At 34.1% G+C, this 72,089-nt stretch overlaps 4 protein-coding genes and 1 long non-coding RNA gene across 6 annotated transcripts; 2 read left to right on the top strand and 3 right to left on the bottom strand.

The window, feature by feature from the left end:
- The first annotated feature begins 15,945 nt into the window (after window positions 1–15,945).
- On the top strand, window positions 15,946–16,623 carry LOC138313811 (uncharacterized protein in mobD 3'region-like). The gene has a single exon (XM_069254092.1). The coding sequence runs from the start codon at window positions 15,946–15,948 to the stop codon at window positions 16,621–16,623; it is 678 nt and encodes a 225-aa protein (XP_069110193.1).
- Window positions 16,624–35,073: 18,450 nt separating this feature from the next.
- Window positions 35,074–40,846, bottom strand: LOC138316862 (angiopoietin-related protein 6-like). The gene is made up of 5 exons (XM_069258511.1): window positions 39,859–40,846; window positions 39,261–39,322; window positions 37,319–37,415; window positions 36,558–36,722; window positions 35,074–35,780 (listed from the first exon to the last, which is right to left on the bottom strand). Exons 1-5 carry the CDS (start codon window positions 40,145–40,147, stop codon window positions 35,524–35,526), a joined length of 870 nt encoding a protein of 289 aa, XP_069114612.1. The 5' UTR covers window positions 40,148–40,846; the 3' UTR covers window positions 35,074–35,523.
- A 4,342-nt stretch (window positions 40,847–45,188) lies between these two features.
- Window positions 45,189–47,954, bottom strand: LOC138314259 (uncharacterized). Its single transcript, XR_011207349.1, has 2 exons — window positions 47,424–47,954; window positions 45,189–46,868 (listed from the first exon to the last, which is right to left on the bottom strand). It is a non-coding gene; the product is annotated as an uncharacterized lncRNA (long non-coding RNA).
- A 1,256-nt stretch (window positions 47,955–49,210) lies between these two features.
- LOC138314257 (caspase-7-like) lies at window positions 49,211–62,226 on the bottom strand. Of its 2 annotated transcripts, XM_069254504.1 has the most exons (7): window positions 62,133–62,195; window positions 61,456–61,681; window positions 58,194–58,964; window positions 57,333–57,607; window positions 56,094–56,290; window positions 54,719–54,851; window positions 49,211–53,953 (listed from the first exon to the last, which is right to left on the bottom strand). In XM_069254504.1, the coding sequence occupies exons 3-7, from the start codon at window positions 58,847–58,849 to the stop codon at window positions 53,670–53,672; spliced, it is 1,545 nt and encodes a 514-aa protein (XP_069110605.1). In that variant the 5' UTR covers window positions 58,850–58,964; window positions 61,456–61,681; window positions 62,133–62,195; the 3' UTR covers window positions 49,211–53,669. The 2 variants fall into 2 exon arrangements, with proteins under 2 accessions (XP_069110605.1, XP_069110604.1); XM_069254503.1 differs by lacking the exon at window positions 61,456–61,681 and having other exon boundaries at window positions 62,133–62,226.
- A 2,160-nt stretch (window positions 62,227–64,386) lies between these two features.
- LOC138314256 (MOB-like protein phocein) lies at window positions 64,387–69,159 on the top strand. Its single transcript, XM_069254502.1, has 5 exons — window positions 64,387–64,488; window positions 67,214–67,276; window positions 67,627–67,727; window positions 68,305–68,353; window positions 69,046–69,159. The coding sequence occupies exons 1-5, from the start codon at window positions 64,420–64,422 to the stop codon at window positions 69,142–69,144; spliced, it is 381 nt and encodes a 126-aa protein (XP_069110603.1). The 5' UTR covers window positions 64,387–64,419; the 3' UTR covers window positions 69,145–69,159.
- Window positions 69,160–72,089: the final 2,930 nt, after the last annotated feature.

Genomic DNA, 72,089 nt, shown 5'->3' with positions numbered 1-72,089 from the left:
TTATTCATTTTTAATTCGTGAGTTTGTTGAGAAGAAAACGTGAGTTTGTTGAGAAGAAAACTGTGATTCGACCACGCCGGTCGAATCAATGTTTGGAATTTCGAGTCATTACTTGCTAATTTGAACTCTAGGCTTAATTAGCAATGATGGTATATATAGTATATGGTAAAGTCATCGTATTTATTTATAAAAAAAATAAATAGATAAATAAATAAATATCATAATATACCATGCATGTTGTTTCAAGTTATACATGCGCTAAGCCTTTTTAATAAAAACTACATACTGAATACAAAAATACTTATTTCATCTGAAATGCTAATAAAGAAATAAAAACAAATAAATTTGATGCCAGATTGTAAATCTACTGCGTAGGTAAAGTAGAAAGATTACTTTCAAAACATTAACTTAGATAAATATAAATGGACAATAATATGGTCCAAATTTCAACACATTGCTATCACATAAAATAAACAATTTGAATGGAAGTTTTTTACGTAGAATCATGTTTAATGACATAAAAGTACAGTTAATAAATGATGAATAGATCTGATGGAAAATGTATTTGTGAAAGGTTTGGAAAGCAAGAAGTATTGTGAAATACTAAAACAAGGATATAAATTGTATACAATTGTATTTCCGGGTTAGCTCCCTTATATAATTTTTTTTTTTGTAGAGGAGTTACTTCCCCTAGTTGCTACAAGGACATAATTGTTATTTGTAATAATATTATTAAAAGATTTATCTGAATTACCAAATATTCTTATATGAATTCATACAGTAAGACTTGGAAAATAATGATTATAATTTATTAAGCACATGCTAAAAATCTAAAATTAAGAAAATAAATATGAAAGTATCTATATTCATAAAGAAAAAGATTGGAATTGCATCAAATTACTATTGAAAAACTTGAAGAGACATGATTGTGGAGTACCATTAAAGAAAATAAATGCCAAGTTTATCCTTATAAGAAATATTCTTGAAATGTCAATCTTCCAGAAAAAAAAGTGTACACGATGTTACTGAATGTTATAGTATTGTGAATTATCATATTTTTCCTGTGTAGAACATCAGCATTACTTCTACAAAATATCTGTTTTGAATTTCAATGTAAAGAACTGCATTTACTGTATGAAAAGAGAGTGAATGAGAAAATTTGCTGAAAAGATGCAATGTTTATGCATTGGTTATCGTCCTTATATAATTATCTTGGCAGAGGAGTTTTGATTTAATTAGATTTCAATAATTTGATTAATTCTTTCAAAATATTTTCTTACCTGTGTTATTGGACATTTCCTGATTCGGAGCCCAAATCCGGATATGAGTTGCTGAACATCCGAACATTACTCCACCGAAGTACACACTGGCAGCTGGTGTGCGTGGTGCTCTTGTGTTAAATGATGAAATTGCGCCTGGAAATGTTATATGAGGATGTGTGTAAATAACTATCTTTACACATCGAAACACTTCAGCACGAACATTAGTATTGTTTGCATCATGGATCCTAAAGTATCTGGATTTGAAGACTTTAGGGTAGGAAACCATTAAAGATGTAAGCCACCTTGAAAGGTCCACTACCTTTTCGAAACAAAAATTCAAAGTTTCTTAAAAACAATAATGATATACGAAAATGTATGATAAAGGGCTAAGGTGATGTTATAACACCAACCAAATGCAGGATTCCCTGCGTAAACTATGTTACAATGAAGATTCGTTCCGCTGTTTTGCCGTCTGGCGCAGTCATAATCAACTAACGCGCGGTATTTAGGACGACGGCGGGAAACATAATACGACCCGCGTTATGATAATTAGCATTTAATTTATTTTAATTAGATTGCTTAGAAGGTAATGATGGTAAATGTAATATCAACGGTAAGTTAATAACTTTTGTGACTCTATAAACGAAGGGAAGTAACTCTGGTAGACTGACGGGGTGTTAATGAAAGAAAGTAACTTTGGTAGACTGACGGAGCGTAAACAAAGGGAAGTAACTCTGATAGACTGACGGAGCGTAAACAAAGGGAAGTAACTCTGGTAGACTGACGGAGCGTAAACAAAGGGAAGTAACTCTGGTAGACTGACGGGGTGTTAATGAAGTGAAGTAACTGTGGTAGACTGATGGATTAAAAACGAAGGGATGTGTCTCTAGTAGTCTGACGTAGTGTAAACGAAGGGAAGTAACTCTGGTAGACTAATGGAGTGTAAATGAAGGGAAGTAACTCTGGTAGACTAATGGAGTATAAATGAAGGGAAGTAACTCTGGTAGAGTGATGATGCGTAAACAAAGGGAAGTAACTCTGATAGACTGACGGAGCGTAAACGAAGGGAAGTAACTCTGGTGCCTTACCTGAAGCTTCTGATACCCATCCGTGTGTGTCTCCCTTTGTTTGTACAACAACTAGATCTGGATATCCGCCAACACTATGTTCGAGTTCTAGGAAAGTGGTTTGATCTGAAAACAAAATAAACCATACTGAAACTTACATATACAGACGCAATATAATCCATGAAATAATATATGATTTATCGGATTTATGTTACACATGTAGATAGAGAACAGATTTAGTCTGATAACATGGAATCTAAGAAAAATAAAATCATCGGAATTTGATGGAACAGAAGTAGCCGCCGATAATTACACCTACCCCCCCACCCCCCCTCCTTCAGAATTCCGTACATGTACCTTCCAATTCTGGGGGGCACTGTGTACGAGTGTGTGTTGTATGTGGAATACGCACAATACGTGAGATGATGTACAAGTGACTGTCATTCAACAGAAGTTGATCCGACAGTGCACATGTTGTTTTTATCAAGTAGGAGTTTCTATTTTGAATATGAAGGAACATAAAAAACATGCTTTGAGTAAGAGAGGGTGGCATATGATGGGTTCATATACCTGTGTAACGATCACCTTTTTCCATATCACAGCTTACTTCCTAACATGCGTTAATCTATCACTTGTATGTGCAAGATAAATTAGTTTCTGTGGGTACTTTGGAAGACCGTAACGTATTTATGCGTAATTTTGCATTTGCCCAATTTCTACACCCTTCTGGAGCCCCATTGAGACCCTCGAAAACAAACTACTAGTTTTTTTGAAAAGGATATGTTCATCACTATATAGCAATATCGATACGGTCATTGCATTAGTGACATCACAAATCACCTTTTGAACATGCCCAAGTAAGTCAAAAAATTACTATAATCCGAATTTTAGTGACTGTGTGCCCGGAAACCTGTCATTGTGAGCTTAATTATCAAGATACAGACATGCGGATGGTCTCAAACGATAGCGGAGATACCAAAGTAAGAGAAAATAGAGAGAGAAAGGGAAAAGAAAGGGGAAAGAGCACCAATTTAAAAAAAAAAAAAAACCACACCCGCAGGTTTCTGCCTCCTATGACTCGTATGCAGTGACCTTTAGAGGGACTTCCGGTGACTGTTTTTGCTTGTTTGTAGTGTGTACTGTTTATCATCGTGAAAATGGCATCAAACCGAAATATAGATGCAAACTGCTTTCATAAATGGCATTTGTTATAGCCTACTATCAAAATTGAGTCAGATTCGAATCCTGCCGGCCGTCGAAAGTATATGAAGATGAAATTGTTTCTTAAACTCAGAAAAGGTTAAGCGACAAAATTTATCATTAGTTGAACATAATCATTTTACACACAAATATATTTTTCACACACACAAAGAAAATATTTTATTCTTACACACAAATTCAAAAAAATACACAAACACTTATTGTTTTTACACACAAATTAAAAAAAAATCTCAAATGTTTTTGCTTATTGAATTTTGCAACGATCGGCACGCCATAATGATACTTACCATTATTTACATCGATGGTTCTCCAGTCCTCGTAAAAATCGGGTGTCGGAAAATCGAAATCCTTCCAGGCTTTAACAATGACTGTACCACGTTCCAGGAATTCGGGAAAGACAAATCCGTCAAATGCTTGAACCTCTCCTACCCAAAAATCAACACAAAATGTTGTTTTGATCAATCGTTTGCAATTTAAAACCGCTTTTTCAAGAGTTTTCAAATAATCTGTGGAAATAAAATCACATTTCTGTTTTTACTTATATTTGCAATTTGCATAATGATTATATCCAACAAGCTATTTTTTGTTTCGCAAGTAATTTTATTGAATTAAATAAGATACCACAAGTATCAGAAAAATAAGAACAAACAATGTATTCTGAACTTCAGAATGACCGATTTGAATATGAAATTTAAGCCCTCAAAACATCTTCCAGTGTAGCCGATCTCGACTGATTTTAATAATAAAGCCAAATATAACTTGAGGTTCAAATTTCGAGTCATGAAAATAGTTACCTCCGTAAAACACCGCCCCTTTCTCTGAATTGGGTGCGTACACAGTTACGTGAGTAATGTTGTACAAGCAAACAATCCCGCCGTGTTCCACGTCAGTTGTAGCATCTCTCTGTGCCGAACCAAACGCAGTGAAGATGTACTGTTCACCACCGCTCGCCAATCCCGCCGTAACCTCCGCTGTGACTTTGACGGGGAGCTCATTAAAGCCATGGTGAACAGAGACCAAAGGACTATATCTGGAAATGTCTTTTTGGTCACTGATAAATGAAGGTTTGAACGGAAGACCGCGGGTGCTGTGTGCTGAAACACATAAAAATGATTTTGCTTTGAGTTATAGTTCATATGATTTTCACTCTAACAATCTGTGTTGTAAAAGATACAATGTATAAATATGGATGCTTTTACAAGATTCAGATTCATAAGAGTACCAACATACTACTGAGATTGAGATTTAATGTTGGATGAAATACCAAGCATTTTGAAAACGGACCAACGTCATGTTTAAAACTTTCGGGTAATATCGGAAACCTTATAGTCGCATCACGTGACCGACATTGGCGACACCCGTACAGATTGGAATTGATCGGAACAGCTCGGAGCTCCACGAGTTATTTCAACTTGTACACGAGAAAATTAATATATAGACTAAATCATTTAATATTTTTTTGAATAAGAACTTTTCAATGATGGTAAGGTTGAAAACTTACAGAGACAGATAGTAAGGCATAGATCATACAACACTAAAACATCTTCTGGGAAATCACATTTTATTTGTCATTACCGTTCAAATGGTTTATAAGAGTTCAGTGTAAACAATATGATTTTTGCCAAATTAGTTTAAGCCGGGTTCAGATTTTAAATAGAATGTACAAAGGATGTTAGTTACTAGACAATACTTATTGTTTCAACTTAAACATTTTCTCAGAATTTGATTGATAGGGACAATTCAATGAGGCTAATTCTGCAACATAACCACGAAGCAAAATATGACATAAATGTATTGTTCTATATTCCTTATGAAACATATAACAAGAAATATCGAAAAATTCCACGACATTCTTAAATATTTTGATTGATGCCATTGAAATTCCCAATCGTTGTTCAATACGATTAAGCAGGTATAACAAGAATGCTATGTCCATACCCAAGGCAAAGTCATGAACGTTAATCAGATGCAATGCATAACCACTGAGGAGTTGGTGAAATTATATTTAGACCAGACCATGCACATGATATCGTAAACATGCTACTGTAAGAGCGATTTGAGTAGTTTTAGGCATAACATTCTTTACTACACTGGCAAGGGCCAGGGTTCGGCTTACAAGATGTCCGACCACGGCGGAAAGCAAGCGAGTTTGAACATTTCACATACATTTCACTACAGTAAGCTTTTCTGGTTTTTCACAGTAAAACCAGCTAATTTAATTTCCTTTAGAACTGGTTTGTTTCCGATATATATGCAAATTTTAATGTATTCTTAGACTGAATTGCCCCTTTAAACATATTTTATTTGTATCAAATATATACAATGGGATCGGCCACAAATTGTCCAGCTTATTTTAAGGCCTCTCCCGAATTACCGATACAATTTAATAAATACATATACACAACAAGATAACAACAAATTTACATATGGAGAGAGAGAGAGAGAGAGAGAGAGAGAGGGGGGGGGGGAGAGAGACAGAGAGAGGGGGGAGAGAGGGTGGGAGAGGGAAAGAGAGAGAGAGATAGATGGTTCAAAAACGAGGGAGTAGGAAACAGACGCAGTAGGATATGCAGCAGGCAGAGGAGAAATGAAAGGGAGAATGGGAAGAAAGTCATTTTTTTAAAGATTTGATTTACAACTATGGCATATTTTCCGATGCTGACAGCAAAGGATTAAATATTTCGCCTTGCGATGTTTTTTCTGCTGTTTTAAATGTCTATCACATCCCGTGCCATCGTTCTCCTTACACGCCAGGCTTATAATATACATAACTCTGTTACCGTCAGCATCGGAAGATAATATTTCTACAATAAATACCATGTGTACTAATAAAGAGAGAAAAAGACATTTGGATTGTAATTTTCAAAATTGATTTGTATCAGTATGTTTTTATGAGTGTATTTTCATCACTTTATAATTCATTACTTCTCGGGATAAAGCATCCTCGATATTCCAGGGGTTCCGATCACTTACGATCTCTACACCCCTGGACTATCTCATAGTAAAACTGGAGGCAACAGAATAGAACAGGTAATTTAGTCATTTGGTGTACATCAAAAGAACCGTATAACGGTACACTGTGGTTGACTGTGTGGCTTTGATGTTAGGCGTCGCTCTCTCTGTAGTCTTCAAAGGAAATCTTTGCTGGCCTGTGATTGGTCAAATGTTTTCAGCTGAGCTGCCTTCAATTTCACTATGAGATAGTCCAGGGGTGTAGAGATCGTAAGTGATCGGAACCCCTGGAGTATCGAGGATGGGGATAAAGCTACCTATCATGACATTATATATCAGAAAGGTGATTTCCTCGGCCGTCGGCCTTGGGAAATACCACCTTTCTAAGGTTAAACAATTCCTCCTATTCACCTACAAAAAAGTCAATAATTGTTTGGTTATGTGAAACTAATAGCTTTGCTATTTGAAACAATTTTGAAGAAAGGACAGCGGAATTATTTTAAAATTAAACAAAACAAAATCAAGAAATTATTCATCCACGAATTCCTCAGTAGGTATTTGTAGAACTTCTGTTATACTTCTTCACGATAAAATCTTCGGACATATATTGTTGATTACATTTAAAGAGACAATTCACTCAGGCTAATTCTTTTACATAACCAAGTAGCAAAATATGACATAAATGTATTGGTCTACATTTCTTATGAAACATGTAACATAAAATATTGACAAATACCACGTCATTGTTTAGTATTTTAATTGAGACCGTTGTTATTACAAATCGTTGATCGATACGATAAAGCAGGTACAACATGCACGCTGTACCCATACCCGAGTCAAAGTCACGCACGTTAAACAAATGAACTACATAACCACTGACGAGGTGATACAATGATTTTTAGGCAAAAAAATTCACCTAATAAGGTAAACACACTACTGTCAGAGCAATATGAGCAGTTCTAGAGTAAAGTTGCATTACTCTACGAGCAAGGGACAGGGTTCGGTATACAATATGTTCGACCACAATGTGTAATGGCGGACAGCGAGCGAGTTTGAACATTTCACACGTATTTCACCACCATGGGCTTTTCTGGCATATCACAGTAAAACCGACTGATCTAATTTCCATTAGAACTGGGTTTTTTTCGATATACGTACAAATTTTCATTTTCTCTTAGACTGAATTGTCCCTTTAACATGTATAAAATATCTTTCCTAATCCAACTATACTGTTGACCACCATGTATGATTTGGCTTTTGCCCGATGATGGGCAATGGTCTATTTTGATCGGTAAAAAAGTGGAATGTGAGTTTTGCCGTTTTCTGATCGGTCTAGACCGCTCGGCCAGGTCTTGACAAAATGGAATGTCAACCTCTGAACAGGTGTTCATCGGTCTCAGGATGACATTGCAAATCCGGTAACCTGGCTATAAATAGACACAGGGAATTCCCTGTCTCTTCCACATTTGTGACCAATCAAAATAGAGTATTGCCGATCATCGGGCAATAGTCAAATCCAGCATGGCAGACAACAGTAAGGTAGGATTAGGAAAGATATTTTAACACATTTTAAATGTAGCTATATGTTCGAAAGCTATATTGTGAAGAATTACAGAAGTACATGTACTAAAACTAAGGATAAATGGATGATTGCATTGTCCTTGCTGCAAAATTGTTCCAAGTGGTAAATTTTGTATCATTGTAACTTGTTATCGTTTCATATAACAAAACAATCGGCCTCGGGGAATATCACCTTTCTCAGGTTTAACAATTCCTCGTATTAACTTACAAAAAGTCAAAAAAAGAAAAAAAAAAAAAAGAAAATAAGTTGAGATATATTTTCGTATAAGGGAGGCTTTGGACATAAATTCAAAATAAATGTGACAGCGTCTAAGAAACGCCAGTATGGATTGCATAGCATACAGCGATGATCATTAATTTCATTATGTTTTATATACATACAAATATGTAGAACGAATAAGCATACCCTGCCTCCACTCCTTTCCCGTACCATTAGTCAGAAATCTTTTGTCCGTCGTTCAGAGCTACGTCATCGCAACTAACAAATATGTACTGTCTGTCTGTCTGTCTGTTTGTCTATGTGTCTGTGTGTCCTAATGGTTTTTGCTACACGATAACTTGAGAACGAATTGATTTCAACGAAAATGTCACTGTAACTAAAAAAAGAGTGTTTATTTTTACTTTTTTTTTTAATTTGCTTCCATATAAAAGAAACTTAAAAAAGGGATGAACTTTGTTCAAACTCTATAAAATATTTATTTGATAACGCGAAAAAGAAATTGATGGTTTTATTCAATGTTCGAGACTGAAACCGAGACTTATGTTGACCCTGCAGGTAGGGCGTTAGAATTGTACCTGCTGCCCCTATTGCATGATCGTAAAAGGCGACTAAATTTAGGATCTTATCTTTTCTATTCTTCCTAACTGACTTTATCCTTCCTAATGCCTCCCTTGGCACCGCCTCACTTTTGGCCTTGAGTTGAGCGTTCGCCCCTGTGAGGAAGGCTCTGGGTTCTGTCCCCTGGCCGAGACACACCAAAGTCTGTTAAAGTGGTAGTTTCTGCTCCTGCTTAGCGCTCAGCAAAAAGGGAGAGGGACGACTGGTTCGCCCGTTGTCAGTATAATGTGACCGGACGGGGTGTGTTGCTTGGTGTCTTCGGCGGCATGCTTCAGTAATATAGCACTATAAAAAGGGCAAAAGTTCCACTATACAAGAAGACACAACATGAATATACCGCAGTCTCCCGAAACACGCACCTCGCACAACATACACGCAACACACCGCATACATGGGAGGCCGTCCTTACATGACCATAGCTGTTAATAGGACGTTAATTAATCAAACAAACAAACAAATGAGACCAACATATCACCATACCAAGTGAAAATGGACCCAAACTTTTTTTCAGTTTGTGCAAACAAGTATTTGTTGCAATATTATAAAAGCTACGATTCAAGTTTGTTTAGGTCAAATATTGTTTACTTTTCTAACACAAATCAAACTTGTCAATAAAGAACTAAAATTTAATATCATACAAAGTTCAGTGTAAATGAGGGTGTTCTCATACTAATCATTCGTCTTAATACCTCCATTAACTCGAATTCATAAACTCTTCACTTCATAAATAACATCATTTGTCCTACACCGCTGCAAACATTGACATTATGAAATTATTTACATTAACAATTACATTTGTAACAGTGTGACTATAGATGCATTTTTCGCAGAAAGTGAAAAAAAATGAATTAAGTCCTATTAAAGCTATGGTCATGTAAGGACGGCCTCCCATGTATGCGTTGTGTTGCATGTATGTTGTGCGAGGTGCGTGTTTTGGGAGATATATTCATGTTGTGTCTTCTTGTATAGTGGAACTGTTGCTCTTTTTATAGTGCTGTATCACTGAAGCATGCCACCGAAGACACCAAGCGACACGCCTCACCCGGTCACATTTTAGTGACAACGGGCGAACCAGTCGTCCCACTCCCTAAATGCTAAGCAGGAGCAGAAACTACCATTTTTATAGACTTTGGTGTGTCTCGACCAGAGGACAGAACCCAGAGCCTTCCTCACAGGGGCGAACGTTCAACTCAAGGCCAAAAGTGAGGCGGTGCCAAGGGAGGCATTAGGAAAGTATTGGTTCGCAATTCCCTCCTCGACATTATTGCATCCCTCCCGTTTCTAACTCTCTACATGATTGCAGAGAGTTGTCTGTTAACCCCTTTTCAAAATTCTAGGCTTTCTATGATGAAAAGCTTAAAGCTTCAATATGAAATATATACATAATGTAAATGATAATTTATTGGTTTATCCATTTGTGTGATTTATGATTATTTTCAAATAGTTTCTTGGCAACAAATTATTACATTCTTATCACACATATCTACTTCTGCTTATATTCCACAAACGTAATCCAAGAATCAATATCACCCATTTTAAAACATCGTGATCATTCAATTGATCTTTCAAGTCAGCAGGTACAAATGAATTATTTCTTAACCTGGTTATTGTATTATGATCAACTATATCTGGCTATAAATATGAAGTGCACCAACGTGACACTAGTTCACAAATAGCAAACTAAGTGGCACGTCTGTATTTTCATTTCATTTGAAGCTGTAAATAATTTAGAAAAATATTCGAGACAAAAATTCTGGTTACTTTGTGCAGCCGGCAGACGACGAATCCATTTCACATGTCTGAATGTATAAACAGCAACGTTATACATCATCACTCTTCTGAACTGTTATGCGTTATGTACCCCCAGCTTAAGGTTCGTCATGTGTGTAGAATAGTAATATGGATATTCTACCCCAGAGTCTAACTCCAGGCGTGTCGAGTGTTTTAACAAAAGTTTGCAATCCAAACGATAGTATACCACTACCATTTATACCCATATATGGATGAGTATTTGCAGTTTTCCCATATTTAGCTATATCGTCATTTTGAAAATATTGCCGTAAAGTGCTAAGAAAACCGCGACTGCAAATAAAGTTTACATGCAGGAAATAGTTGTTTTCTTAAAACATGCAGCCTGCTTAACGGAAATAACGTATGAACTTTATGAAGAAAATGACAAGGTGACAAGTTTTTCTCGCATACATGTACCTACGGGTGTAATGTTGGTTTATCCACTGCAAAAGACTCATGCCGTTCCAGACTGTATTACATGGTTACCCATGCAATGCAACATCAGGACTTCATCATATAAACAAAAAAATTGTTTTGCCGGTAAAGATGAAACATTTCAGAACCCACGCTGATCTCATTGTAAATAATGCAAGCATCGGACTTGGCGGAGTATCTGTAAAATTATAGCCAATATATGAGGGGATACATGTGTGCCCTTTCATGTGTGAATAAGAAAGATAGGGATATTCCACCCTTGATATCACAAAGTGTTGCATTAGATACACAAATAATTAAGCCAAAAATATATGGTAGCGGAGCATTCGTGTAAAAAAATAAAAATCAATCTTAAAATATTTATATTAATTTTGTTCTATTTTCACATTTCACTTAAGCATGTGCAAAAAGGTATGGTGGATATTTAGTTATACGAGTCATTTTACCTAGATTGATTATTTAAGTAATTGACTGACGAGGTTTAGCTTCATCATACAAGGTAGAATCGAGAAAACCGTGTCACGCAGGGGTTTTTGGAGACAATACAATTAAACATCACACAAGGTGTTCAATTTTCCAATAAAGCAAGATTGCCTCTACCACCGTTGTCTAACACACTGCATTAAGCCTTGTAAATCATTGACCCGCTATCGATCTAGCCGATAGGAACATGCCCTGGAAATTTACATCAAATGTATTTAAATGTGTACACATGGCATGCTGCCATGTGTCGATTTCAGATGTCTATTATATATATTTCATGCATAAACATATTCATAAATTATCTACAGGCCTGTTCCGCATGAAATATAATTGCTATCCTTTTATCTAGAGTTCGGTTTGAAAAAAAAACCTTATAATTATATTGATTAACCTACGTGTCCGTTTATTAAAAGCGAGTGTGCTTTATTATAAACGTTAAAGCTAAATTTCATATTTCACTTTGTGGAACTTTTGTAGACATGCAATGTGTGAATTTTGATGCATATTACCGATCTTCATATCCATAAAAGCATCAACAAACAATTGAGATACAAAGAAATGTTGGATGAAATGATTTGCATTTTGAAAACCGACACACAGATCAACGTCAGGTTCAAAAGTTTCGTGTAATATCGTAAACCCGAGTGGTATCATGACAAAGTGAAATATGAAATTTAGCTTTAACGTTGTATATTGAAATATGATTAGGCAATCCTAAAGTAGAAATTTCTGAAGCTTCGTGTGAAATATCATTGGCAGACATGCAACATTTCTATCGAAATAATATATTTATAATGTTTAATGTATTAAAAACCGTTAGAGAATGTTAACATTCCAGCATGTTTTGAATATTCTAGAGTTCCACATTTGCAAATTTTCAGATCAAATACAGAGGCAAAATCTTGGTTGAGCGGGTTTCATAAAATTTCATAAATCATTTATTTTCGCATTCGTGTTACAGTGCTATAAACGTTTTAACTTCTAAGGCTTCAATATTATCAAAATTGAAACATGAATATGATAATTAATCAATAATTTTTTCCTAATTTTTCAATATAACTAAAATTGATTCATGAATATGGTAATGAAATATGTTTTCCTATTCTATGTCACATGTTAACGCCGACTTTAGCTAATGTCAACATGTGAATAGTATCTAAACGATTGCAAAGCAAATTGGTAAAGAAATATAGTTTTTTTTACCGGCGAGCATTGGCCCCGCCTATTGGCAAAACTTCTAGTCAATCACGGTGGTACACTCACTTCGATACTGTTCCCTCATTGGTCAGCCAATCAAAAACGTTTTGCAAACTGATGATCGCCGAGCTGTGTGGGAGATCAAAGGGACCCAAACTATTTACCGAACAAGTTTTGCTAAATAATAAGCGGTATGGCTGTAACAAACTTAAACTATTTTACTGTTTCGGCTACAACGTCATAAAATAGGATCATGACTATCGATTTATCTATTCGAAAGCCATGATACGATTTAATAATGATATTGTGTTGAAAAACAATTTAAAACATCAAATAAGAATATGATGTCCAAAGTGATTCAAAAGATTTAATTGCCGAATGTGTAGTAATTTGGTTCGGTTGAAATGGTCGCGGATTTTCTACCCGCAAAAAATAAAAACTGTACAAGATATGTAGGTAAAAATGTTCAACTTAGATTAGGTTGCATGATGTTTTCTTTTGGTACAACATACTCTTGATTTTATAACGGCTTATACTTATTCAGTTCAGTTCTCTATTACTTTGAACGATTTGGTTCATCAGTGGTGCAAATATACACTTTACAGTGCAGTAAATTACTTAAGGATTAACTTGAATAGATTTTTTATGTTATGGAGATATAACACAAAAATCTGAGTGTACTCTAAATAAACCGCGAAGCGGTTTATGATGAGAGTACACTCAGATTTTTGTGTTATATCTCCATAACATAAAAAATCTATTCAAATTAATCCTTATAATTCAATTTACTAAAGATAATCTCTTCAATATCTAAAATTCATTTTGGGACTCTTTTGTCTATGAAATCATTACGCCGTCATCTCAGCCAATCAGAAGCAACGTTACAAACGGCGACGCCATTTTTTCCTTTATGGACTGATAAAGTAATTTTTTAAGCCAATGAAAATGCTTGTTACAAGCAAAATTGAATTATATTTAAATACGCACATACAACATACTCACACCTTACGTAGTGTAGAGAGACATTATCACATTAGACTATTCACACTACATTGTCACATCACATTCATCTAACATTCGAAGTATATATTTAAAGTTGTATTTCTAGATGTTTTTGACAAAATATATTATTTAGTCATTTCTAAATTATATGATATATGTTGATTTTCTTTATACACATTGTGACATTCTCACATCATAATAGTATCATGTTATTAAAGTAACAGTGAATACGGTAATAAGAAAAACACATATACCATCATCTAATGGATCATTGCATTTACATATGTACTATTACATTGTCCTTAGGAAGGCTACGGTATGTTCGTGAAGTGTCTTCTTGTGAATGCGATATTATCAGTTGTACATATGTATTATACAGTACAGTGCACTCACATACTAACAGGTTGTTCATTTCCATCAATGATTTAACTATTTAGATCTTAGCAATAAGTTAACTCACATTATCAAAGAACAGAACTTTTAAATATACACGAAATAAATACATCAGAGATACATCTGGAAGGACGATAACATTATGCATAGTTATGGAAATATCATGTGATAAAAACAGTTGGTTATCGTTTAGTTTTACACACTGGGGCGCCAATACACTACACCGGCTTTTATTGGCTGTTCCAAATCTACCTTGATTCCGATCGCCTTTCAACTTCGGTCAGCTAAATATGACAAACAATTGTCACCTGTTGGTGAACCTGTATATCCCTAATTCAGCCATATTTTATGCCATTAGTTGCAACTAAGAGTAATGATATGAAGACTAGATCAAAGCAAAACAGTAATGCTTAGTTCGATTTCAAGCACAGCATATGTATCCTTCGCTTGTTCACTGATTGAGTTTTGGTAGCAATTTCCCCCTCATTTTTCTTAGGAAACCGTTTTCCATTCCGAGGAAATCTTGACATCTTAGATGCTTTCATCCTCCCTTTCCCCGTAAGAAGCATGAGATATATCATCATCCTGAACTCAAGTGAAGAAATTTGTTCTGATTACCGCCAGTGGTAAGGAGACTACAAGAAACACTAAAAATATGTCTTTTTTTGCATTCAATTTCAGTAGCTTAAACAGTGTGCAAGCTGATGAACTATTTTGCATGGCATGCTTGAAAAGTATCTCTCCATAAAGAGATTAAACAAAAGTTTCAGTTTGCATTTTTCAAAGCTCACGTTCCCTTGATCCTCAACATTTCTCTGGTTTTACGCCAACCTTCAAATCAACACAACCAACCACAGAGTACAGTCACTCAATGTTCAACAAAGGATCAAATTACTTGTGTCTCTGAACTGTCTTTTTATTATGAAAGTCCAGGGGTGGATATAACGTTAGTGATAGTAACCCCTGGAGTATCAGAGGATGTTCTGTAAAATACGATGCTTATACTATACATTTTTCGGTTTATTTCAGAAAAAAATGTACAATATATATACATTCACATGTATATAAGTGGTATCTAAATACATATTTTGTATTATATTATACATTTTACCTTTTGAAACCAATATGATTTCACCTGCGCCGGTCCTGAAAATGTAAAAAGAATCTTGGACTGTTTAACAGAAGTGTTTCCTTAATTATTTTTATGCATTGTGACAACTTACCTGTCTTGCAAATCAGCACTAAGGAAATGAATGCAATGGCAACTATCTTCGCCATCTTATAACAGCTATATCAACAGGTTCTTCTCCTTATCAGTCATTGCTTCCAGCAAACCATGCTAAGTACAGGTGCTGAATACTCGCTGATCTTCCAGGTATTAACGAGTGATACACCTAGCCTAATACCAGACTGGAGCTGTCAACCAAACTCATTAATATCCCAGTGTCTATATATGACGGCGTCACAGTACCATATACGGATCAGCAATTCATAGAGAAGTTTAATTTTTTGTCTTGTAGATATATATCAGAAGAAAAAAAATCAATAACTTTATTTATCGCCATGGCAACGATATATGAAATGTTGATGATATGATAAACAGACGGATTATAGACCGTTTATACTGACGATCATAAACATGGTCGTGTTATGAACATGTCGACAGAAAAAAAATATTTTCCATTTAACAATCGTTCTCTAGAAGTAGTCTGCAGTAAATGGGATGGACATCTTGGTCACTGAACCAAAACGTTACCCGATAGCGTATTTGATTCAGTTGTTCGTTGTCTATTCGCCTCCACCAGATACACGAGAGCGCTATATCCTAAGACTCACAGACCTAAGACTCACATACCTAAGACTCACAGACTTAAGACTCAAAGACTTAAGACTCACAGACCTAAGACTCACAGACCTAAGACTCACAGACCAAAGACTCACAGACCTAAGACTCATAGACCTAAGACTCACAGACTTAAGACTCACAGACCTAAGACTCACAGACCTAAGACTCACAGACCTAAGACTCATAGACCTAAGACTCAAAGACTTAAGACTCACAGACCTAAGACTAACAGACCTAAGACTCACAGACTTAAGACTCACAGACCAAAGACTCACAGACTTAAGACCCACAGACCTAAGACTCACAGACTTAAGACTCACAGACCTAAGACTCACAGACCTAAGACTCACAGACCTAAGACTCATAGACCTAAGACTCACAGACCTAAGACTCACAGACTTAAGACCCACAGACCTAAGACTCACAGACTTACGACTCACAGACCTAAGACTCACAGACCTAAGACTCACAGACCTAAGACTCACAGACTTAAGACTCACAGACCTAAGACTCACAGACTTAAGACCCACAGACCCAACACTCACAGACCTATGATTCACAGAAAAAATCAGATAACTGTTTGCACTAGGTTACGGACTCAAATAAAATTACATAATCATTGATTATATAAATCTTAATTCAATAAAACAAAGACAATAAGATAATGACCTTAATCTGAATATCAAACCTAAAGAGCATTTAAAAACAATTGAAGAGCAACTATTATTACATTTTTCACAGGGAAATATAAGGTTTTATGGTGAAAATATCACTTTTGATACTTTCACTGGCTTTTGACCAATCGGAATGCAGCATTGACAGTGAATGGCAAATAACTCTGAGGTCAATCAACCAAAACAACTTAATTCCTAGTTGTTACATTTGTACTTACCTCTATTACACATACACAGTACAACACTGATAAGCATACAAGCTATCTTCGCCATCTTTGTCTCTGTTAAATCTGCATATCATCCCTGTGATCTGTCATTGTCTTTGTAACCTTGATGAGGGTACAAATATGTACAGAACACCTGTACTAAACAAAAAGCCAAATGCACATCACATTATACATGGCAGAATTCATTATGACTTTAAAATCTAAAGTAGCACTATCTGCATCTAATTAGGCTGATTATGGTAAGCCTTGCCTTTCTACGGTTCTTTAATTGTATATACATATGGCAATGTCAATTTGGTAAGCAGGAGAAACCAACCGAAACCCAATGAATATTTAAGTTTCTTGTCTTTTGCTATATTGCCTAACTCTATAACTCTACATAGTATATATATTTTTTTATTTATTCCTCTCTCTTGTTTTTATTTAAAAAGTAATCCTGATGCTTATTACGAAAATATACAAATACATATCATACAGATAAATTTGTAATATATCGATCATTCAAGCTGGGTGGAAGGTAACAGTCAGCGTACATGGCGACAACATAACAAATTGATGTTTTTAAGACCACTGTGTTCTAGAAATTATACTATTTATTCATGTCCCTAGGGAACAAGCGGAATACTGGATAAGTAACTGTGGTCTCGCCCAATGAACAAACAGTCCCCAAAGGGATAAACGTTCACTTCAAGGTGAAAAACCAGTCAGCACAAGGGCGAACTCGAATGAAGAATTTAGCTGTCTATCCGAAATGCCGAACTGAGTTGTCATTATTTTGTTTACGTAAATAGATATTTCCAGAAAAGGTCATGAAAGACATAATGAAGTATGAATAAAATCATTTGATGAATTATACCAATTTTATCGCTATTCATTTTAATTTTAATATTAATTTCTGTATACATCGCTGCTCTGCGGGTTTGATAATAGAATTGTACCCGGTCCCCCATTGCATGATCGTAAAAGGCGACTTAACTTTAGATCCTTCTGTTTCTTTCAAATGCCTTCCCCAACACCGCCTCGCCCCTCTGAGGAAGCCTCTTGGTTGTGACCGTATAGGTTGTGCTCTTCAGTGTCTCTGGTGGCATGTTTCAGTGGGATTGTACTATACAAAAAGACAAGAGTCATGGATTTGTTTCCCACCAACACATTTAGACACGGTCTATTCTGTATGCAACATGCTTTAATGTTTTTTGAGACTTTGGTACGATGGCGTAAAGCACTAAATAACACAATCAATAAAACCTCACAAAATATTGATCCTGACTTCACATACCGATATATCAATCAGACTGATCGCGTTAATCTCAGCTCTAAGAAGAACTCGATTGGTTTGATTTATTTATGACTTGCTGTACAAATCGACAGTTGCTATATTTTAGCTAATTGGAAATTTTCAGCGTGTCTTTTGTAGAGTAATTACTGTATTCTAATTAACACTATATAAGCTAAAAACAACCAACACTAGCCATACAATTTGAGCAAACGACTCAAAATTACATCATTATAGCATGGTTATTGATTTGTTTTCATTTTGTAGCGCAAAATTAATACGAATGTAAAATCATGATGTCATAATTATTGTTTTGACTCTTCTCCTAATCAAGTTTTAATTGAGTACAGAAACTAAACTAAAAATCAATAATAGCGAATAAAAATATTACGCAAAATAAAAAGTGTAGTTTTTATCCAATTTCCATTGAATGTTCACTCATCATTTGGGCGAAAAAATGTTGCGCCGGTACGACTTCAAATATTGATCATAAGACCATAAAGTTCTCGTTAACTTTATAAAATATAGATGTAAGCGTTTTTCATGTATATCGACATTTAAAAAGCAAATCAATATATGAATGTTTTTTCATTATTTCAGCCAGCTTGATACCATAAAGTAAAATACGATTAATAGCTTAAAGTGTTGATAGTTAGATATTCCATCGAACATTTTTTTATAATTATTGAATGATAGAATTTAAATTCGGTAAGTCATATCGTACACATGACTGACGCGTCACAGCAGAAATATACAAAATATACACTTCATAGAACATAAACTGTATCATGCGTCATTTGTCCAAGGTCTCGTCGCTGACGCTGAAAGGTAGGTGTCTTGCGATGGAAAACATTTATATAAAACACAAAAAAGATCAGCATGAAGTCAAACACTTGGTCTGAATGATAAGAAGAAAACGGTTATTCAGGAATATTTTTGACCATTTTAAAAGCTTTGTGGGAAGAAATAAAAATAAATATTTCTGATTTCTAAGATGCCACTTACCGAAGAGTGAACTGCGCTCCATTGTGCTTTAAATATTTGTCCACTTTCATTGTCCCGTATTACTGTTCGCATCATATTATGTAATCATGTTCGTTTTGTGTGTCTAGATAATGGGGCAGATCGCCTCGAAAATTTGGCAATTGTTTTGTCCACACGGTTGAAAATACTTCTTTTCCCATGATTTCTAAGATAGATAGATATAAGAACCTTTGATTCGATCAATATGATGTTATATCAACCTTGTAGAAACTAAAATACTGACCTTGGGCTTCGAGTTTGGTCCTTGTTAAATTTCTATAAGGTTGTTATAACTCTATTTGTACCTCAACAAATGCTTATAATTAAAAAAATTTCTAATTCCTTACAACAGGGCTGACCGTTATTTATTCCCCTTCTATTCATATCGAAAATATGGTTTTAGTAATTGTGTATTCATTGCTAACGAATTGTAGTCAAATGTACACTTATAAAAAGTAAAGTACAGATCAATTTAAATTGGAATAATGTGGTTGATAAAACTTCATAGAACTTTCAACCATGAAATATGTTTTAAAAGTTACTAGTTACTAATCACGTATTCTTCCAGCGTAGCTTCCTCTAAATTGCAATATTCCGAAATCTGTCTCAATATTTTAGTTACATCACCCCGATGTCCCGTACGAATCGATTTTAACTTGCCGAGTTCAATTTCGTTGACCCGATGCGTGATGCATTAAATGTTACAAAGATGTATACAGTTTTTGGGTGGGTTTTTTGTAATGAAACAGTGTTCTTATTTCACCCCCCATGAGGGTGCTTACATAAGCAATTGATAATATTTCTGTCATATTGACTCACTTGGTACCATTTAATTGTTAGCTTGTTTCAGTTGTGACGCTTTTTACAATAAATCATTTATTCATCGTGAGGTAGTATTTTTGTATTACTACTACTATATCCCACTTGATATTTTCTTTAAAAGGATTCGGAAATAAACCCCTGGTCCCTATTTCTTCACTAACCTCTAATACAAGATAATTCTTTTTCTTTAACATCAGACAATAAAATATTTTGAAATGAAATGAAATGAAAATTTATCCCGGAATGATACACTTTCTTTGTGCTTGTTATGGATGAAATATTACGTCACCCATGGATAATTGGCAATACAAAGTCGCCATCAGAGGTTAGCACACAAGCACTAAAATATTTTAGTTCGCGATTAACCTATATGCACGGGGTTTTTTTTGTCAAGATAATGAAACAATATCCACTCCATTCCTTTCTCTCTTGATATTATATGTTTGTTGATTATTGCAATCGCGGATATGTCTGAAACCACAATCTTCCAAAAGCAACAGCATTCGAAATCAAGATCATTTACATTTTTGGCTCCCTAAGGTCTTGCTTCTCTATCATTGTCGTTTGCACCGGCGACCATGCGTCACTACCCACAGGATTTTAAAACGTTTCCGATGAATATTTTACTAGTAAAAAGCTGTCATAGCTTCATCTGTATTGGTATGTAGCGACACGTGTAGCGATATCTCATACTGACATCGCAAGAATCACTTTTGTAATTAATCGAGCATTACTAGCTCCACCGTATCAGGAAGTGTCAATACTGAGAGAGAGAAAAAAGGGCAAGTGTTAGGGAAGTTATAACATAAACTTCGTTACAAATGATGTTTAACATTATCGTTTAATTCAAATCAAACCGTTGACAATGACATAAGCATGTAGGATACAAATGGCGCAGGATACAATTTTCATAAAAAAAATATCCAACCTTTGACCTTTTCAGGCCGTATATGCTGTGTAGATATAATTCCCATAAAAAACTGCGACCTTTGACATTTTAGGCCGTATCTGCTGTGTAGTCTACCTCAGGGCCTCTGGAATATTTTATTTTCTGATCCCATGTAATAAATATCTGTGAAATGTACAACATAACGTGTCCAAACCGGCCCATGTCTAACCCGGATTCCTCACTATTCCGGCATGATTGTATGGCATTTTCCTTCGTAAACCTGTATAACCCGGAAACAAGGTTATACTGGCAAAATATGCTGGTCTTGGTAACGTCCGGTTTAAAGAAGTTACACTATATTCCAATTCTTTATTCAAGCACAACTGGCATCAGTTAAATTGCCTTTAAGCCCGGCAAGTACAGATAAAGACCATCATGTGAAAAATTAAGACCATCAAGGACATTTTAATATTTAGATCTTGGTTTAGTAGAATGTTACACAATGGCATCCCTTCATAAGTGTCACATTGGCATCGCTGCCTATAGCTGAAGACAACATTACCTCAATTTACCAGTGAGATGTTCAGTTTGTATGAAGTATAACTTTATATAATATGTTAACAGACGATTTGCCTTTGTGCGCACAGTATAAAATGCGTCCCTTTAAGTCAGAAATAGATGTAATAGTCAATGTCTGTGTGGTCCCTTTTCAATCCATATCCCTGAAGCAGATTGGAAAAAAAAAACATAACAATGTGGGTCAAAGAAATGATCCGGGTTACACGGGGTACTTACAAATGTATGTCTGTATGATACGAATTACTTTTAATATTAGGACAAGGAAGACAAAATAAATTGTCGAATATTCAAGGCAGTCTGTCCTCGTATCAACACACACACACTCACACCACCACCCTCACACACACACACACACACACACACACACATGATGTATGTCAGGATAGAAGATACAACAAGACAAGGAAACACACGATATAATAAAGTTTAGTGCAATAAGCCTTCTGCAAGCGGAAACTGAAGTTGGAATCTAAAAAGGTTTTTGCCATGTTTGCTTTTATGCGTGTCCTGATAAAGGGCCAGACTGTCTTGAACATTCTACAGTCTAATTTTTGTCTACACGGTTGAAATTACTTCCGTGTCTCATATACACATAAAAATGATTATAAGTATATATAACAAAGTACTGATAAAACAAATATGATCTAAATAATTTGCAATTTCATGTCAAAACTATCTTTAAAAAACACAAATGTCGCTGCAATCACAATTATTTTGATATTTGTGACGCTGGAGAGTGTCTTTTTCAAAGAGACCGAATGATTTGCAATTTCTTACCATTACTTATCCTTTCTTATTTATTTTGAAACATTGATGTTTATCTTCTCAACTCCAAATTGGTTTGTTAACAGCACGTTACGGGTTTTTTTTTATTAAATGATGAAACGTTTGAATCACAGCCAAGCTCAAGGACGTAACTGACATATTTAGGAAGTGGAGAGAAGCCGGAGCACTCGGAGAAAAACTAAACAATTTGTTGTTGGTAAAAGACAACTGCACCACGAGGGATTCGTTCTTGCGACCTAGGTTGTGGGCTTGTGGTACTATTTCAGGACATTTTAACCACTCGCCACCGCAGCCCCCTACGGTATTCAAATAATTTGAAATTGGTGAAACTCTTTCATAAATTGAAAAAGCTAAATAATAGATATAATTGTTCATTTTAACTATATTTGTCATTGTATAACCAGACGAAGGTCGGTGATTTTTTATTTCTGGAAAGAAACTGACTTTTCGCTACCACAAAATCGAGTTATAGAGTGCATCCTTACTATAAGTAAATCGTTATGACTATACACAGCATATAAACATACAAATTAATAATAAGCCTGACTATGAAGACTTTTAAAACTTATATCTATGTGTGTATATGTCTCTTGGAGTTAACTCCCATTAAGTAATGAAGGTTGTATTTTAGAGATGCTAAAAATATGGAGACCTGACCTTACGTTATGTAACTTATTTATACACACTATTGGTTTTTTTCAGTTTCAAGCAATATCGGGATTCAATTAACTTGATATTTTTTATGTGTTATTTACATTTAATGCTGTAAATATATTAATATCACTTCAGAGGATATATCGTGTCTGTTCTCACCACAAACATCAAATTAGTCTGAGGAAAAGTGTATGTGTTTCATACTGAGAACCAACGTGATTTCGTGGCCGATATAAAATGACAAAAATAAATCGATAAAAATTGTTTAAGCAGATTCTTAAGTCAGGATTGTGATATTAAATAGTCCTAAATAAATCTTAAGAAAAAAAAAAAAAAAAAAAACCACAACAAAAAAAAAAAAAAAACAAAAAAAAAACAAACATAAAAACAAACAAAAAACCAAAGAAACAAGCAAACCTAAAATAACAAAAACCAACAATAAACAAAAAACAAAACAAAAACAAACAAAAAAAAAGAAACAAACAAAAAATAACAAAAAAACAACAAAAAATAAAAAAAAAACGCGAGTCGGAGCCAAGTAAGTTGATTGAAAGTAACTGAAAATTGATAATAAACGGGTAAACGAGTCAATGCACTAAACTGACTATTGACTACGGATGTACAAAGAATGCACCAGTCGCATTTGCCTTTCGCATTTCATTTAGTCTGTTGATGTTGTTGAAAGATCCTTGATTAAATGATTTCACTTGATTCATCATCATCATCTTCATCGTCCTCATCATAAATTTCTACCTCTTCTGGATTTTCGCCATCAAAATCAGGATCTCTGTCGATTTTTGAGGAATCATAAAATGTGGTCGTTTTGCTGTATTCTGATTCTTCAGTTTTCGCCTCCTCAGAATCAACGCTCACCTTGTTGCTATTGTCGTCGTCAAGATTTCCATCGGATGTGATGTTGTAATGGACTTCTCGCATTTTAGTCGATTCTGTCGTATGCTGAGATGGTGTGTTTTCATATTTAAGCTTTGCTGTGTTGTCCTCAACATCATCGCTGGGGATGTTAAAGTTTTTCCGCGTCATGATTTCTTTTGTAATGAGAACGATGGCAGCTAATACTGTAAGCTTTAGAATTATTTGCCTTAAGGCGGATCCTCGCATCTAAATGAAAAAGAGAATAGCATTATTAGAGTAAAATTAGTCTTATATCTTTCGGAAAGGATCAAGGTTACCGTCAATTGCTATTTTGAAAGATAATTCTGGATGATTTCACAAGTAATTTGTCATGCACGTCGAGTTTACCAGACTACCATAGTTCATGTGTAAGATGATTCATCAATAATATCAATAACATTCCAATTAGATGATGTTATAATTGCATTTGGATCAGGCAAAATTTGAGATTAACTTATATTTTACTGCAAGAAATCTGAGGCACACTTACATTCACATACGACATATTTTCAAATCCAGTGTATTTTCTAGGTGCATTTCAAGAAGAGTTTCAAGAGTAGTATTATAGGAGACGGATGTTTCAGATTTTATTTATAAACCACATGCCTTTTTGCTTATGTTGATTAAACCATGCAAATTCAAATAAAAAGATCAATTATTTCTATATCTCATATAAATTATATTTTAATATTTTTTCACCATTTCATTCAAAATCGCAAAAATAAATATGTGAACGTAACAAACTAAATATCTGTAGTCTAAACAGTCTGAAAACCGAGTAAAATAATCGATCCGGACTTTTGCGAGAAGCGGGTTAAAGCTCCAGATCAGTCGACATATTTGTATTACTGTATTCTTAGCCTATAGGTGAGAATGATTTTAACTGTGAAACTGTTGTGGCTGAATATCACGTAGCATTTTAGAAGTGTTGATTTTTGTTTCAGCTCTTTTATGTGTAAAGTGACCGAGTGTAGTTTTCGGCTTGGTACCGTCGGCTGCTCGCTTCGGTGAGGAAGCACATAAGTTAACAATATTTTCAGGCATTACACATGTTATGAAGAAGCCATCTTATATATGTTAAGTTTTTCAATTAACTTGCCTTTAACATTACGAAAATATAAACAATTAAAAAAACACCCCTTAGAGCACCCCTCACCCAGCCCCGGTAAACGTTTGTCCTTAGCTATCGATTACATAATAATCAACAAAGTAGATATTTAAATAACGTTAGTGATTTTTTTCTTACACGAGTCATTTCCTTTAAAAAGTTGAATATAGTTCCTCTTGTTGTTAAAACATGTAGTCCTGTCAAAACCATTCAAAGAAATTATATCATTTTAATGTGTATTCATGGAATTAAATTGTGAACGTGTATAAGTATACCAATCAAGAGGTGTGAGGATACTTTTTCATTACTTAATACCTACCAACGCAATAAAAAAATTCTTCTGTCAGAAATACCCGAAATAAGCTATCAAAACATGTCAATAAAAAAACAAAATAAATACCTTTTAAACAGTATTTTCAGGTCCTCTGATAAAACCGTAGTACGTCAGAAATCACGCTGTGACGATGTGCTTTACCAACCATGTCCGCATATTAATAATCATTTTTTAAACAAAATGTATCTTCTTATTGTAAAACTTTCATTCACAATAACACTTCATTTTAAGAACCTTTCCTGAACGGATTGTTGTAGATATAACCAGATGTTTCATTCATTGTTTACTTAACACATCCATGTTACCTTTTGTTACCCTCCGTAACAGCAGTTCATTTATAAATAACGATTGATTGTACCTCACATTGAATTTTTAGTATACGGACATCACTACATAAAATCATAAACACAAAAGTCCTTAGATCCATATATCCATCTGTTACTGGGTACGATGGAATGCATATACAACTATACAAATTTTAAGAGTAACGGGCTCCGTGGCTATATGATTTCCTCAAACACAATAAAAATGTATTTGGGTAAGGATGATGCATGTAATCTTTGGGTGAACAGACAAACTATATTCATTATAAACCAACTTTGTTTCGCAGTCAATATTTACTTTCGCAAAGTTTGCTATAAAATAAAATTCGCTGTTTATCTCCGCATATGATCTCTTTTGTGCTTTCATTTCGTTTTTATTCCGTGAAAGCCGTTCTCTACATTTTTATTTTAAAACCGTCAGACAGTGTGTGGTTTTTTTTCCATGTGCTGGTATCGTAAGATTTAACTCCTATGAGTCAACAACAAATGCAAACATGACTTTAGATACTAAACATTAACGGCCATAGCAACACGATTTTTTTCCGTTCTTTTTCACATTCATACCATTTTACCCAGTTTTGCAGAGATTTTTGTTGTTTAAGAAAGTCTTGAAATCAGTACGAACACTGATAGCGTTAAGGATAATAAACACTTCAATCCATTTAACAAATTTTAATTGCAAAATAATTTCTTTATCTATCGTCTGTAAATACTCACAGCGTGAATCCAATCTTTCCCAGACCATTTGAACTCTGATGTAGTTATAGATATGCCTGAGCTTTACTGCCAATGTAATTACTGGAAATTATCATACATTTGGTTTAGTCGTAGCATTAAGCCTCTTATCATACGACAAACCATGATTGTATATACAGGTGTCGAAATGTCTAATATCCGATATTTGCCTCAGCTTGAACTCTCGGCACTGTTAATATCTATCATTATTTTTTCGTTACTTTCATACTAAATCCGACATCCTGATTGGCCGATTCTTTGCTTCTTTGCTATGAAAATGTCTATGAAAATCAATGTACTTCCGTTTTGTTTTTTCTATGACTTTATAAAGTCAAAATTCAGATATCAAGAATAATATTTTTGATTTAATTTGAAAAAGTCAGTGAGGTTCTAATTAGGCTTTATGATTTGTTTTTACATAGTTTTACAATAAAGCAAATTAATATGTGGCGGATTAATATTGTTGGCAATAATTTAGTTTAGCCAATGGCTGCCGCTTTTAAAATTTCCCGCGGAAGTTTTCTTCGTATATGACGTCATAATACTGGACGTACATATATTTCAGTCTATTTAAGCATTTAACTAACTTCCTATGGCATATATGGTCTATATAGATGCCAGAGCTTTGCAGAAGCTGGCGCATTATGAGATGATTGTCTGCAAAACTCTGGCATCTATATAGACCATAGATACCATAGGAAAATAGTTTAGTGTTTATAATTGTATTATCAACTCATTTTGGGATCTCTGCATTAGCATTGCTTAAGCTAGACCAGGAAAACCGTTTTTCAACGACGATTTAATCCACGAGACGGAACAGCCATTTTGACGGTGAACAGTCAACATTAGTGACGTCATAATGGTCACGTTTTGGGTGTCAGTTATACCGTCATATACTTCACTTTGCCTTGGTTAGTTTATATAGAAGTGACAAGTAAATGTAAATATCACAAAATAACCTCAAACTTCTAATCTATAGAAGGGTAACATATAATATTAAATTATTCAATTAACGTTTGTGAACATATCACAGTGTTTCGCACTGTGTGCAAACAATTTTTTTTCATATCCCTATGAAGTTGGGGGAAATATTTCCATCAATTTTAAAATAAATAGTTCAATAATCGATGAGTACACATGACACTTCTATAGCTGTGAAACCATTGGCATTAATGATTCAAAGGACAATTTTTTTATCATTTACATTTTATTGATTTCCATCAAAACATGACATTACAAACATGAAAGACAATACACAATTTATCATTTCATAGTTGCATGATTTAGTGTTACCACTTAAAGCGCACACAGACTCACTAAAGATATGATGTAGATGACAAGACAATCTTTACTATGGAAGCTTGAAACATCTGTGGTATTTAAAAGCATGTCATTATAAAAGGTGTATTATTCTAAATTATGAATACATGGTATGTTGTCATTTATCACTATACCAAAAACCTTTTGACACCACAAATGTACAGATAAATACTGTTTAATCTTAAAACCCGAACTCAAGGTACCGTGGGTATGTATATATATGTTCATATATTTATATGGAGGCTTATATTTACAAACATTTGTGATGTCAAAAATGTGTAGATAATGAGTTGTCATTTCAAAATTGAATACACATGTTGAGTAAGTTACACTCCAACCGGCTCCTGCACATGTTTCACTAAAGATAAAATATGACAAGACGAACATGACAATACAAACTTTCACATTTGCGGTGTCAGAAATGAATATATACATATGTTGCGAAATAGGCATTAGAACCAAGATGATGCCTTAGTTTTCCTTTTAGATATTCATATAATACATGTATATATATATACAATATATACCTGCATATAAAATAAAGACTATGAATCATTTATGAACTGTCCTTTGGGAGATTACTCATAACTATAGCTGAACTGGAACCCCATCTTTGCTCATTGATAAAATTAAGTTTTTCAGATTTATAGTATTGTAAAATGACCTCTTTAAACATTTTCAAACTTAAATATCTGCTTTTGAACTTTGAGGTATAGATATATCTTTTTAGCAAAAGGATTATAATATTAGAATATGAGTTTGTCCTTATATTTCCAAATATAACGTTTTCAAAGTCCAAATCTTCCACAAAATAAGGTGCTAACCACTCTCTTACTTCTTCTAAGAATTTGCTAACAACATTACATTCAGTGAATAAGTGTTTGTATGTTTCATTATGAGCACCACAGAAACCACAGAGTGGAGAGTCTGCTCTATGAATCCTGTGTAAAAAGTGGTTTGTGGGTAAGACTCTGTGAAGTAATCTATATTGAAACCACCGAAGGCTAGTATCTTTGGTTACCTTCATAGGTAATACAAATACACTTTTCCACCAATCTTCACTTTTTTCATGTACTATTGTGTTCCATTTCAGAACAGCTGTAGGTTTTTTAGCCGAGCTAGTTACAAATACATTGTATATATTCCTACATCCCTTAATATCTTGGAATATTATTTCTAGAGCATGAGGCTTTCTGAAAGCACTGTAGGCAGAGGTAGGTTCCCTAAATTAGGCCAACTTTTTAAAACTGCCTTTTGAATTCCCTCAAAAGTGGTAAAAGGTGGATGAAAAAAGTTGTCTTCACAGAATCTTTCATATGTATACAATTTACCAGTACTACAATCAAATAAATCAGGAATACTATAAACTCCATGTTGTGTCCATTTTTTATAGAAAATGCTACTATTACCAACCTTAATCAATGAGTTATACCACAAAGGTTCATTAAAAAATACATTGTCATTCAAAGGTATTTTAATACAAAATATGTTTAAAGTTTTAAAAACTTCTTTCCAAAAGGGATTGGATATCTTATCAGAGCACAGTTGAAAATATTCATTGCCAGCCCCTGCTAATCCTAAATTTGGATGCGGTATATTTCTTAAAATCAAATGACGCCATAAGGATTCGGATAGACACAGCCTTTTAATCCATGTGAGTTTCAATGACTTGCAAAAATATTCTACGTTCATCATTTTTAGACCTCCCATGTCATAAGACTGGGATAAAGTAGTTCTGGCTATTCTGTCAATAGACCCATTCCATATATACGAGTAGATGATTTTGTTTAGTTTTTTAATCAATATGTCTGATGGGCTGGGAATGCTTAAGATGAAATGTACAATCTTTGAGACAGCTAGTGATTTGACAACTGTTATTCTACCAATAACGTCAATTGTCGTTTGGACCATTAAGCTAGGAGACGTTCAATTTCAAGTTTTTTCTCTTTGAAGTTCAAATCAGGCATATTTATAAGTTCAGTACTAAATTTGATACCCAAAACGACAAATATGTCATTAATCCACAGTAAGTTACGTTCTATGTATATTTTCTTTTTACTTTTTGTCTCTGACCCAATCCAAATGGCTTGCGTTTTTTCAATATTTGGTTTCACACCAGAAAACTTAGCGAACTGATCTAAAAGGTTCAACGTACATCTAAAAGAATTTTCTGTTCCATCAAGAGTGAGGCTGGTATCATCAGCAAATTGCATGAGCTTATATTCATGGCCTTCAATAGTTAATTCCTTAATATCTTTGCTATTTCTCATCATTATTGCCATGATTTCCGCACACAATATGAACAAATATGGCGCAATAGGATCTCCTTGTCTACATCCACGCTGAATTGGGGAAAAAAGAAGAAAAAATACCACTTTGTAGGATACATACTTTAGGATCGTCATTGAATAATTTGATCCATCTTATGACACTTTCAGAAAAGTTAAAATACAACAAAACATTGTACAGGAATTTCCATGATAGCGTGTCGAAGGCCTTCTCAAAATCAATTAAGAGCAATAGTCCAGGGATGTTATTTTCTTTTGCAGAGTGCATTAGATCGTATAGTTGTCTAGTATTGTCTGCAATATTTCTACCTCTAAGAAAACCTTTCTGGTTTTCATGTATTAAAATGTTTAACTTTGGTTTGATTCTTCCCGCAATACATCCTGAAGCTATTTTATATGTTGTATTTAGTAGCGTAATTGGCCTATAATTCTTCAAGTATTCCCTTGGTTTATTCCCTTTAGGCAATAATGTGATTATTCCCTGTTTTTGAGATATTGACAAATTATTATCTTTGTAGGCATAATTAAAACTATTAACTAATAGTTTGCCCAAATCTTTCCAGAAAAATCTAAAAAATTCTGCAGTAAATCCATCTGTACCTGGAGATTTGTTATTTTTCATATTATTTAAAACTGTGTCTGCCTCCCTAAGAGTTATTTCCCCTTGATCAGCATCTTGCCCAGGATCTAGCTTTGGAGGAGGGCTATCAGAGATCTCTAATAAACTTTCAAGGTTAACATCATCTAGGGTCTCATCCCTTGAACTATAGAGATTATTGTAATATTTACAACACTCATTCAAGATATCACTCTGTGTTATGATTTCAGTACCAGAGTTGTCAATCAACTTAGTTATTGTTTTATTGACATAATTTCTTTTTTCTAGGTTAAGGAATTATCTACTTGGTTTTTCTCCTGCTTCAATCCATAGGGCTTTACTTCTTAACATTCTACCTTTTAATTCCCCTTTCTTTAAATTTTCAAATTATTTTATGTATATCGATCCAGCATATTTACAGTGTGACTGTTTTCCGGATTCTTGTCATGCAAGTTCTTATAACGAGTTATCTGTTTTTCCAAGTCCTCTATTCTTTCAGTTTTCCCTCTTTTGATATTAGATGAAAACAAAATTGACATACTTCTTATTTCCATCAGTAAAACCTCAAAAAATAATTGGTCATTAATTGTTAAAGGAATTTGATTAAAATCAATTTTGTTCAAGTCTTCCACAGTATGTAAATTACTACCAGGGGTATTCAAAGGACAATTTATTGCAATAACTTATGTTTTAAAACCCAATGATTAAAACAAGTCTTTTTTAAAACAGTGTTATATGAAATTCCTTATTTCCTATCGACTTCCTAAGGGATTCAAATGCAATTAAAGTCGTTGCTTTGTGAACCCATGGTGATCGAAGTTTATGTTCCATATCACTTTTAGTTAATAACCAGTTGAAATACTTTTAACGTCCTGTAACAAGTAAATTAAAACAGGTAAAAATCTTTGAATAACAATCAATAACGTTAGCCTTGTGTTTGTTCAGATGGAGGCGACATTTTTATTCTAAGTGCTTCACAATCCAAATGCTAAAAGTAATGATAATGACCAAACATTTGAATCTATTAAAAAGATAACCAAAATAATAATGAATACATTGCGTTACAGGCAAATCGCAAAACTAAAACTAGATTAAACAAATTACACAACATCAGGTAATTTAACGTATTTAAAAATATGCAAAAATATGCATATATACATGCATATCTTCATAGGGAAACATGAAAAATAATAAAACCAATTTTGTTTTTATGAGTAATTGTCGGTTACTGTAAACAAATCTATTTTCTAGGCGATATAATTTCGCGTTTTCAACGTTAACGACATTTTCTGCTTTTCCTGGATTTGAACCTTTTTTTCGTTACAATTTATTTTTGCGATTTTTTTATGACACGTGAAATACTTGAAAATTATTCGCACGTAAAAATAAGTTGGTTTAGAATATTGTATATGCAGTATTTGCACATTACAGAGTTATTTGCCCCTGCGGGTAGGTATTGACGTCATTTGTTTGTGAGCTTAACATAGGTCCATACTTTTGAAAATCGCGCCAATTCATTTGACGCTATACCGGAAGTTGCGGAGGTTGTTTTGAATTCCAGAATGGTTTCCGATACGCCACGACATCACACTTGGATATTTTTTCAATAGGTGAAAATTGTCTACATATAACATTGAATGTTTAAAATCATTAAATAAATCAAATAAAAGCAGTTAAGTAAAAATTATATGCTATCTCTGAGGTTTTTGCGGTCCCTGTCGTAAATGGGAATGGATTTTTAAACACCGGAAGTGCCGTTCGTCACTATAAATCATAAGACGGGACCCGGCCGGACCGAAATTCCGGAATTATAAAAAAATCGCATACAGATTTCCTTTAAACACACAATTTGGAGAAAATCATAAAAACAAACAGACATAAACCAGATATAATATCACAAAAACGTATGAACTGATGTGGAATGTTTTTTTGCGGCATGATTTTCAAAAAATAGTCAAATATAACCCATCTTAGCACTAGATGAAATGGGGGTAGGGTTGCGAGTTACAAACTTCAAGCTTACAAAATTGTGAAATTTTGATCGAGGACCCCGTGTTTTTATATGATATTTGAAAAACATATTACCTTGGGCATATCATATACAAATATTGTGAAATTGACATGGGTTTTCATTTCCTTTTTGGCCTATTCATTGATTTTTTACGGGCGAAAATATGGCAAAACACGGTAATTACGTATAGAAACGGTCCTGGGAAATAACAAAAATTAGTTAGCATTTGTAAAAATAAAATAGTTTTGTATATTGTTCTATCGTAAGAAATTTAGGACAAAAAATCAACAGGATCGAGACTACATTCACCCTAATATTACAGAAAACATAATTTTATGAATTTTTCTATTTTCGGTCAGCAAATTTGCATGGATGGTATATTTCAAGCTCAAATATCTCAAAAAGTAGTTCGAGAACACCCATTTATCTTTACAGATTTGAAATCTACATGAAAAATGCAAGAAAATAAGACCTGTTAGAAAAAAATGACATGGGTTTTTCCAAAAGTATGGAGCTACCTTAACGTCACACTTTTCGGAGAAAACGACGTGTTTTGCACTCACAATATAATGTCTTAACAATCAATACCTACCCGCAAGGGAGTTAACTCTGTAATATACAAAGACGGAATCCTCCATAATTAAACACGATGCTATCATTGTCACCAGACACGTGATGATAAACAATGAAACATGAAACCGAGAAATGAATAACACGGCTGATTAAATCGAGTTGTAAACCTTATAGCTACTGGATGTTTAACAAATAATTTATTTCACAAAGTTATCGAATTCCCAAGAGTGTCCGCAATGATTCAAAGGACAAATAATTTCGAAGACTATTTTTTGTAATGCAATTTGATTGTTAGTTTTAGTAAACTTTCAAAACGCTTTTTCATAAAGGGTAATATTAGATTTCCTTAGGGAGTCCAATAAATTTATAGCCGTTGGTATGTGAACCCATTAAAATTAAATAGGGAAAAATATTAGAATACAAATCAATAGCCTTAGCCTTGTTACAGATGGCGGCGACATTCATTTGCCAAAAAATGTTTCACAATCGAAAAAATAAAATTACTGCTAAAACTTTTTAAATCAATTAAAAAGATAGCAAAAGCAGTAATGAATACATTAAGTTACAAGCAAATCGCACAATTAAAACTAGATTAAAAATATAATAAACACACTACATCTAGTATTTTAACGTAGTTCAAAACTTTGTGCTTAATAGTCGGTTACTGTGAATGAACCCATTTTCATGGAGACTTAATTTCGCAGCTTGTGCTAATACAGGGTGTCCCACAAATTATGTTACACGTCCAAAGTTTAATAATTTGTTTAAAACCGAACGTAAATCACCAAGATATCAAATGCAAAATGTCTGCAATCATAAATTTCATTTTTTTCAAAAAACGACTGATTTTCCTTTGATATCCGCCGGCGCAGCCTTTGGTATAGCTTGCGGCTGCGAGGTTTACCGTCTTACTTTCTAAAGCGTGCTGTCATTTCATGAGCTGTTGTATTTTTTAACGAAAATTTAAGACATTTTTTTTTTCTAAATCTTCCGTCCTTAAAGCAAGCAATGCAAGTTAAAATTATTAACATGATTTTTTTTTAAATAAGTATACTCGTTTTTCCAAGAATCGTTTATGAGACATTCCCCGGTTGATAGCCATTTTTGTTTTACATTCCGACAATTCACCGACCCCTATATAAAGCGCGTGAATCGACACACGTGCGCTCATTCATGTACCTATACACCTAGCAGTCCACAGGTTATATCACCTACAAATAGGTAAACAAAACCCTCACCTGTAAAACTATATGGGACTTTTTTTAGCAAGAAAACATGTCAACTCCTCTAAGTTGTCATTTAGATGTTTCTCAAAATAAAATTCCAACGCAAGTGAATAGAAATCCAAAAATAATCCGTCCACATATCTCCACGTATATCATCGTACCCGACGCACTCAACTGACCATATACACGTGACTACGTACCTGACCCGAACGAGCGACAACTATCAAGGACACACACGTGTCGTTGTACATGTACGTGTAAAACTTAGTGTATTATTGAAGTTCGTATTGGACATATGTTGGGATATAGCTGACAACACATTCATCTATTACTTCAATGAAATATTGTCAGGTGAGTGCAGTGTTTATTTTCAATTTGACATTGTTATTTGCAATATCGGGGCATGTGTATCTGAGACAAGATATGTTTAGAATGATACACGTGTGTCAAGTGTCCCGTGCTTTATATAGGGGGTTGGCCAGTTAAGGTTACTAAGCAGAGCAAAAGAAAAATGGCTGCCACTTCCTTAGATACCACACTGTCATAACTAGGGGATGTCTCAGAAACAATTTTTGAAAAAAAAAAAAATTCGTTAATATTTTTTTTTTAAATTTCAACTGCATGTTTTTAACTTGCATTGTCAGCTTCCGTCCTTAAAGCAAGTACTAAACGTTGTGAAATTTAATTAACTTTACATTGGTGATTTGTTTGACTCGATAAAACAAGAATTTGTTGAGAAAAATGTTTTTTATTCCCGGTTCATATGTGTCTCGCGTGGTGTTTAGTAGTGTAAAGAGACAGTGACGAATCCTTCTCACTTATAAATCTTTGGTCTTACAAAGTATGGAACATTTTGGCGTGTCAATGTCTTAAAAAGTGTTGACTTCATAATGACGTCAATGTTTTTCACCAGAATTAAAATATTCCTTTATATCAATTCCATCCAACAAAATGTTGAGTGTATGTCTTCATATACCATAAATATATTTTGTGTTGCTCATGTATGTCAAAAGCTATGATATTTTAAAAGTGTAACGTGAATTATTGGACACCCTGTATATTCGATCAGAAATGCAATTAATAAATAACATTTTCGGAAACTACGGTGAGTTGCTCATCATCATCATCGACTTTCTCAATGGAGTGAAGTGATTTCTAAAGGTATGCCAGACAATGGCATAGCGCTCGTTTTTCCCAGTATCATTTTTCATAGGGCCATTGATGTTACAGGCAGAACAACCGGCATACCAGTATCCAGATTTGAATACTTTGGCGCACGAGTTGTGTGTCAAGTCGTTGTCATTATCTCTTGTCGAAAACTTCATGTGGTTGTGTCCTGTCGTATCTAGACAATCACCTGTTGACGTCATAAACATATAATGTCATATGTGAAATATGAATATCTTCATATTATTCTGGTTCATGTTATTGCAAATTGCAATGGTCTTGCAATGACACAGCTCACGATTACGATATATAAATCTTATCACTGAAACTATGAATTTTCATTCTAAAACTATGAAAATAATTCAACAAAATCGAATTCTTGCACCACACCGTTAATGTTTTGTAAGGATTCTGTTCAAGAATATCGAATCCATCATTCCTTCATCTACAGGAATCGCTCACTAGGCTAATCAAGCATCTTGTTTTCTGTGTTATAGTAATCAACAAATTCTATTTCAAAAGATTCTACAAAAATGAGTATTATTACAATTTCTTATCTTAACAATCCACCAAAAGCTTATTTGGCTGTTACAAGGACATAATTATGCAAAATTTTATGTTGTCATACTTTTTTCCGTGTGTTGATTTCAACTAAGCTCTTTAGCAATTCGTGCTGTCCTTATAACGATCTTGCCATTCAGTAATTTGAAGTATATCAAGATAACTATTCAAGTTTATACTTGGCATTAAATTTGGCCAATTAAGCAAATATCCCAATAGCTCTGATTTCTCGTGGTCAAGAAAAACACTTTTGATTTGTGGCGACTTTTTTCTTGTATAAAACAAAGTTAGATCTGTATGAAAAACAAAGAAAAGACATTATGTAGCAATTATTATGGGGAAAACCCCTAAATTTACTGGACCATAACCCTTTTTGTGTCATTTATATCTAGCCATGCTGACTTACCAGCGGTGCCGCTGTATCCGCTAACGTCTATTCTGTATTTTTCGTGCTCCGAGGCGATGGTGAAGGTTTCATACAAGGCATACTTCATGACACCTGCCCACGATTCTAATAGAACCAGCAATGATGTTGGATTATTAGTAGTTACCTGGTGCATTGTCTCCAGTCCTTCAAGGAAGAGCATATCAAACTTATTTGAAATACAAATGGATATAATATTCACATTTACTCCGTTTTACCACAGTGGCATCAGTTGAGTGATTAGAATAAAGGTGTTCTGGACATAATAAATCTTGTTGATTTATCAGGGATTTTTTTTCCCAAATCAATACGCAACGGTCTCTACGTTCCATAGAGGTATGAAAACCAGGTCACAAAAATTCTGGTTCAGAATAAAATGAAAATATAGTCCTAAACATTACCTTATTGCGATGCAAAATTTCATAAAGGAAGTGATTTTATTAATTTGATCTTTCAATCTATGAAGAATATTCGATTCAATCGCATCTGTGAATTCAAAAGGTTTTTGAAAGTTCAGTCATCTTGACTTATTTTTGTCACATCCCTTATGTCCCCGGCCCCTGAAGTCAGCCAGAACCAATTTGGATATGATGTTAAAATGCAACCTATGTTTTCCATATGTAATCTATAGTAGACCCTTTCCCAAAGGCTGAGACTCCGGGTCCATGAAGGTAATTGATTTTACCACATGTGCGAGGTGAGAATTTTGAGAAAACTTAACTGCTATATTAAACAACACTCACCAATCCAATACTCCCCCGATGTATCGCCGAAGCCGTTCTTGTATTCATTCCATAAGCGGTCCATGGAGATTGATCCGTCGAATCGTTTTTGAATTACCTGTTGATGTAACATTATTCATCAAGACAAGACACAGTCTAGACACCTTAAGAGTCTATCCTCTATAAACTGGTAGCTTCTGTTCCTGTCTAACGGTCAGCATATTGCACACCACTTAATTTTTGTGTACACACTATTTCGCGTTTTAGTTAGCTCTTACATTTTCGCGAAAATATATAAATTCGCGATTAATGATTTATATTTGGTTAATACATTTATACTGTAATTAATTAGTTACACAGTTTGTTAGTGACCTAATAGGGAAGAAAATCGGGTATAAACGTAAATTATATGGGCATTTTAATGTTTCTTTTAGACCCCGTATTACGTGACTAACAAACTGTGTAATAAATGTATCCCGTCGGAGGCTCTTTGAAATACCATAAATAAAAAAATAACTTCAAAAATATCAACCATTTTACTCAGATCTTATACATAATTTTATTCATAGAATGACTCAAATACCTTGATATGATCCATTTCTGTTACACAACCTTAGAAATAATTCTAGCCGATTGTCCTTGCTTTTGAAAGTGTCTTCAGTATAAACTGACGTCATTTTAACCAATAGGGGTATAAGATTCTTGCCTGAGGCGGGATAAAATTATTTGATATTGTTCGAAATTGCTTTACAGTAAAGGAATGTGAAGGACTGAATTCCGTCTTTGAATATTACAGAGTTATCTCCCTAGCTTGTGGGTAGGTAACCATTGTGACGTCATTATTTCATGAGCGCAATTCACGTCGGTTTCTCCGAAAAGTGTAACGTTACACTCGCAAACACATGAAGTCAAAATCAATACCTACCAAAAGGGCAGCTAACAGTGTAATATGCAAAAATAGAATAGCAGGTTTGCAGTATGTGACCGTGACGGTTTCATTTGCATCATAAAAATAGCACGAACTCCAGTGTTACAAAGAGACACAAAACAAACATAATGCGGTTCCCAAAACACACACAGGAGGCCGTAATCTTGTAAATTATATACCTAATTATATGAATACTTCCTCGATGCAAACAAATCTGAATCATCGAGATGAATACATTTTTTGTATGGCCCCATGATCATGAAACAGTCTTAGACTTAAATTTTTGCTTAGCCAATAAAAAGTGACTAACTTTTTGTAACGTCATCTGTAATTGACTAAGTTTAAACTCACGACTGATTTTGACATAAAACCGTTTAATGATCCTGGAACCAGACTTCTGGCTCATCGAATAATCTAAGACTGGAGATTAACCATAGTCTATTAAGAAAGATACTAACTTGAGAAAGTGTTTTAAGCTTAATACAAAACATTCTTCTGCACTATTTGTTCGGTCTTCTGTACCTTCTGTGCGGGCAGTTTCAACATCAACACTAGTAGGACATCCGATGTTTTCAAATTGTAGAAGGAAGAGTACTAAGCATTGCACCTAAATTTACTATAGGTTTAATAAGATATAGCTATGTGCTTTTACGAAACAAATGAATATACGACAAAAAGGTTTAGTTATAATTTCAATCCTGTATGTACTGTTAATTTGGAAATTTACAAGCTATACATTGTACATCAAGTTGCTAGTCCACAATAATACATAATGTTTGTCATGGTGCATACACATTTTTCATCACCGTGGTTCTCTTCAACCGCAACAAATGAGTAATTCATAGAAGTACAGAGTTTACACAGGGGATGATACCTTCATATACAAATCTTAACCTATCCTTTTGATGTCATAAATAATATGTTTATTATACAATTATCGACCTATTTTCAGGTGGATACGGTGAGTTATCAACCCGAGTAAGTGATATATCCCGAGGCCATAAATACTTTCTAAAATTGCTTGTAGGTACCTACCGTCCATTCTCTGTCCTCAAAGAAAAATCTCTGCGCCAATCTGGTGTAGTTCGTGAATTCACCTAAACGTTATAATTACCAAAATATAATTAATTAGTTTCATTACACAAAGATAATTAACCATATTTTTTATTATATTAAAATGTCAATGGGGACGAATATTCACTATTATATCACTGATGACAATTGCATTCTTCAATCCACATGTTAATATATATGTAGGCAGTATGCAATTCAAAAATACAAATACCTTTTAAACGTTGTTGAAAAACTGAGTGGGCGTTTTTATTGAGCTACTATCAAAGAGATTAAACCACGAAATTCCCAAGTATGTAATAAGTGAATTTTAATATGACAAATGATGTAAATATGATGGGTATTATGTGTTATTTCGTTATTCCGCCTCGTGAAAATCATAATTATCCTAGCCCCTAGTTTACCGTCATTTCATTCGCGGGCGAAATGACAAAGATTATCGTGTGGATAGACAATAACTATGGCATTTACGAGGCAAACATAACCAAATTGCGCATAGCAACCACATATGTACACCGTTTACAATTCATCCACCTTGTAATTGTAACAACATATTAAATACCTTCTTCCCGCTTTTGAAAGTACGAATAGCCATCATTTGGAGAATCCAGTGAAGGGATATGCCTGGAAGAATACAGCCTGCAAGTTGTTTGCTGCTGATTAAATGAAAATGATGCACAATCCTCGTTTTCGCAAAGTTTTGCGCATTTTGAGAGCTTTTCAACATCAGTGGTTTGGCCTAACAATGAAGTGGCATTAGCGACACCTTTTAAAATGGCGTAAAAAGAAACACCCTGAACTGCAATGGCCATGCAAACAAGAACATAGCAGTGTATTGCCATTCGCGACATTGTGCATCCTAGCTTTATCCATAAGTGTATATATATACATCAAGAAAAATTAGTCATGCTTCTATGCAAACCCTAATAACGAGTGGATGAATTCTTCCTTAGATGGCAGTGAGGGTTGTTTACCGCTAAATAATGCATAGCATTGAACCCATTTGTCTAATTTGTGATTTCACTTGGAAATGGCCATATTGATTCAGTTTAATGTAAATGCCATACCCAATTCAAATATAAATGTATTTGTCTCTGGTGTATAGAAATTAATAGCGATCTGTTTGTTTTATATTCGTTGTTAATTATTTAGTAAACTAAATGAAATGCATCTTGTTGTGGTACCCAACTTTTGATTCAGATACTGTATAGTTGCTTATATTCGCGGTTGTTTTAATTTCGATAAATTCGCGGATCCATCCACAGTCGCGAAATTTAATAGCTCGCGAAATTTATCAAAATCATGGTTTCACGTATTACAGCCTGTTATTATAATGGGACTTTAAAAGGTTAGAAAGATAATTCACGAAAATAATCACCCGTGAGTAAGTAGAATAAATCGCGAAAGGTGGGAGTGCAAAAATTGCCCGTGCTCAGATTTTTTTTTCAAATTGTGTAATGTTATAGGTCTAGGTACATTACTACTTAATATGTGCTTTTTATTTATTTTGCCTTTAAAAAAAGCAAAAAAAAACCATAAAGGACCTTAAATGATGTCTTCTAAGAATACTCTGGGTATGTGTCAAGGGGACCCCTTGTGGCCACCTTTTGAACATATTTTTTTTATTATTATTAGTTTTGTTAATGAAGGATACTTCATTCTTTATTGTATACCCATTTATAATAATATTTACTAATTATTTTGAGTACAAATGGATTTTGCAAGCAAAAAATGTCAAATTTTCGACAGAATATAAATTAAGGTTATTGGGGTGGCATCAAATATTTGGCATGTTATCGATTTTGTCTATAATTTTAAATCATTTCGAAAACATGCCTCATGTATAATCTTATAGTGGATGCTCAAAACAATTCAAATGCTGATTGTAGCCAGAGAGGATTTTCTAAAAATAAAATAAAATTTGTCCTAGGGAAATTCAAAATTGACCATAGTTGCCGTAATAAAACAACAAGTAGTGATGGAATTTTGTAAACTAACATATATTCGATAAAATTAGTGCATTTTTGTTCTCGCATTTTCCCTAACAGCACAAAAAAGCCTAAAAACTAGATATGCTCTTGGGTAAAACAAATGGTTTCTTTTTCAATACCAGAAATCAAATAATATTTGGAAAGAAATGTATTTTAGCTAGTAACTCAAACTCAAAAGATACACATTAAGATTATCTTTCCCACTTAGGCGGATAGAAACTATAAACTATTGAAAATTTAATTTATATAGATTAAAGAGCGAAACAGAATTACATTTGATTTTCAAATAAAGTGTGTTTAAACTAAAAAGAATATCAATACTACACATGATGTACAATCCTCGTTTTCGCAAAGTTTTGCACATTTTGAGAACTTTAAAATATCAGTGGTTTGGCCTAACAATAAAGTGGCATTACCGACACCTTTTAAAATGGCGTAAAATGAAACACCCTGTACTGCAATGGCCATGCAAACAAGTACATAGCAGTGTATTGCCATTCGCGACATTGTGCACCCCCTGCATTGTCTGTAGCTTTATCCATCAGTGTATATATATACACCAGGAACAATTAGTCATGCTTCAAGGCAAAACCTAATAACAAGTGGATGAATTCCTACTTAAATGGCAGTGGAGGTTGTTTACCACTAAATAATTGACGACGTTAAATGACAGATTTCTGGTACAGGATAATATATCCTCTCCACCAGACTCAAATTCTGTACATACTTTATGAATGCAGTTATTGATTGTAATATCACCTCAGGTTGTCAATTAGCCTTGAAATCATAAAATAGATCGATATTTTTCCAATGTCTATCCAGTTCATTTTTAAAACAATTTAAGTTCTTAGCACAAACAATACTCTCTGGTAAGTTGTTCCACACCGCTGCAGTACGTAGTCAAAAACTGTTTTTTTTTCTCTTTACAGTGTTACATTGTTGAGGGTATACTTATAAAGAATTTCCTCTATTTCCGGACCGCTACGAAACATCTTTCCACATCTTCAAAAATCCCTTAGCTTCACGATCGTACATTGCGTTGGTTATTTTGTAAATTTCTATCATATCTCCTCGCTGTCTCCTGAACGCTAATGCATAGCGTTAACGTTGAACCCATTTGCTTAATTTGTGATTTCACTTGGAAATAGCCATATTGATTTAGTTTAAGGTATTGTCATACTCTAAGTGTATAAAAATAACCAACGACCTGTTTGTACTATATTCATTATTAATTATTAAGTAAACTAAATTAAATGTATCTTGTTATGATACACAACTTTTGATTCTTATAACTTGAAAATAATACATGTGTGTATAAGCTTTACAGTTTTGCGTCCGCTTTCCGAATCCCGATAGGGGTTATGTCCCAAGTTTGAAATACAATATCAAACCATTTTAGATTGTGTAGCTACTTTGTATTTGCAATAGGAAAAGTACTGATAGTGATGCTAAGAAAAGATGTGAAATCTATGAAAACAAAACTATTAAATATTTAATAAAACAAACTTCCTTTAACTAGAATATCTCGAAAGGTCTTATTAGTTTTTTCGCTATGCTGGCATTAGTTTTTTTGCTATGCTGGCACGAAAATTTCGCTGGAATAATAGAAAATAGCACCACTATGGAATTAAAAACAAGAGGTCCATCGGCCTTAACGGTCATCTGACTATTGGCACAATACAACACCACAAAGAATAAAGTAGTGGCAAACATTCAATGCAATACATAAGAACTCTTTTAATAGAAGAAGTTCAAGCTCATTTAGTTTCGTTGAAAGGTATGTCTTGGTGGCAATACTTGCTAGAGATCATCCGTCCATCATCCTTATCGAAGAAATTATAACCTTATGGTATAACACATGAAACTACCAGGTATATCCTTTGGATTCTACTTGACTGCCATGTTAATAAATACTACCACGAATATTGGAATCCTGAGTAACTATTTCCAATAAAATAGGTAATTTGTCCCGGCAGCATATAACCTCTCAATGACAAAACCGTCAGACTGATTACTTTATGGGTGAAAAAGATGTATTACTGATAGTTAAATAGCCATGTTACACAAACAACAGTTAATTGAGACTTTTAAAGCCATAATAGTTGTTATTGTAATAAACTATACGGTTATATGGGAAATCGTACCGTAATAAAATCACCCTTAACTGTAAATATCAAAAAGTTAATTTTTATATCTACCAAGAAACATCGTTCCCTAAGTATGTTGGAAATATTGTAGTTTAGCCCAGATCACCCTCGGAAATCCAGTGTCTAAACTCCATTATGCTCCGTTGATTATGTCTCTTACAAAACGCTATAAAAGCTTCATTCTGATTGGTCAAAATTGGCGAAGAGACTGTCTTCGGGAAAACGACGCAGATCGTTTCAATTAACCCATGTTATCGGACCGCAACGTAGTGTAGGCTGATTACATTAGTAACCGTGACGATGAGCGCCAATTGACTTCGGACAAACCGCTGTAGCGCAAATCGATTTCGGACAAACTACTGTAAGCAAACTTTTCGTATGCGATTACATGTCGCGGACAAGGTCCAGAACTCGAGAAAATAAATTGCAGCAAAAATGTTACAAATGCACATACAGTATCTAGAACCAAAGATTCCGACATAAAATCATCATGGAAAAACTGTTATGTAACCTTACCAAGCGCAGATAAGCGCAGAAGCAAATTCTACATGAAGCGCTAGCACGCCTTATTAAATTTGCCTCTTTCCACTTGGCATTCATGTTGGCTATGAATGAAAACTGAACACTTTAGCGACTTCTCGTAACGCTATTTCATTTTCACACCATGTTCAATTACATTATAAGTACTGCATATAAATTTTCGCAAAAATCTGTGTTTCTTTGCTTCCTTCCCTGTCTGTTATAATGACGTCATGTAAAAGTGACGTCACAATATATGCATGTTCAATCGCGCTCCACTTCAATAGTGCCCGCTTCACCGCGCACTTTTGCAGATAGACGTAGTATCCTTGTGTGTAGCCAATCGGAATCTAGTATTCTGTCACTTGATGTACTAACAGTATATACATGTGTATGACTAAATTTATTCCAGTTACATGTATAATATTATTACACAAATCTACATGATATAGTAGCGACCGGTTGTTTTATCCAGCTTTGTTTTAAAGTTTCGTAGGTGGTGTTGTGAATAAGATTTTCACTTGAAAAAATTTTGTTTGCAAACTGAGTGAATCCGCGTAGATTCTCACAAAAGTTTGCTAATATTTTTTTTTCATAACTCGATAAAAATTTTAAAAAATAATGACATCAATGCTTATAATTAGTTTTATAATCCATTTGTTAAATAAAGCATGTTTAAATGTTCCATTTTAGTAATTTTTCAATGGATTATTTTCCCGAGGATCAGTCCTCATTCACTCCTCAGAGATCAAATCGTCCAAAAAGTCCTAATTCGCGTACCAGATACATGTTTAAAAGCAGAACTTTGCTTCTCTTTTGCAGACTGCCATTCGCCCTTACCAAACAAATTATTTCACCCATGTGTTTCCTGTACTAGGCATTGCGTATTACACTTAAGACAGATATCAGTCATCATTTTCGGATCTTCGACAAGTTTTCAGTTGGACTCCTTTGGTCATGTTTCCCAGTGCAGTATCACTTTGGCATACAAGTAAACGTTTATCAAATGATGTGTTGATTTCTATTCCCCGTAGAGTCGAGCTAGCTTAGTATATGTTTGAACATACTTTTTGTGAATATTGTATTCCAACCCTTAGTATGAGGCTGGTCTTCTCATGCATGCCTTCAATATATTCAGGTGTAGTTTTAGTTTCTTTTAATGTTGACAGAGAGATGATACACCAGAAAATCTCGCTGATTGTTTAGAATCAGAAGTGTTAATTACCCAATGTATCTTTTTTTTAAATATTTCCTTTTTACTGTGCACTCTTTGCTCCCTTGTTGCGTATCCAATATATGTATTTTCTTTTGATGAATGTTCTGTACACTGCGTTGCCAATAAGAGAAAATCGCAAAAATTTCTCCTCGCGAAATTAAACTAATAATACAACACGGGTAAAACACAATAATGGGCTCACCTATGTTGCACTTGGGGGTCAAAATTGAACATTCCAGAAATTAAATGAAAACTATTTCATATTAATGACTAATATTCAAATATTGAAAAACAGCGACGGTTTTGAAATGACTTATGTTGAAGTCAATTTTTTTTAGTGTTTTATTGGGGTACCCAATACCAGGTTACGGACACTACTAATGCAATATAACAGATAATATCTCATAAGCATCATGCATTTTAACAATTTTATTTCTTCTAACATGTGTAGCCATATTAAAATAAGGTTATAAAACTTACTTGGTCTGTTGAAAATGGATAATCTCCAAGCAAAAACAAACTTTGTGGTACATCCAAAATTCGTCATTCAAAATGTTTAAAAACAATACAAACAATTTCCTTACAAGCATAATTATGGCCATATAAAAACTTAAAACAATAAAAGAAACACCAGCCCTAATAACAAATCACAAATATTCAATTCAGATTGGTAAAATTAACGGTAGAAAATAATCTACATTGAAATATTGGTAGGGTTACGGACACTACAGAAAAATAAAATATGTAGAGAGAGTATTTGTTTATTATTTCTAATGGTAAATTATACATAATTTCTTCATTATTTAATTGTGCTGCATACACATTTATTTGTCAATACATTATTTTATCAATGGCCATTGACATATATCTTAAACATGCAGATTGATTACTAATATAATAAAATCTCAAAGATACAGTTTAATTATGTATTATTTTATACTAGATTAAATTACTTGTATATCATTCAGTTCTACATTTTTATTTGAATCTCAAATCAGAAAATCTGTTTAACTACAATAAAAGAGGCATTTAATTCACTTAAAGGACTTGTTGCATTACAGTAATTTACAAAAATCTATATGATACATATATACAGTGTATATACATGTACTTTTAACTTGAAATATGAGTTTTTATGAATAATCAACATCTAATTACTAGATATTTTTTTTCTAAAAATGAATTATGTAGATCTCTTATAACATCAAATGACTTAGATTAATTTGAATTACTCTAGTGTTTTTATGCTCCCTTCCTGCAAATGTAGTCGGAATCGGAACAATTTGATTTTTTTTTATTTGTTTGGTGTTTTTGCTTGAGCCAAGTATAATAAGAACCATTTCTTTTCATCATACTAATCAGGACTTGCTACTCACTATCAACTGAACTCAAAAATAGTCAAAGAAGCACATTTCTTAATCATCATTTAATGACATTTGTTTTTTCAATTTCGGATTTTCTTAGGTTTTCCAGTTGATGATGTGATGTTTTAGCTGTCTTAATTTTTTCAAATTTTGCAGACTTATCCACTTTCTTTCATGATCTTCTTTAGAACATCATATACATGCATGCTCTTCATAGTCATTTGATTTGGTTATTTCAAAGTCTTGCAGATCATTTTTTCATTTACTTAATTCCTGCATGGTCTGTTCTTGAGTACTTCCAGTCTTCCACCTCTCGATCTTAGTTCAAACTTGGTCTAAATTGAAGAAAAAAATTATTTATATCAACTATACTTATTAGATTGAAATAACATAAGGTATACTTTTATCATATGAAGTAACATAAATATTCATAATCTTAAAAGATAATGAGAAAAAACTTTAAAACACTACTTGTTTGGAAGGTCTGACATTTTTGTAGTGTCCGTAACCAGTGACATATTGATCAAATGTAGGTATCTTGTAAATAAAATCTGAAATGATTAATGTTAAATGTATTTTTTCCATGTATCTTGTGATCAGAAGAATGATTCTAAAAATCATTTATAGTAAAATTGTCAAAATTTTCTTATTCATATTTCAATTAAACTTAATTTTCATACCAAAAAATCCATAACCAGAGAGAAAATCTGTTCACTAAAGTATTTGTGAAAGATAAATTGAGGTTAAAAACAGATTTTGCTAGTATTCAATCAATAATTGATAATGTGTTGTACTAAAACTCATAAAAATACTCATATCAAAGCTCTTATAAATAATCAACAATATGGTTACGGACACTACATTTGTTCCATGTGACAAGTTTTACTTACCTTCAAGCAAAATATCCACAAATTCTGCAGTATATGGCCTCAGGATCTCCTTCAGATGTCTTCAGAAAACCATATGCAGCTTTCAATGCCTCATTACTTGGCAACCTGTGTGTTTGAAAAACCGGAATTTTCAGGACCCACACGCAAGATGTTTTCGACGTTGTTTGCTTGATAGCTTATTTAGTCAAAACAATATATAAAGTGACATACACTTTCAAAAATATAAAATTTGTGGTGTACATTGTTTAATTTTTAGATATTCTACCAATAAAATGTGTCAAGGGTTTGTTATACACTATCTGAAAACATGCAGTTAGAAATCAGGTTACGGACACTACAGCAAAATTGTAGTGTCCGTAACCTTCACGACCCTGTAGTTCTAAAGCAATACTCATAAGGAAATTATTTTTTTTATGTTATGGTATATTAAACCAAGTAGTTACTACACACAAAAAAAGAAATAGATCTTCAAAGCATTATATAGGAATAATGGTACTGGTTACGGACACTACATATTTTTTAACTTTTTCTTTTACAGAGGAAAAGTGCCTTGTAAAACTTCTTTTTTGAAAAAAATCGAAATTTTTTTGCTGTATCATTAAATATTACTAGTTGCAAGTAGGACTTAGCTATAAAATCCATAGTTTAAGTATAAAATTTATAAATTTCTAGGCTATAACATGGGGCAAGTTTTGAAAGGTGAAAACGCATAACGAAGCAGGTAGTTAAAACAAATTAGATTTTTATCGCCATTTTTTATTGTATCATTATGAATGATACATCATTTGATTCATAAAAGAATATCCTATCTGTTTTTATTTTAATCTTTGCATTAAACCTATTTTACAATGTGTTTATTTGGTCTAGCAAAAACAGGTTTTTTTAAGTGCAACAGCATAACGTCGAAAAATGGGTCATTTTCAGCATTTCCTCTTTGTATAACTCAAAAACTATCAAAGCAATTCTCATGAAATTTGGAACACAGTTACAGTGCTATTCACATTTGTTGAAAATGGTTAACAAATTGAATTAACTTAGTAATTGAAGCTGGTATGACTGTATAACATTGGATAGTTTTAAAAGAGCCCTTTATTGTGTTTTACCCGAGTATACGTTTATGCCTAAACGCTACTACATCAATATAATCGTTTCTACGGCTTCGTCTCCCTTGTATCACCATTAATTGCACAAACCCAGTCTATCTATTATATCACAGCTGTTGTATTACTAGTATCCGTATATATTTGTCTTTGAAAAACGTTCAATGCTTATATTTACATTTGGTTACAACTTTATGATGAAATCCCAAGGAATTTTGCATCTATAATGAAATAATCATTCGTTATCGTCATAGATGGAACAGCCGTCTGCAGTGATTGCTGGCACGACAATTGTGACGTCACAATGATAATGACGTCATAATAAACGCTTGAAGTTCAATATTTTGGACATCCAGATAACATATGTTTTACAATAACCCAGAATTTCATGAAGCAAATCGATATCGCGGAAAATAATACTCTTGCAAAAAAATAGACTATTTGATATATGAGCGTAAAGGCACAAAAGTGGGACATTCAATATCACAGGCAATATTTCTTCACATGAATTTCACATGAACCGAGTCAAAAAGCACATGAAATCCATGTGAAAATGCAACAAATAACTTTAAAAAGGACCTTCACGTGAAGAATAGACGTCAAATAGACGTGAAGAAATATTACCAGTGTATAAATATATATGTTCAATTACTCACTTCTATTACTAACCATAGCAAAAATTACTGGCTTTGCGGCATATCATATGAGAAGTAACACTCTTTATTCTGTACTGTACACTATTTGTTCCTTTGTTATACATCCAATATATTGTCTTTTGGTGAATGTTCTGTACATTTTGTTTTCACTGTACACTCTTTACTCCGTTGTTGTACATCCAATATATTGTCTTTTGATGAATGTTCTGTACATTATGTTTTCACTGTACACTCTTTGCTCCCTTGTTGTACATCCAATATATTGTCTTTTGGTGAATGTTCTGTACATTATGTTTGCACTGTACACTCTTTCCCTCCTTTGTTGTACATCCAATATATTGTCTTTTGGTGAATGTTCTGTACATTATGTTTTCACTGTTCACTCTTTGCTCCCTTGTTGTACATCCAATATATGTCTTTTGATGAATGTTCTGTACATTTTGTTTTCATATCCAATATATTGTCTTTTGATGAATGTTCTGTACATTTTGTTTTCACTGTTCACTCTTTACTCCCTTGTTGTACATCCAATATATTGTCTTTTGATGAATGTTCTGTACATTTTGTTTTCACATCCAATATATTGTCTTTTGATGAATGTTCTGTACATTTTTTTTTCACTGTACACTCTTTGCTCCCTTGTTATACATCCAATATATTGTCTTTTGATGAATGTTCTGTACATTTTGTTTTCACTGTACACTCTTTGCTCCCTTGTTGTACATCCAATATATTGTCTTTTGGTGAATGTTTTGTACATTTTGTTTTCACTGTACTCTTTGTTCCGTTGTTGTACATCCAATATATTGTCTTTTGATGAATGTTCTGTACATTTTGTTTTCACTGTACTCTTTGTTCCGTTGTTGTACATCCAATATATTGTCTTTTGATGAATGTTTTGTACATTTTGTTTTCACTGTACACTCTTTAGTCCCTTGTTGTACATCCAATATATTGTCTTTTGATGAATGTTTTGTACATTTTGTTTTCACTGTACACTCTTTAGTCCCTTGTTGTACATCCAATATATTGTCTTTTGGTGAATGTTTTGTACATTTTGTTTTCACTGTTCACTCTTTAGTCCCTTGTTGTACATCCAATATATTGTCTTTTGATGAATGTTTTGTACATTTTGTTTTCACTGTACACTCTTTAGTCCCTTGTTGTACATCCAATATATTGTCTTTTGGTGAATGTTTTGTACATTTTGTTTTCACTGTTCACTCTTTGCTCCCTTGTTGTACATCCAATATATTGTCTTTTGGTGAATGTTTTGTACATTTTGTTTTCACTGTACTCTTTGTTCCGTTGTTGTACATCCAATATATTGTCTTTTGATGAATGTTCTGTACATTTTGTTTTCACTGTACTCTTTGTTCCGTTGTTGTACATCCAATATATTGTCTTTTGATGAATGTTCTGTACATTTTGTTTTCACTGTTCACTCTTTACTCCCTTGTTGTACATCCAATATATTGTCTTTTGATGAATGTTTTGTACATTTTGTTTTCACTGTACACTCTTTAGTCCCTTGTTGTACATCCAATATATTGTCTTTTGATGAATGTTCTGTACATTTTGTTTTCACTGTACACTCTTTACTCCCTTGTTGTACATCCAATATATTGTCTTTTGATGAATGTTTTGTACATTTTGTTTTCACTGTACACTCTTTAGTCCCTTGTTGTACATCCAATATATTGTCTTTTGATGAATGTTCTGTACATTTTGTTTTCACTGTACACTCTTTACTCCCTTGTTGTACATCCAATATATTGTCTTTTGATGAATGTTCTGTACATTTTGTTTTCACTGTACACTCTTTGCTCCCTTGTTGTACATCCAATATATTGTCTTTTGGTGAATGTTCTGTACATTATGTTTTCACTGTACACTCTTGACTTCCTTCTTGTACATCCAATATATTGTCTTTTGATGAATGTTCTGTACATTTTGTTTTCACTGTACACTCTTGACTTCCTTGTTGTACATCCAATATATTGTCTTTTGGTGAATGTTCTGTACAACGTTCTGTACTATGCGCTTGCAACAAAAGAGAAAATCGCGAAAATTTCTCCTCACGAAATTTAACTAACAGTACAGTTTACGTTACAATGTATATGTCAATGAACTACTACATCAATATCAGCGTTTTTGCAGCTACGTCTCCATCTTATCATGATCACTATTGCACAAACCCAGTCTATCTAGTATTATATCACAGTCTTATAGTACAGTTATACTTCATTGATGCCCTGATAAATCACACATATATAAAGGAACGAATATCATGGCACACTCAATCCTCATTTTCTCTTATTTACTCGTATCCATAAATAAAAATGTCTGTCACTGGAGTTATATGAATATAGCACATCCAATGCAGAATGTAGTTTCATAATACGGGCGAGATATCCTGCTGGTGTATTCAATAACAGTGTAGCATTATCCCACTGCGATATTTCATTCACTAAAAGACCTCCTTCAATAGGTACCGAGGGCTAGCTAATTGAAAAAGGGCTCCGAAACATAAACTCATGATGGAATGTTATCAGATCCTTATTTGTAGGCAAGCGAGAATAAGAATCTAGAATTTTATAAGACTAACACAAATCTCATTTGCTTTATCAAGCTTCAACAGAACTTCGACCTTGACAATTTTTAATTTTCATTCTAGCATATAAGTTGCCTCACGAGATAACTTTTACATTTGCTACTACAATGTTATTGCTTATCAATTTGTTGCTTTGCTACCTTGTATGCGATTAAACTTTGTTACACCGTACATTTAACCTTTGTTGCTTAGGAACTTTAACCTGATTTAATATGCAATTGAACTTTGTGACAAGGTTAACCTTGTTGCTTAGCAACTTTAACCTTGTTTAATATGTTATTACACTTTGTTACGAAGTACATTTAATTTTTGTTTTAATTACCTTACCATAGTTTACTTTGTAAACTTTGTTACGATGTTCATTAAACTTTTGCTATTTAGTTACATTACTTATTAACAATAAACAATATTTAACATTTATTGCTAAATGTATATAACAGTGGCATGTTTCTAGCCATTTTTAACCATCGTTACTTGGTAACTTTAGCGAGTTTTAGGTAACTGGAATACCTTTACCATCAAGTTACTTTAACCTGTTTCTAGGTACAAGACTTTACCAAAAACTACTTTTACAGAATTTTTTTTTCAGTGTAATTTCTGTTTAGTGTAACTTCAACTTTTATACCAAGTAACTTCTGTTTATCTCTGAGTAACTTCAACTTTTATACCAAGTAACTTCTGTTTATCTCTGTGTAACTTCAACTTTTATACCAAGTAACTTCTGTTTATCTCTGAGTAACTTCAACTTTTATACCAAGTAACTTCTGTTTATCTCTGTGTAACTTCAACTTTTATACCAAGTAACTTCTGTTTATCTCTGAGTAACTTCAACTTTTATACCAAGTAACTTCTGTTTATCTCTGAGTAACTTCAACTTTTATACCAAGTAACTTCTGTTTATCTCTGAGGAACTTCAACTTTTATACCAAGTAACTTCTGTTTATCTCTGAGTAACTTCAACTTTTATACCAAGTAACTTCTGTTTATCTCTGAGTAACTTCAACTTTTATACCAAGTAACTTCTGTTTATCTCTGAGTAACTTTAACTTTTATTCCAAGTAAATTCTGTTTATCTCTGAGTAACTTTAACCTGTTTAGGTAACTTTAACATTTCTATGTAGCATTAACCTTATTTATTAGATAACTTTCCCCTTTATTAAAGATTACTACAATCTAATTAAAATTAAACTTGTTATTCTTCTGTTCGTATGATGCTCAATGATACACTGAAATACAAGATCTAACAACTCTCTGTTCGGGGTCACCTCAGCATGACCTCTATGGTAAGCCAATCAGTGTGTCGTCTAAAAATTCTTCAGTGTGTTATAATTAATTTTTCTTTGTTTTCATACAAAATCTGGCTTTCTGATTGGCCAATATTTTTTTTGTATGAATAAAAAAATCCGAGAATGGCGCGAAACCCCGACATTATCGTGACGTCACAATAGCGACATTGACGTTGCGTATTGATTCGGAAAAAAGAATCCCTTGAAAAACCACTATAATGTTACATTTAAACATACAAAATGTACTTCATTTTATCAAATAGAGTATAAAATTAATTATAAGTATTGATGTCACTATTTTTTAATTTTATCAGGTTATGAAAAAAAAATTGTTTGCAAACTTTTGTGCGAATCACACAGTTTGCAAACATTTTTTTTTTTCATACCCCGATAAAATTAAAAAATAGTGACATCAGTGCTTAAGTATTCTCTTGGCAGTATAAACGTCTAATAGAACATCCCAAGATGTTCCCATTCTAGGCCTGAGGTGACCCCAAATGAAGAGTTTTCAGATCTTGTATTGGAGCATATCGTAGAGCATCATAGTGGAGTGAAATTACAAGTATAATTTTAATTAGATTGAGATAACTTTATCCAGTTTCCAGATGGTTTGTTGGTGGTTTAGGATAGAAATGCATATGTTTTGTTAGTGTAGAAAATACTGTTGGCAAACAAAACAATTCACTAATGTCCACATCATCATCCTCCAGGATATCCATGAATGTCCGGTTGGTGGTGAGCAGGAGGGAGGTCATTTCCTGTGACCTCTGGCCCTGTTCAAGTTTCAACACACAAAACTTGTTGAAGCTTCTACACAAGGCTTGCACAAAATAAGATAAACCTCGATTGCTATTTCTCCCCCAGCCATAACATCCTGCAACATAAATAAATAAGAGTGAACATCTGTAAGATCTCTCTTCAAGTAACTGCCTTTGCATATTACAGAATTATCTCCCTTGCAGGTAGTTCTCCATTGTGACATCAATATTTTGTGTGCAAAATTCAAGTCATTTTCTCCACAAAGTACTAATTTATGTAAGTTCTCAAACACATGAAATCTCAATCAATACCTACCGGTAAGGGCAGATAATTCTGTAATTAACAAATACAGAATACAAATGTCAATGCTTAATTTGGTTTTTAGAAAGGTCAAAATTCCATAGTTGTCTTATCACAAATATTTGTTTCAAACCTAAGGTCATTTGAACAAACTTAGTAGTCCTTCCTCCCAGGATGCTACAGGCTAGACCTTATATCAGTAGCCTAAGCTTTTGGTCAATGAGAAGAAGTTGATCAATGATAATATTATGAATGGCTCATGGCATATTCATATTCTAAATCTGAAATACATTTTCGTTTTGTAATTTCATCGCTATATTCCAAATGAAATTAAGTTGTTATTTTATGTAATTATATTGTTTCTCCACTTGGCAGCCAAATTTCACAATTCATATTTCAGATTTACATGGAAGACCAGGAAGTGATAAAAAGTGAAATACAGCATACTTTCAAATCTCATTACATGTAGCTACTTTGTGAAATTCTCAATTAAAATGGCCCTATGCCCACTTTGGTCTTTTTAAACTAGAGAAAAAGGCACTAAAACTGATGTACCCGACAGAATTTGGGAGATACCTACCACTTACACCCGAAAACTGTACTAAACAATCTGCCATTGATGGGACAATAGTCTTCACCATAGAACACTTCTCTTTAGGAGCTGGAGTGGATGCCATTGCATTGTCTTCAGTCATTTCAAAAGGTACACAGCCCTAGTTTTTAAAATAAATCAAAGTACTGAAAGTACTGAGACTTAAGCCTCAAAAAAGTTACAAATCAAGAATTCTGATTTGTATTAATTACATAAATGATAAATGTAAATGCACAATAGCATATCCATCAATTGTTGTCAAATTGCAATGGTAAAGAAATTGTTTATACACCTTTTTAAAGTTAATTTTCTATTTCCTTCTACTCAATACAAAGAACATTATGCGTTATGCGATACAATAATGTAATTGAAAGACATTGCAATTTCTAAGATAAATGAATTTGATATTGGTGAACACTGAACAGCATATCATACACAGCCCTAGTTTTTAAAATAAAAAATCCATTAAATTCAAATTTTGATGCATATATGTAGGTCTGTAGCTAAGCAATAGGATTAGGATTGTATCGATATGAGATTAAAGACAATGTACAGTCAAATATTTATTATTCGAGCTCCTCATGACCTTGGTGATAATTAGTGATTATTAGATGACAATTTTGATATCACACCCCATACCAGTCTGAGACCTAGTCCATGACCCAGTTTTATCAACGCTCCCACAGATTTCTTAACTTAAAATTCTCCATAGGAAAGAAATTAAAAGCATTAAACAAGTTAAGTGAAAAACTTAAGTTAAGGTTTCCCTAACTCTTGTAATGCTTTCCTATGGAGAATTTGAAGTTGAAGAATTCCTTAAAGATGCTCCACCGCCGACAGAGCATAAATGATATTCATCATTTGAACAATAATTGGTGTTTAATTGTGTATATATTTGTCTAATCAACAAGAAAAATGATATAAAATAAGTTTATTTTGCCTTTGGTGCAGGCGCATTAAGTAAATTATTCCATATAGGATATAGTGCAATTTTTTCGGGATGCAATTAATTATTTTTAATATTCTTAACTTGAAGTAAAATTAGAAGCTCAAACTTTTCAACGATAGTAATGGTGTAAAGTAAGTAACTTTTGTAACTGAAAAAAATACTATATCGTCTGCTGCTGTTTTTGATAGTGAAAAAATATCCTTTGTCAGCGGTGGAGCATCTTTAAAGCTAAGGAATGTTGATGAAAATGGGCCCTGATATCAGCTATTATTACTGTTTCAGGAAGTCACATTTAAATCAATTCACAACATGTCACACTGTAACTGACTGATAATACGGAACAGAAATGATAACTTGTCAATCAATCTCATAAACTTTTGACATTAAATGCTGGTAGTGAGTATTTTCACATACCTGTATGAAGAAAAGTTTTGGTTTCATTGCTAGGGACGGACATTTTCCAGATGAGAAATATTCTAAAATGGAGGTCGTCTCCAGGAAGGCATCCTCTGTCTCGCCAGGACAAACTACAGCACCGGGCATTCCATAGGAGAGGATCACACACATAAAGCAATCATAGTCCGAGTGGTCATTCAGCGACGAATCTGTGACTGAAAATCAAAATTGAAAATCTAGTTTAGCTGCATATATTCTAAGTACAACTTTCTTCTTTTTTTGTGATCAGCCAGACCGTCAATGTTGGCGATTCCTGGCCGTTTCGACTAGTTCATTTTTTATTCATTATTGATGTGTGTAAACAAAAAGTCTTTGGTAACATATTCACAGCAGTAGCTTGTATCTACCTAATGAAACTGTTATGTATGTTATACAGGGTATGTAGGGCCTGCTGTATATTTAAGTATTAAACTGTCTTCCTATGCATGGCATCTATGGTCTATATAGACGCCAGAGCTTTGCAGACAATCTTCATAATGCGCGCTAATGAAATGATTGTCTGCAAAGCTCTGGCAACTATATAGACCATACATGGAGATGCCATAGGAAGATAGTTTAATACTTATATTTACCTTTTTCACTCATTTTAGGGTTTTTTGCATTTTGCATTGTTTAGTTAAACCAAGAAAACCGTTTAGCAACGAGGATCCATCTACAAGATGGAACAACTCTTTTGACAGTGATCAGTTGACTCAACCATGCATGTCAACATTAATTAGTGACGTCATAATGGTCACATTGGGTGTCAGTTATACTCCCATAGATTTCACTTTGCCTTGGTTAGTTTATATGGTGTAAGTAGAAGAGGCAGCTGGTGAATGTAAATACATGTATAAACATCAACATTACAATCCACCTCAAAACACAATCTGAATCAATTATTGGCTTGGTTCTATTACTTTAATGTCCTATTAACAACCAGGGTCATGAACAGACGTACCAGGTTTTTTGGTGAAGGAAAGCCAGAGTATACCTGGAGAAAAAAATCACAAACCCAGCGGTCAGTACCTGGCAACTGCCCCACATGGGATTCGAACCTGCATCCCAGAGGTGAAGGGCTTGTGGTAATATGTCGGGTTATCTTAACCACTCGGCCACAGCGGTCCCTCAATTATTAGAGTATATGTACCTGGTAAATAAAAGACATAATAAGCACCCCCATCCCTACCCCTGTTATCTCTATAGCAGTATACAAACCATCAGACAATATCTCCAGCAGATCGTTTCGTGACAAATTCTGATGAATCATTTCTTCTGATCCGTCTTTGGTTCTGATAGGATGAAACCCCATGGCCTTTATTTGTTTCTTCAGGGTGTTTGCATCTCTCAATGATCCAGATCTTCTTGGTCGATTATATTTGTCTCGAAATTCTGAATTACTGACAATTAAACACCGCCCTCTGTACAAATGGTCATGTCTGTATTCCAAGGAAACGAAATCTTCATACGTTTTAGATATCTTTTCATTACCCCTGGAAGTAAAGACAAATTTCATTCAAATCTTAGAAAAACAAGATTCCAATGGTATCTTAATTTTTTAATAACATGTATAAAATGAATATCAAGAATAAAGTGGGGATATCAAATACTATGAAATGTACTAAAAATGGGTAAATAAATTAATGCATATACAGCGTACCGCATTCGACCCAATACTGTACATGTTTTGCTCTGTTATTTGAAGTCTCAATTTAACTATATCTCGAATTAAATGCAGATTGAAAATATGAAAAAACAATGGTTTCTTTATTTGGTTTCATTTGCAAATCAATTATGTCTTTCTTTTTGCAATAATGATGAAAAAGGATAATCCGACCTCCAAGATTGGGTCTTAATTACATACTCTCTTATTTTTATCAATTATATTGGTTGCTTATTGGGTCAAATACTGTATTCTTATAACTGAATTACTATACTTTCGAATTATGGGAAGTATTGCAAATTTTTGACATACAAAATATAACGTAATTATACTTTATCCATCTTTGATAGTATCTAAAAAGTACAAAATTTAGACACGACATTAATATTGATGATTTTATCATACAAATGACTTACATTTTTTTCGTATGACGTCGTCTGTCCACGTCCACAGCCTTGGTTCGGAAGGCACATCCATTTTCCTGTGGCCAATGATCATACAACACATCAGGTCCCAATGCTTTCACAGTTGTTTCTTCACTTTTATCCTGCTGAACATAATCAGTATCTGTTTCTACATCACAATCAGATTTCTTACCATAATTTGAATCCATACACAAATGATAGTTGTCATTGCTTGACGATACTGGAATGCTGGAAATGGACGCATTTTCCTGACCAGAAGACATTGAAACTTGTAACGAGAGTAGCTCAGGTGGGTCATAATAATTAGGACCATCAGTCTCAAGGTCATCCATATTTGTATTTTCTTGTTGAAGGTCAAAACATGAGTCAGTTTCAAGGTCATCCGATTGCAAGCTTGTGTGTTCCTGAATCGGGGAGTTGCGACTTGAATCTTCATAGTGATTATGAATAGATTTATGAGTACTAAAGTCATCATCACTGATTCTACTTGGTAGAAACAAATCAATACCTGTACTGTCATTAGAAACGGAGATGGTAGGTGATGGTGTTGGTCTATTTGATGTTTGATAAGCTGATGTTTCAGTGACCGGATTAAAACGTTCATGTTCATATGTTAGGAATCCGGTGCCTGAAGCCATATCTATCATAAACAGTTAATTACAAAATAGAATTAGAATCCATGGGGCATTAAGGCTAAATTGTACATTGTGAAATCACACATTCAGCATGTCTTATAGCTAAACCCAGGTACTTTCAGAAGAACTGAAACAGAAAAGTAAATTGTTTTAATTAATTAGATGCTAATATAATGAAACAGGTATATATGTACCAGTGTAATACATGTATGTACGACAATACACTTTGTACATGCATGAATAGATGCAGGATATGTTTTTACAGCAATGGATAACGGTCACTAGAATTTAATTTTCTGGATTGGTATGTCTATAAAGGTTAACTTTGCTTCAAATCATTACAGAGGCATAGCGATACAATGTACATGTGTGTGTGTAATGAATGCAAAATATCATCATCATTTTTGTTTTGAAATACAACTGCATTTTTTTTTTTTTTACAACTGCATAACTTATGTGTAAATGGTAAAAATCTTATTCTTCATAGTACTTTTATACACCAGAAGGGTCGAAAGCTCTCTAAGATAAAAATTCTATCCCATCTAGTTTTAGCACCTAAACATTTGCAGTTTAGTTGGTAGTATATATATAAATAGCAGGTCTCTAGGCCTCTTAGTTATTGACAAATTGTTTAAAGATTTTATCTTTTTTGACAACTGTGACTTTGAATGAAGGCCAAAGTCCTTCATCCAGGAGTGCTACAGGATATTCTACAGTACACATAAACAGAAGCTAAGTACACATAGGAACAATGTAAGTATCGTTAGAAACATAACGTGACGCTACCCAAAATGCATGGAACACTTTTAAAATATGTGAAACAGAATTTTCCTTTTTCAATATAAACTACCAGTAACTGCCCTGAACAAAAAATAAGGTGCTGAATAGTAACTTTGACAATTTTATGATGTAATTTTCTTTCCAGTTGCTTATTATCTGTATTTAAAAGCGAAAGTAATGTTTAAACTTTCCTTAAGCGAATTCCAACATTTTTTATGATGTATATACATTTTTTAATCAAACTATATTTAGGAGGTGTTCCATTTTGTGTACTCCCATAAAATGAGAGTCGACTGGTCAGCCGTTTTTTTATCGGACGTTATTTTGCTGACGTTAGACACGACGTAATGTTCCAAAAGTGTCTCGTCGTGCTATATCTCTAAGTTGGAGTACATTTTGGGGACTCGAACCTGCTGAAACATGTGTGAAAGGATTGATATTTGTAAATTGTATGACCAGCCGGTTGTGTGTGAAAGTGGTTTTGTTTAATATAAATAATATTATGTCATCTGTTTTGTAATGCCTAATTGCTGGTGTTATATTTCCGTATTGTTTATTGCCGCTGGTTTCCTGTTGTCATCCGGGTATCTCAATTTAGTTACATCTACATCTACATCTACCAAATAATCGACCTACTTCATCATATTGAAGATCATGTCGATATTGTTGAAGGTGTGGCTATGAACAGGGGAAGAGAAGAAAATAATTAATTTAGAGATGAAAGACGAGTTTTGAAGGAGTCAAGTGACTTTGAGATTACAAGATCTTGCGGAAGAGAGTTCCAGTCTTGGATAGTGCGGGGAAAGAAGGAGTGTTTGCGAGAATCAGTTCTACAGTAATGTATTTGGTATGCAAGTGTATGGGAGTGTCTGGTAGGGCGTAACTGTGAGGTCAAGTATTGGTCTTTATTAATAGCTACTATGCCGTGAGTGATTTTGAAAAGCATAGTAAGCCGTGCGTTTTTCCTTCTAGCCGATAAGCTAGGCCACTCTAGGTGTTCAAGCATGTCACTAACGCTTGAGGTGTTATGGAATCTGTTAGTGACATATCGAGCAGCTCTGCGTTGGACCATTTCTAGCTTATTAATGTCTCCCTTCTGGTATGGGTCCCACACTGTACAGGCATATTCAAGTGTGGGACGTACTAAGGATTTGTATGCTTGTTCTTTAATCTTTTTTGAATTAATTTTGAGATTTCGTCTAATAAAGCCAAGGGTCTTATTGGCTGTGCATGTGATGTTGCTGATGTGGGAGTCCCATTTGAAGTCGTGTTGGATTGTTACGCCCAGATATTTTGCCTTATCAGTGTGTTCCAAACAGTGACCATGAAGATGATAATTATGTTTGATTGAATGTTTAGTCTTGGTAATCGAAAGAACATTACATTTCTGGGGGTGGAATTCCATTTTCCACCTTTTTTCCCAGTCAGCTAGTTTATCTAGATCATTTTGGAGTGTTTCTAAATCTTTTTTCGATGTAATGGTTATGTACAATGTATGAGATAGTGTCATCGGCGAACAATCTAACTGAAGATGAGAGGTTAAGTGGCATATCATTGATGTAATATAAAAACAAACTTGGGCCGAGAACAGAGCCCTGGGGGACCCCCGATTCTACAAAGAGTGGTGGGGAAAGTTACTTCCTTTACTTCCTTTACTTTCATTCAATTTGTAACAAGGTATCTTATTGGCTAAATTTGTCCCATTGTGTAATCGCTATATAAACCCGCTGTAGTCCGTGTAACTATTACTCGTGCCCCAAAACGTTATATTTAGCGTCACGGTACGTAAAACTCTTCATTCATTCATTCGTGTAACTTCAGTCTACATTAGCACTGACCTGCTGGTAGGCTCATTCTCTGCTCTCCTTCTCTCGTGTCTGTCTCTTTATTGGTGTCTGTGGGGTTGGGGGATCTGTGTCCCTTTATAAATTAGGCTAGTAGTTGTGTAGTATATAGTTCTGTAAGTTGAAACCAGCGGTAGGGTCCTTCTATGTCCATGTGTAACGTTATACTTTGTTGTTGTTAACTTTACACTTGTTATGTTGATTGTTGATATTTAAGCATCTGCGGGTGCAATAAAATACCCTGTATCACAATCATGTGTTGTTTACTCTCTGACCACGCTATATTCCTACGGAACCCCGGGTTGAACGTCATTGAACCTGGGTGCAACGTACACATAGTAGTGACACTAAATACTACCTACTAGTATTCATAGCGACAGACGAACGTGACTACGCTCCTGTTACACATGGGGCTAGTTAGACCGGGCATGCTTCAAGCTCTCTATTTCAAAATATATGCACTGCTGACAAGTAAACAAATCATGAAATGAAAACTAAAGGCATCTATTTGTGGAAAGTTAAGAGAAAAATCTAGATTTATGCACACGTTAGAAATTTTTCACAAATATCATCAAAAAGTGTTCCAATTTGGGTAGCGTCACGTTAGCTATTGTTTATGTGTACTGTAGAATACCCAGGTGCATCAGACCTTGAGATGTTTATGTATTTACCCAAGGAATCCCAAAGTTCCCATGACGTCTAGATCAAAGGACGCAGATTTTGAGGATTTTCATGTCATAAACATCCGAGGAATCCACTTCCGGGTCAAAGACGATTTACAGGATCGGGCAGGATCGGGCAGAATCGGGCAGGATCGGACAGAATCGGGCAGAATCGGAGTACAAATTATAGACCGATCCATTTAAAGGCTATTTTTACAATATTCCGCAATCGTTCAAAATAAATATAAACGATAATAATAGCAAAAAAAGAAAAGGTCTCCATGAAAGCAGGGTCCACGATCCCGAGACCTGGGCAATGCGATGATATAAAACAAGATTGTCATCATTATATCATCGTAGCAGATAGCTTTCATTTCATTTTGAATGAAATGTAAATAAATATTGTTTTCACTTGAGTTCTTTTATAACAAACAACAGAGTCCTACGATCTTTCAAGCCAAAATAAAAAAAGAGAGCAAAATCCCGCCTATAAAGGAAGCAAACTACATCTGACAAGTATTGTTCTGTTTAAATGTTATGGAAACTTAACACATTATAATTACTGGTACATTAATTATTTTTGACATATCAATTTTTGTTTGTTTGTTTGATTAATTAACGTCTTTTTAACAGCTATGGTCATGTAAGGACGGCCTCCCATGTATGCAATGTGTTGCGCGTATGTTGTGCGAGGTGCGTTTTTTGGGAGACTGCGGTATATTCGTGTTGTGTCTTCTTGTATAGTGGAACTGTTGTCCTTTTTATAGTGCTATATCACTGAAGCATGCCGCCGAAGACACCAGGCAACACACCCCACCCGGTCACATTATACTGACAACGAGCAAACCAGTCGTCCCACTCCCGTTATGCTGAGCGCTAAGCAGGAGCAGAAACTACCACATTTATAGACTTTGGTGTGTCTCGGTCAGGGGACAGAACCCAGAGCCTTCCTCACAGGGGCGAGCGCTCAACCAAAGTAGAAAATATAGTTCAAATAAATGATCATAAAAAATTATTTAACTAAGACAACTATACAATTCAAAAATATATTGCCTATGGTAAGGACGAAAATAATAAGAGTAAATTGGATAAAGAATGGAAAAAAATGGGATTCACTTATTAATTTGTGATACATGTATATTAAAACTGTGCATTTCATAGTTATATTTTTTTCTTTTACCACGTATTCTTTCTTTATAGCAGTTATGCCCCTTTGTTTATGCTACAAGTTTGATTTATTCATAATTCAATTTCTTTATAAAGCCCTCCACAAAAGCCGAAGTATTTATACTAGATATTGATATCTGTTCTTCCGTTTCCATTTTTTTGTTTCTAGTCGCTACCATCTTATCATCAACTTTCTTTCCCTTCTTCTAACCTCTCTGCTTTTTTCTTTTTCTTTTTTTTTTTCTATTTCATTTTCTTAAATTTCTTTGATCTTTATCTAATTTCTCTTTCTTCTAAAACATTGCAATTTACTGAACATTCTCCCTATGGCATTTTTCTTGGTCCTTTTCTAGTAGTTATGCCCCTTTGTTTATGCTACAAGTTTGATTTATTCATAATTCAATTTCTTTATAAAGCCCTCCACAAAAGCCGAAGTATTTATACTAGATATTGATATCTGTTCTTCCGTTTCCATTTTTTTGTTTCTAGTCGCTACCGTCTTATCATATACTAGATATTGAAATCTGTTCTTCAGTTTCCATTTTTTGTTTCTAGTCGCTACCATCTTATCATCAACTATCTTTCCCTTCTTCTAACCTCTCTGCTTTTTTTTTTTTCTTTTTTTTTTTTCTATTTCATTTTCTTAAATTTCTTTGATCTTTATCTAATTTCTCTTTCTTCTAAAACATTGCAATTTACTGAACATTCTCCCTATGGCATTTTTCTTGGTCCTTTCCTTATAGATTTACAAGAATAAAATTTATATAACAAAGCATCTTGTAGGTGTATGAAAGTAGGTGTGCATGCATGCATGAGTTTGTACAGATGGGTATATGGTCCTACTTGTTAATGTAATACCTATTGTGTGAATCAGATGGGTAAGTGAATTTCTTGTATATATAAGAGTGAGAGTTAACGAGTTGATAGTTATGATAATTTGTAAATTGCAATGATGAACAACCTGAATAAAAAGAAAATTATAAAAAAAAAAATATTTAACTAGTCAAAACCTATACTTAGTATTCCCCGTAGAGTCACTTTATAAGAAGGACCTAAAAATATTAAAATAGTTTTAGTGGTTGATAAAAATTAGACTTATCTCCCTTGGTGTTGAAGAGGGCACTGTGAAATGAAGATGAAAATGGCCGACGGGAGCACAGCGGTTCTCCGCCGAAACAGGCCAGGAACCAAAACAGAGGCAATATATCGTCCCCGTTATTTTATCATTAATACCTCAATATATATCCAGCATTCTGTTAGAGATACGATGTTTATCGATCCAATGGTTTATTGCAATTGGGTTGTATGATCTAGGCTATGTCAGTGGGATCTGTACTTACTGTTGTTTGTCGCTTCCGGTTTTCCCCTTCAGAGCCTAACTGTACATGTTAGACCTTTGAAAACTTTTGATTAGCACTAGAACCTATAAGCTGATGGCTGATATTTATAATTGAGCTATGAAAGACATATACCAACAATTGAGTTAGATTACCCATTGAAGTGAACAGTTTCAAGGAAACAATTTTTTTAATCACTGATCACGAAAAGACAGAAAATTCTCATTTAGTCAGAAATCCCCATTTAGTTATTGGTTTTTTAACAGTTTCAACTTTCAGCTGTACGAAATCAATTACTGTCTTCCCAATGGTTATACATGTATGTTCCCCTTTGATAAGAAATTCAAGTTTTAATAATGGTTTAACCATGAGTATTTAGAAAATCCTTATAGACTATATCTTTAACTAGTACTGCGTACATGCATGTGTTAAAGGGACAATTCACTCGGGCTAATTCTTTTACATAACCAAGAAGCAAAATATGGCATAAATGTATTGTTCTACATTTCTTATGAAACATTTAACTCAAGATATTGACAAATTCCATGTTATTTTTAAGTATTTTAATTGATACCGTTGTAACTACAAATCGTTGATCAATACGATTAAGCAGGTACAGAATGTACTCTGTACCAATTCCCGAGCCAAAGTCATGCACGTTAAACAAATGAATTACATAACCACTGAGGAGGTAATAAAATGATTCTAAGGCAAGACAATTCATCTAATAAGGTAAACCATTACTGTCAGAGCGATTTGAGCAGTTCTAGACAAAAGTTGCATTACTCTACGAGCAAGGGACAGGGTTCGGCATACAAGATGTTCGACCACAATGTGTAATGGCGGACAGCGAGCGAGTCTGAAAGCTTCACACACAATTCACCACCATGGGCTTTTCGAGCATATCACAGTAAAACCGACTGATCTAATTTCCATAAGAACGGTTTTTTCCCAGATACATGTACAAATTTTAATGTTGTCTTAGATTGAATTGTCCCTTTAATGATATTAAGGAAATATCGGAAATTTATGATAGCTATTGTAATTTAAAATTACTAATTGTATGTGATCCATAATCCATTTGCCTTTAAGTGGTCTATTGATTTACACAATAATCTTATCATACATCTCAAGCTCTATCTAATACATTGTATGTACAACATACATAATTACATCAGCGAAGTATTATTATATCTATGAGTATCTGATTACATGTTACATATTGATCCATGTACAACAAATGTACATTGTACACATTACAATTGCAATGAAATATATATATACATATATACACCCTCAATCTAGGGGTTTTTACGTGAATCCTATCACTTTTTTATATCCCTTGCCCACCAAGGCCCAGTTCAAGTTTATGTGCATGGACTTGTTTCAATATACCGTGTTCGACCCAACAAGCGCCCAGGGCATTTAAAAAATTGAAAAAATGAACAGGTGCTTATAATAAGGACATACAAAAAAATGCTGTGTTTCTGGTAACCGTACCCGACCGACCCTATATAAAATCAGTGCCTTCTCAAATACTTTTACTCAGTTTTGTCCTCAAACAAACAAATAAACAACCAAAATTTTGTTTGGTTTTGCACAAAATCAGGAATTTTGGTACAAACTTCTGTAAAATTTAAGGACACTAATAATCCACTGGGAAGCAAATCCATGGCTTATATAAGGTTGAATAAAGTCTATTGCAGTTATTCGACACAGGGAGAAACTGGGATGAAGAGAAAAAATAAAAAACTGGAAACAAGAATATTTTTTTATTTGGCATAAAATTATTGCAAAGCAAATTTTAACCCTATACATATTTTAAAGTTTTAGTCTTTATTTATGTCCGGGCAATTGAAACTGTGGTCTCGAAAGGGATCGAGGGATATGCTAGTAGGGACATGGGTGCTTATTTGGTCAAGAACGGTAATATCGTAATAACTGATCATGAGTATTATGGGAGAAAAGGTTGAATGATATCACATGCAGAAAAAGATTTGATTTGGTGCTAAAACCAAACTTACAAAATATGTATTTACAGGGTTTGCACTTATATCTGACAGTCATTATTCCCTATAGGGGAACCTCATTTTATCTGAGTACATTGTAGGAGCCACTACATTTTGTATATGTGGAGCACCCATGCAGCGCAAACTCTGTATTTTAATTCATGAACAGTAAATACCAGGTAATAAATATATAATATTTCAAAGAAATCTGATTTGGAACTTGATATATACATAGATGTAGGTACACCAAAAATTGTTTTGCACTCTCAAATATGGCATTTGATTAAGCAAGAGACAAAATGTTGATGTACAGTATACCGTATTCGACCCAATAAGCGCCCAGGGCGTTTAAAAAATTGAAAAAGTGCTAATAAGACGAAATTATTGCAAATCTATACAGTTTTTAGTCTTTATTTATGCCTGGATAATTGAAATGAAGGCCTCAAAAAATGGGGAGGGGTGCTGATTGGGTTGAATACGGTATATAATTGGAATCCGTCAAACTCTAGGCCTCCTACCAAAGTTTCAAGAATTCAAGCAAATAGCTACATTGTATATTGTGCTTTATACGTTACAGAACTGGTGCAGCTGGAGTGATGAATCCTTTGAAGAAATGGATAGTACTCTTGCTGTACAACAGGTATTGATACGACTTTGACTTCTAATTATTGCTTATTATGATTCTGTGTAATTGAATCGTTTTGGAGGAAGAAACTACAAGTTGCAATCAAATTTTGCTATCAGAGCTACATACTCCCTTTTGTTCACTCATCGGTTGGAGGGAGGGGAGGGGGGAGTGAATCGACTGAAGCTTATTTAGATTCTAAGTTGCATAGCAGCTGCCACCTCCTATACAAATAAATATAATATTGATAATACATTCGCAATTATCCAAAAATATGCTATATTTCAAAATAATATTTCTTTTTCTTTGTATAATTAAGATCTAATAACTTTATTTTTGTAATGATGAAAACGATTTTTCTGCAGTTTATACAACAGGCAATAAGAAAAGACTTTACCAATGTTGAGGAAATCTTGACTCCCCCAGAAGGACAGGATGAAGGAGTATGGAAATACGAACATCTCAGGTAATTATAGAACTAGTGTTGGGAATCTATTGAGATTTCATCATTAAACATAGGGGGGAAGCCTGAGGGGCGCTCATTACGGAGAATACGGTAATAAATCTTTATCAATGAACATATACATTCATGTGTGATTAGATGTCGATTATAATTGACAAATGGTACAACACTGATTAGAACAGTCCAATGTGCATTAATGGCTGTGATAATCGACATCAAAATTTAGTGCTATTACGATAGGCAAAATAGTATTCAGTATGATTGAAGCAATTTATAAACAGTTTGTTATTTAATATTTTGACTTTTACTTGAATTTGCCAGGAGGGGTTGAGTCAGCAGATAGCATGCAATTAAAGTGATCAATTAATTTCTGGACCTTATTATATTTCACCCACATGGTTGTTGGTTTTTTTTGTTTTTTTGTTTTGTTTTTAAACACATTTTAGATATAGGTGTCATTAGAATTTAAAAAAATGTGGCACATGTGATTTCTTTTAAGATAATATGTACTGGGAAATCTGTATGGCAATGCTGAAATTTATTTATATTTTGTTTAATATGAATATATTGTATTTTACAGACAGTTTTGTATGGAGCTGAATGGTTTGGCAGTCAAACTACAGTTAAATGTAAGTCACAAAGATAATAATCTTTGTTTTTACCTATTCATGAACTTGTGCATAGATCATTTAAGTAAAATTGGTTAAATTACACATAATATAACACTTAACCCTTTCACCATGTAGGCTATAAGTTACTCATCCAGATCAATTGATGGTAGAGTCTAATAAAGTTACATAGGGGTGAAAGGGTTAATCCTAAGAAGTATTCACCGTAATTAGCGTCCAGGGCACTTAAATAATTGTAACAAAGCTTAAGGGGGGAGATTATTAATGAAACAAAATTTAAGCTGTGGACGAAAAAAGTCAGGAATATTTTGAATCTATATTCTTTCTGTGCTCATGGTACATTAATCTGTTCCAGTATACATGCAAATGCCTTCTATCCTTTGAGACATATTATTATGTTGTGATTCACTTGTAAAATACTCGAAAGTTTATGCAATATAGGATACAATGCTGATGTTAGAGGCATCACATGTTGTAAAACGTCGTTAAATCCATGGAAAGGGGGCGTTTATATTTCCAGAAAAGGGGAGGGGCACGTATAGGGGGAGGGGCGCTAATTACGGTGAATACGGTAGTTTATGTCTGTGGGGTGCTGATTGTAAATAAGATATGGGTCAAGGAAACAATTGCCTTAATTGTCTAATGATGTTGAGCAAAATTGTCTTCATTAACAAAAAATGGCGTTTTTACAGAATGAATGTAATCCAGAGACCTGTACGCAGATGACAGCCACGGAGCAATGGATCTTCCTTTGTGCTGCCCACAAGACCCCTAAAGAGGTACATTTATAATCAAAAATTGATTTAATCCCATGCTAAGCGCATGTGATTATCCCTAAAGTATTTCTTTTCTGTTTGATAAACTCAAAGGTTTATGAGTCCAGTTATCAGTGTGTTGTGTCATAACAAGGTCATTGTAAGCTTCATTTTGACTTCTGATGCAATAACATTGGCTAGATCTCTCATCATTACCCATTCATGATAATCTAGGGGTTACTATCACAATCGTTACATCCACTTCTGGTATTTTTCATAGCAAAACTGAAGGCAGTGTGTGATGAGATAGGTAGTTTAGTCCTTTGATGTATATCAAAATAATTGAATAACGGTATACTGTGGTTGACTGGGGTTTTGAAGTTGGGCATCACTGTCTCTGCAGGCCTGTGATTGGCCATTTTTTCTCTCCTGAACTTCCTTCAGTTTTGCTCTGACATAAATATAACCATAACCCCTGGATTAAAGGATGTCCATTACCATGACGTGAGACTCCAGAACTTCATACCTGGTATATATGGATCCATCTAAGCCAGGAAAATACAAATTATTGGTGTATATGGTGGAGAGTTTTTACATGCTGTTTACATACTGTATACATGCTGTTTACATGCTGAATTTTACATGCTTGTTTCGCAAAGTTGTTGCAGAATTACGAAGAAATAAGTTTACTTGCCTGAATTTTGCAGGCAAGTTCTATAGATGCCTAATATAAAACTGTTTTGTTTTTATTAGGTCACCTGAGACGAAGTATTCTATCCGTCGTATGTCCGTAAACAATTTACATTTTTGTCTTCTTCTCCAAAACTGCTGAAGCAATTTCAATGAAATTTTGCACAAAGCTTCTTAGGCATAAGGCCAATCAAAATTGTGATTTATATGGTCCCCACCACCCACAGGGGGCTGTGGGAGGGGCCAAAAGGGGTAAAATTGAGTAAAATTTCATCAAAATCTTCTTCTCTACTCCACAGATGTGGTAGAATCAAAATACTCTTCAAGATAGAAAGGTCTTAAGGTCCTTTACAAAAAATTGTGAATTATATGACCATGGTTTTCTAGTTTCCCCTGGGGAGGGGGTTAAGTTTACACATAGTTTTTATGTGGGAAAAAACACATTTTTGCGGATTATTTGGTCTTTGTAATAGGAAATGAGTCAAATGTTTGGTCAGAATTATCAGTATGAGCATGGCCATTTTAATCTCTATTAACAAATTTTCTATGGACTGACCCCCAGGGACTTTAGGGGCTGGGGTCAAAAGGGGGACAAAATAGGCTAAAACTTCAAAAATCTTCTTCTGTAATTCTGGAACATGGTTAGAATCAAATACTTTTCTTAAATAGAAAGGTCATAAGGTCCTTTACAAAAATTGTGAATTATATGAACCCTGGGCGTCTCGCGTTTGCCCCTGGGGAGAGGGGTCCAAGTTTACTATAGTTTATATAGGGAAAACACATATTTTATGAGCATGTTTTAGCTCAATTTTCATTGGAAACGACTCAAAACTTGGTTAGAATTATTAGCCTGAGATAAGCATTTTATGTCATATCATATCCACACTTGGTCCTGGCCGACCCCAGGGACTTTAGGGGTGGGGTACAAAGGGGTCACAAATAGGCTAAAACTTCAAAATCTTCTTCTGAAATTCTGGAAAACGGTAGAATCAAATACTTTTCTTAATATAGAAAGGTCGCTAAGGTCTTTACAAGACAATTTGTGAATTATGATGACCCTGGGGTCTCCGCGTTTCCCCTGGGGGAGGGGTCAAGTTTACTTATAGTTTATATAGGGGACAAACACAATTTATGTAGCATGGCTTTTGCTCAATTTGTCATAGGTAAAGAGTTTGTCAAAACTTGGTTATTAGAATTATCTTGGCCTGAGATAGCAATTTGTACTAATCATATCACATATGGTCCTGGCCGACTCAACACTGGTGGCTGATGGGGGTGGGGCTTAAAAAAGGGTGCAAATTCAAATAGGCTAAAATTTTCAAAGAATCTTCTTTCTGAAAATCTCTGGAAATAGGTAGAAATTCAATAATACTTTTCATAAAATAAGAAAAGGTCATTAAGGTCTTTAACAAAAATTGTGGAATTATATGACCCTAGAGGTCTACGCGTTTTCCCATTGAGGAGGAGGGGTCAACGTTTACTTATAGTTTTTAAATGAAATACACATTAATGGAGAATAGTACTTGCTCAAATTTTCTTAGAGACAATGAATCAAAATGTGTTAGATATAATTATCATAGCCTTGAGTTAGCATTTTAATATCATATCCCACATTGGTCCTGGAAACCGATGCCCCTGGGAGCACTGAGAGGGCGTGGCCCAAAAAAAAGGAGCTCTCCAACATAGGCTTAAAACTTCGCAAGAAATCTACTAAAATTTGGTGGATATAGTGGAATCAAATCAAGTTTTATGATGGATATGGTTCTTAAGGTTTTTTTATAAAAATTGTGTGATATTGGCACCTTGGGGTTCTAAACGTTCACTCTCCGAAGAGGTGGTCATGTGTTACATTAGGTTTTATATTAGGAAAAGAAATATTTGGAGATCAGTTATCTGGCCGCACTATTCGTAGGAAATAGTCAAACTTGGAATAAGAATTATTAGCCTATGATATAGCATTTTAACATTCATAATTCCGTCCTCGGAGGACCTTGGGGTGCACCAGCAGAAGTGGCCAGGAACAATAAAGGGTCAAAAGTTTAATTAAAAATTTCAAAAAATACCTCTAAGGTTCTCAGCGTTTAGATGGAAGCAAATCACTCTTCAAAGTCAAAAAAGTGAAATTCTATAAAACCCTGACCAAACTTCAAGGACCCAGCATATCGTGATTAATCTGTCTTTAATTTGTTTCATTATATATTCTAACTCCGTTGACCGGTTAAAGGCCATGGGCCTCCTTGTTTTTTTTTTGCAGTGACCAGCCATAGATTACGACCAGACCACACACAAGA

The sequence above is a fragment of the Argopecten irradians genome, chromosome 2 (assembly GCF_041381155.1).
Source record: "Argopecten irradians isolate NY chromosome 2, Ai_NY, whole genome shotgun sequence".
Classification (NCBI taxonomy): Eukaryota; Metazoa; Mollusca; class Bivalvia; order Pectinida; family Pectinidae; genus Argopecten; species Argopecten irradians.
The sequence above is the reverse complement of the archived record's forward strand: the minus strand, read 5'-3'. Positions and strand labels throughout refer to the sequence as shown.

Excerpts from the sequence above, each read along its gene's own strand:
- LOC138313811 (XM_069254092.1), top strand. The coding sequence starts at position 15,946 with ATGGACATCTTGGTCACTGAACCAAAACGTTACCCGATAGCGTATTTG.
- LOC138316862 (XM_069258511.1), bottom strand. The coding sequence starts at position 40,147 with ATGTCGCGAATGGCAATACACTGCTATGTTCTTGTTTGCATGGCCATT. Across the intron at positions 37,416-39,260 it reads TTGAGGACAGAGAATGGACG|GTAATTCAAAAACGATTCGA; the intron begins GTAGGTACCTAC and ends TTACATCAACAG. Across the intron at positions 36,723-37,318 it reads ATCGGGGGAGTATTGGATTG|GACTGGAGACAATGCACCAG; the intron begins GTGAGTGTTGTT and ends TCTTCCTTGAAG.
- LOC138314257 (XM_069254503.1), bottom strand. The coding sequence starts at position 58,849 with ATGATAGATATGGCTTCAGGCACCGGATTCCTAACATATGAACATGAA. Across the intron at positions 56,291-57,332 it reads GCTGGAGATATTGTCTGATG|TCACAGATTCGTCGCTGAAT; the intron begins GTTTGTATACTG and ends TTTGATTTTCAG. Across the intron at positions 53,954-54,718 it reads ACAGTTTTCGGGTGTAAGTG|GATGTTATGGCTGGGGGAGA; the intron begins GTAGGTATCTCC and ends TTTATGTTGCAG.
- LOC138314256 (XM_069254502.1), top strand. The coding sequence starts at position 64,420 with ATGAAGATGAAAATGGCCGACGGGAGCACAGCGGTTCTCCGCCGAAAC. Across the intron at positions 64,489-67,213 it reads GGCCAGGAACCAAAACAGAG|AACTGGTGCAGCTGGAGTGA; the intron begins GCAATATATCGT and ends TATACGTTACAG. Across the intron at positions 67,277-67,626 it reads GTACTCTTGCTGTACAACAG|TTTATACAACAGGCAATAAG; the intron begins GTATTGATACGA and ends ATTTTTCTGCAG.